This window comes from Callospermophilus lateralis, chromosome 1 (assembly GCF_048772815.1).
Source record: "Callospermophilus lateralis isolate mCalLat2 chromosome 1, mCalLat2.hap1, whole genome shotgun sequence".
NCBI classification, from domain to species: Eukaryota; Metazoa; Chordata; class Mammalia; order Rodentia; family Sciuridae; genus Callospermophilus; species Callospermophilus lateralis.
This window is the reverse complement of record NC_135305.1, coordinates 99784942-99841024: the sequence shown is the minus strand read 5'-3', so window position 1 is coordinate 99841024 and position 56083 is coordinate 99784942. Positions and strand designations below refer to the sequence as shown.

The window sequence follows — 56083 nt, the reverse complement described above, 5'->3', positions numbered from 1 at the left end:
TTCATATTAGGCACATTGATGGCTATTTCCTAAAGTGTTTTCTAATGTAAGCTGTATCATTAAACTGTGTCATAAGATCCACAACTCTCAAGCAAGGGCTGCATCCTGACACCAGGAATGCACTGACACCGGTTCCTGGAAGCTGAGCCCGAAACCCTGCCGCTGGGAGCAGCCACCAGCCCTTGGGGACCTTGGGCCTTGGCCCTGCTGAGCATTCGGCTCTGAGCATTCTGGCACTGTCCTCTACTGAGACCTGAAAAATGGCATCCAGGCAAGGCCCAGGTCCTCCCAGTGAGGAATGCGGAGAGCCGACCTCCGACTCCGAGCAGCAGGTAGCCGGGGACACGGAGGAGGTTTTCCCTAGCTACGTTTATTACCGTCACCGACAGGAGCAGGAGGCTGAGGGGGCAGCTGCCCCTGTTGACCCAGAGATGGTCGCCTTGGTCCTAGAACCTACCAGTACCATGGGGCAGGTGGGTCAGCAGCTCGCTGTGATTGGTGACATCAACCGGCGCTCTGACTCCGAGTTCCAGAGCATGCTTGAACAACTACAACCTACAGCTGGAATGCCTAGGAACTCTTCGCCAAGATCGCCTCCAGCCTGTTTGAGAGTGGCATCAACTGGGGCCGTGTGGTGGCTCTCCTGGGCTTTTGGCTATCGCCTGGCCTTACACGTCTACCAGCGTGGCCTGACAGGCTTTCTGGGCCAGGTGACCCGCTTCGTGGCCGACTTCATGTTGCATCGCTGCATTGCCGGGTGGATCGCGCAGAAAGGAGGCTGGGTGGCAGCCCTGGACTTGGGTAATGGCCCAATCCGATATGTGCTGATGGTTCTGGCTGTGGTTCTGCTAGGCCAGTTTGTGGTATGAATATTCTTCAAGTCATGATTTCTGGGGGGCCCTTTGGGGTCCAAGTGGGGACCCCTGACTGGATCTTAGACAAAACTCCCTCCCCTCTCCCCTGCAGGGGTTTCCCCCAAGAGTACAGAAGCTTTAGTAAGTGGGCATTCCAGCAGAGGACCCTGTCCAGGGGTTATTCAGGCTACACAGTTACCCCAACATTGCATGGTGCTAATGGGCCCCATCTCTGGGCACTATCCTGTCAGAGAGGGGCTGTAGCCTCTTTCCTCAGCTCTCTGGGACCCCCTTAGTCCTTTTAGTCCTTTTTTTTTTTTTTTTTTAAGATAAGAGAGAGACAGAGAGACAATTTTTTAATATTTATTTTTTAGTTTTCGGTGGACACAACAAATTTTTTTTATTTATTTATATTTTTTATGTGGGCTGAAGATCGAACCCAGCGCCCCATATATGCCAGGCGAGCGCGTTACCACTTGAGCCACATCCCCAGCCCCTTAGTCCTATCTTTAGGGAGCTGGGGAGATTGATACCTTAGGGAGGCAAGAGGCTGGGAACCACTTCTTCCCAGGAAGTTCTAATGGTTTTAGCTTTTTATATACCCTTGGGAGGACCCATCCCCTTTCCCACCACTCTGTCCAAGGTCAGGATATCTAGGGTATGCTGGTCAGTGGATCAACCCTGTCCCCCCAGGACTCAGCTATTCTGGAAGATCAGAGCCTGAGAGGTGGGACTTGAGCACAGTCCTGGCCCTCCCTAAACATGGCTCCCAGGAGCAGGACTGGTTGGTGTAGGGGGTCAAGGTCCTGCTCAGCTCTCCTCCTGCTCCCACTCCCCCACTCCCCCACACCATGTTGGCCTTGTGGTTGGACTCTCAAGGATTCTGGGCCTGGGGTGTGAGGCAGAGGTAGGATTGGAGGTGGCAGTGCAGATTAGAATGTTCTGAACATATCCATCAGGACCCTCCAAGCCTGCCACCCACCCACCCCCAGGTCCTCTCAGTTCTTCCCCTTCCCCTCACCTGAAAACCACTTGCTTCCAATCCAGTCACTACAGGTAAAGACTCCTCTGGGTCCTTGGGTGAGCAGGTGTGCTGAGGCCCCTGCTTGCCAGTTGCAGGGCCTAGGACTTGGTTTATTTTAAGAAAAAGGAGTAGAGAGCTCAGAGGCAGTGTCTGAATGGGAGAGGGTCTTTATCATCAGGAGCCATCCTGAAGCTGGAATTGCCTTATGGCCTGGGCACAATGTAATCTGAATGGGAGGACTGTGAATACTTGAACTCCACCCCCACCCCACACTCCATGCTCTTCACCTGCCTAGGCCCTTCCTAGAGGCAGTGGCAGTACCTTCTCTATCTTGCACAGCCTAGGAACTTGAGGACAAGGGGAGGGAAGTTGTTGATTAAACCAAATGCAGGGAGGGGATGCAGATGAAGACTGCTGGCCACCTGACACCCTGTCCTCTGACTGTGTTTGGAAATAAACTGTGCAATCTCCGCCCCCCTCCCAAAAAAAAGATCCACAATTCTTATGCAGAAATTAAATTGAAAAATAATTATTGTTTTAATTTACACTCAAACATGGGAAAATACACTTTCTATATTGGACCTCTGGAGTTGAGAGAAAAATGTCTTTATTTCATGAGTTCTGATGTATAGAGCATTTTCTATTTGGATTTCATGTATCTGGTTTTTTTAAAATTTTTTATTATAGTTGGATATAATACCTTTATTTTGTTTATTTTACTTATATGTGGTGCTGAGGATCGAACCCAAGCCCTTACACGTGCTAGGAGAGCACTCTACTGCTGAGCCACAATCCCAGTCCCTCATGTATCTATGTATTCTGTAAAGTGCATATTTCCTTTTCAGATAAATGACTTGCATTTAAAATGAACAAGTCACTAAGTAAAGTGGTTCTCTGATGAGAATTCATTGGCTGGAGTAGAACTGGGATCCAGTTGTCCTTAGCTTCTGTGTTAAGAGACTAGGGTTAAATTGAAAAATAAGAAATTTTTTGTTGGGTTTGTTATATGACCTTCAGTGTCTGTTCCTGGTGACAAAGCTTTGACCAGGAATTAACCAAAAAAAAAAAAATGTATTTATGTTCATTACTTTGTGTGTGTGTGTGTGTGTGTGTGTGTGTGTGTGATGCTGTGGATTGAACCCAAGGTCTTGCACATATTAGACAAGTGCTCTACCACTGAGCTGTGCCTCCATCCCTATATTCATTTACCTCTATTGGGTCCTCTATAATGAATAGTTTAGAACAAAATGGCAGATTCCTCACCTTTTAGATGCATATACTTAGAATCCCATGTTAGGTACTCTGAAGAATGGCAGAAAACAGTCTTCTGAGAGAAGAAGAGCTACTGTCACCAATCCAGAATGTTCCAATGCAGCAGCTGCTGAATTCCTAGCAGTGAAAACCCAGCTGGTGACATCATTCAGGGAAGTGATTCATCAGGACTGTATGATCTCATTTGTCTGCTCCTCATCTGACACCTTACCTTTTCTTGTGGAAGACTGCAAGTCTCTTTTGGATTCAACTGTTGTTACTTCCCAAGCCTTCACCAGTTTCAGGTGTTGTCCCTTGTAGATAAGACTTAAGACAGAAACAAGTGTGTGGGGAATTCTTGTGGTTTTCATAGCAGTGCTTCTACCCCATACCTACCAATTGGCTTTCAAAGGCTACCACCTGTAAGAGAACGGTCTCTTCCATTTTCCCTGCAAACTGCTTTTATTTGCCCTTTAAGTGCTAGACCTGACATTATTGCTAGGGTGTGTTCTAGAGAAGAGCTGGAGGTGGCAGCCATTCTTCAAGTCATTATGCCAAACAATGGACAAGTACAGCCTTTGGTTTTACACTGGCCTTCCCATGCTCCCATTGAGCCCAAATCTGATCTTTCCAGGATTATGTAACTAGGAAGAGTGATGTTTTCATTGTACTAATCTTGCTACAAGGAACGCAATTCACCTATAATCAGAAAAGTCATTTAGTGCCCAGAAGAAGAAAGTACTAAGTGCTGGGTATGGTAGTGTACCCCTGTAATCCCAGTGACCCACGAGGCTGAAGCAGGAGGATCAAAAGTTCAAGGCTAGCCTCCAAGAAATTAGCAAGGCTCTCAGCAACTTAGACCCTGTCTCAATTTTTAAAAATTTTTATTATTATTAGTTGTTCAAAACATTACAAAGCTCTTGACATATCATATTTCATACATTTGATTCAAGCAGATTATGAACTCCCATTTTTACCCCGTATACATATTGCAGATCCACATTGGTTCCACATCCACTTTTTTACATACTGCCATACTAGTGTCTGTTGTATTCTGCTGCCTTTCCTATCCTCTACTATACCCTATCTCAATTTAAAAAAATAAAATAAAAAGGGGCCTGGGGATGTGGCTCATCGGTAGAGCGCTTGCCTAGCATGTGCAAGACTCTTGAGTTCGATCCTCAGCACCACATAAAAAGAAATAAAGATATTGTGTCCAACCTACAACTAAAAAATAATAATAATAAAATATTTTTTTATAAATAAATAGGACTGGGAATATAGCTCAAGGATAAAGTGCCCCTGGGTTCAATACCTAGTACTGCCCCTTCTCCCCCCAAAAAGTGTTCTGTTTTTGGTAAATTTTGACAAATACCAACAGATTCTAGGAAGGCAGTGTTCCAATTGCAATTCTCCAGACTGATGCAGGTTTCCAGAAGAACTGAACTACCTCCCACAACTGGTAATGTTTCAGTGCCCTGTGCTAGAATCATTCTGTGACATTGGAGACTTATGGCTGAAGAATGGCAACAGTAAAGAATATGAATATTCTGCCATGGCAGTTTCTGGGTCTTTTGTTGTTCGTTATTTTGGTTCTGGTGAGTGAACCCAGGAGTGCTTAACCATTGAACTACATCTCCAGCCCTTTTAAAAAATTTTTTTAGTTTTTATTTATTTATTTTTTTTAATGGCGAGTCAGGGTCTTGCTAAGTTGCTTAGGACCTCGTTAAATTGCTGAGGCTGGTCTCAAATTTGCCGTACTTCTGCCTCAGCCTCCCAGGTACTGGGTGGTGCACCACCCACCATTCCTTGCTTAAAAATATTTTGTTTGAGTCCTAGAGATTCTGGATACATAAAAGCAAATCATAAATTTACATGAGATAGGTACAGAAAATTCATAACAAAAGAGATACAAATGGTCCATAATAATCATGTGAAAACATGTTCAATCTTACTCATAAGATAAATGCAAATGAAAACTATGAAGATACTATTTTTCATCTATCAAATGAGAAAAAATACAAATAGTCTGATAACAAAATCCACTAGTAATTCTATGAGGAAATGGGCACTTTCACACATTGCTGGGAAAATGCACAATAACCTATGAAATAATTTGGCAATATCTCAAAAATTATCTAAAAATTTATCCTTTAGACGAGGCATGGTGGTATATACTTATAAACCCACAAATTTGGGAGGTTTAGGCAGGAAGCTCAGCAGGGGCAAGGTCAGTCTGGACAATCAAGTGAAACCCTATTTCAAAATAAAATAAAAAGGTCTGGGGATGTAGTCCAGTGGTAAAGCACTTGTCTAGCATGAGTGAGGCCCTTGTTTCAAACCCTGGTATCAACCCACCACACATACACATTTCCCTTGAAGCAAGCAATCCCACTTCTGGGAACCCAGCCTGAAGATATAGTGGCAAAACTGTGTGAAAAGCACAGGAGCTGGGGCTCTTGATCCTTTTTCCCTACAGTGAAGAACTGCAAAGTGAATTCTTATGACAAATGCTTAGGTTTGTTATGCATTTCTGGCCAAAGATTTGTGTTAAACTATTATAAATATACCATTGTCCTAACCTTCTTTTCATTTATAGCAAGCTGAGAATTTTTTTTTACTTGGTATGACAAGGCATTTCCGTGTGTGTGTGTGGGAATTTTTTTGAACTTTTTAACTTTTCATTCTGATTTGTTATATATGACAGCAGAATGCATTACAATTCATATTACACATATTAGCACAATTTTTCATATCTCTGGTTGCATACAAATTACATTTTCACACTCCTTTTGTGTTTTTTTTTTGAGTTTTTTTTTCCCCTTACATTAAAAAAATTTTTTTCAGTTGTTGATAGACCTTTACCTCAGCAATTTAGCAAGACTCTCAACTACTTAGTGACAGCCTGTCTCAAAATAAAAAATAAGGGGCTGGCTGTGGCTCAACAGAGCGCTCGCCTAGCACGTGCAAGGAGCTGGGTTCAACATTCAGTACCACATATAAATAAATAAAATAAAGGTACAAAAAAAAAATAAAAAGGACTGGGGATGTAGCTCAGTGGTAAAGCACCTTTGAATTCAATCCCTAGCACACACACACACACACAAAAAAAAAAAAAAAAAAAGAAAAGAAAGGAAGGAAGGAAGAATTATAGATAGTGTCAATAAAAATCAAATAAATTAAAGGGAGATCAGTGGAGTAGACAAAGGGGATCAGGGAGATAGAGGAAAGGAGATAAAGGAAAAGTAATGGAGTAAATTATGTTCTGTGCATGTATGAATATGACATAATGAATTCCACTATTATGTATAATTAAGTACTAATAAAAACATTTGAAAATGAATAATTATAGGCAGGTAGCCCTTTTTTAAAAAAATAAACATATGCCCAGAGATGTTGGTATTCTGTACACTGTTCTACATCTTGCTTTTTGTGGTTCATCTTTTAAAATAGATAATACATTTACATGGTTCAAAATTGAAATAATATAAAAAGGAGATCAAGAGGTCTTCATCCCGTCTTGCCATCCTATCCTTAACTCTAAGAATAGCATTTGTCCTGGATAGTCCTGTTTTGATTGTTGGCTTAGTATCCCATCTGTTTAGCATTTGTTCCAGTTTACTTTATTGTTGGGGATCAAACCCAGGTCCTTATGCATGCCAGGCAAGTACTCTACCCCAGCTCCAGATTTTTCACTTTTACAAAGTAATGAGATTTTCCTTTTATTAAAATAAACATGGATGTCTGCTTTGTATTCTTAGTTTGTCATGCTCTTTTATTGTATTTAATGAACAGAGTTCTCATTTGAATATCTGGTTAAATTTGAAAAAAGACCAGCAATAACCTATCTGTGACAGACATTTTTCAAACTTCCCTCTCAAGTCAGCATGGAAGGCACTTGCTGATAGAACAAAGTGCACCTGGGTGTCTGAGAACACCTAATTCCTTCTGTATTGATGGTGATTGGAGAAATGTTGAGGTGTTGTCTGGGATCAATGTGTGAACAATGTACAGAGAGAACTCTAAATGTACTTACTACAGTGATTTTTATCATTTATTATAAATAATAGATATTTATTATTTATAAAAATAGATATATATTTTTTATTTATAAAAAATATATATCTATTTATAAATATATATTTATTATATATAAATATATAAATATATTTTAATAAACATTATATATTTATAAAAAGTAGATATCTGTAACTATTTGTTATATGATAATACTTTTTGATTTTGCAGTAACTCTGAGTTTAAAAAAAAATTTAATAAAAATTGAGTGTGGCTGGGCACAGTAGTGCATGCCTGTAATCCCAGTGGCTCAGGGGATTGAGGTAGGAGGATTGAGAGTTCAGAGCCAGCCTCAGCAATTTAGCGAGGCCCTAAGCAACTTAGTGAGACCCTGGCTCTAAATAAAATATAAAAAAGGGTTGAGGATATGGCTCAGTGGTTAAGCACCCCTAGGTTCAATTCCCAGTTTTAAAAAAAAAACAAACAGTGAATACTGAATTTCTGTTACTATGTGTAACTTGCACAAAATATTTGTAGACACAAATCATTTGTACCTTATCAACAACCACAGGAAAACCAGCAGACACAAATCTGCTGCAGAAGTATGAGTATCTACTTCAAAAATTAGTAATTATTTTTAAAAACTTTGCTCAGAAACAATGATTTAAATCATTTAGAAGATACATTTATGAATCACTCTGTGAAGCTAGACTTCTCACTTAAATTAACTACTTTTTAAAATTAATTCACGGGGTTGGAGTTGTGGCTCATCGGTAAAGTGCTCACCTAGCACATGAGAAGCCCTGGGTTCGATCCTCAGCACCACATAAAAATAAAACAAACAAAATAAAGATGTTGTGTTCAATTACAATAAAAAAATATTAAAAATTATTTAAAAATAAATAAATAAAATAAATTCACTCATTTTCTTTTTTCGTTCTGTACAGGGGATCTAACCCAAGGGAACTTAACTCTACCACTGAGCCACATCCCCAGCCCTTTTTTATTTTTTATATTTTTAAAATATGTTTTAAATATGTTTTTTTTAGTTGTAGCTGGACATATTTATTTATTTTTATGTGGTGCTGAGGATCGAATCCAGTGCTTCACACCTGCAAGGCAAGCTCTCTACCACTGAGACATAGCCACAGCCCCTTTTTTTTGAGAGAGGGTCTTGCCAAGTTGCTTAGGACCTAACTAAATTGCTGAGGCTGTCTTATGAACTTGCAATTCTCCTGCCTCAGCCTCCTAAGCTGCTGAATTACAGGGATGTTCTACCACACTGGGCAATTTCACTCATTTTTAACTCCCAGTTTTCTTATGCCTATACAACAAATAAAGTAATGGCTATTAATATGTAGTCTACTTTGACAAAAGAATTTCCAGATATGTGATTCCAATCTTATTGGGTTTTTTTAATTAAAAAAAACAATTTCATTAATTCTGGTGAAGTTCAAAATTTTTACTCAGTTCTCATAATCAAATGTTGAAGTGAAACAACCTGATATTATTTGAATGTTACTGTAAAGTTAGTTGGCTAGATGAGGTGGCACCTGCCTGTAATCCCAAGTGAGTCAGGAGGCTGAAGCAGAAGAATTGCAAATTTCAGGCCAGTCTCAGCAACTTAGTCAGACCCTGTCTCAAAAATATATATATACTTTTTTAAAAAGGGCAGGAATGTAGCTCAGTGGTAGTGTGCCCCTGGGTTCAATCCTTAGTAGTGGAAGAGGTAAGAATTAGTTAAAAAGTTCAACAATTAAGATAAAATTCCTTTTGTTGGTAGTACCAATTTAACATTGATAGTATTGTGGTACAAATTATACTTAATAAATTTAAAAATCTATAGAGAATGTTATGGGGTTTGGATGTGAGGTATCCCCCAAAAGCTCATGTGTGAGACAATGCAAGAAGGTTCAAAGAAGAAATTATTGGGTTGAAGGGTCTTAGCCCAATCAGTGAAATAATCACCTGATAGGATTAATCAGTCATTGAAGGCAGGTAGGGTGTAGCTGGAGGAGGTGGAGCATTGGGGAGTGGCTTTGGGGTATATATTTGAACCTAGCAAGTGGAGATCTCTGTCTCTCTCCCTGCTTCCTGATCATCTTGTGAGCTGCTTTCCTTCCTCCCTTCCACCACACTCTTCCACCATGATGTTCTGCCTCACCTGAGAGCCCTGAGGATTGGAGCCAGCTATCCATGGACTGAGACCTCTAAAACCATGAGCCTTCAAGTAAAGTTTTCTTCCTGGTTGTTCTTGTTGGGTTCTTTAGTCACAGCAGTGAAAAAGCTGACTAAAACAGAGGATAAATGTACTTCAGGAGCTGGGGATGTGGCTCAGTGGTAGAGTGTTTGCCTAGCATGCATGAGGCCCTGGGTTTGATCCTCAGCACCACAATAAATAAATAAATAAAATGGATATAGTGTACACATAATTCATAATGGTATCTGGGGAAGCTATGATATCATCAACTAAAATAGAAGGTATAGGTATTGAATATTAGTAAGCTTTAGAGTAGCTAAAATGCAAACGTGTTGTGGGCTGGGAGTGTAGTTCAGTTATAGAGTGCTTTCCTGGCATGCATGCGACCCTCATTTTAATTAGCACCAAAGGGATCAAGAAAAGCAAAATTACTGTGATAAAGTAAATATTGAACCTAAAAAGTGCCTCCACATGGCAACTCAGTTTTCTCTCTTTGCTGACCATCATTATTCTATTTTAGAAATATTTGAGCCTTTGAAAATTAACCTGTTCTGTATAGATGTGGGTTTTTGTTGTTGTTGTTTGTACTAGAATTGAACCTGGGGGCGCTTAACCACTGAGCCACATCCCCAGCTTTTTAAAATATTTTTTTTGTAGTTGTAGATGGACAGAATGCCTTTATATTATTTATATATGGTGCTAAGGATGGAACACAGTGCCTCATACATGCTAGGCAAGTTCTCTTCCACTGAGCTACAGCCCCAGTCCCCCAGCCATTTTTAAAAATGTATTTTATTAGAGACAGGGTCTTGCTGAGTTGCACAGGGCCTCACTAAGTTGCTGAGGCTGGCTTTGAATTTGTGATCCTCCTGCCTCAGCTTCCCAAGTTGCTGGGATGACAGGTGTGTGCCACCATGCTGACTTTGTTGTATTTTATTTAAAATCACTTGTAAATGTTTCATCCATACATTCAATGAATTGAAATATAAGGAAGTTCAGTTTTTGAAACCTTTGGTGAGTTGTGACTGTTGAAAGTAATACTTGAAAACAGAAGCAGTCTTCTGTTTTCAAGTATTACTTTCAACAGTCACAACTTGATTCCTACAAAGTACCACTAAGCCACAACTTCAGTTCTTTTTTACGCTTTTGTTTGTATATACTGCATATCTCTTCATATGAAAGAAAGTGTAGCTCTAGGTTAGATTCACAAAGGATCTTCAGAATCAAAAAGTAAATGCCTTGACTTGCCAGGTGCGGTGGCCTGTACCTATAATCCCAGCTACTTGGGAGGCTGAGGCAGGAAGATCACAAGTTCAAGGCCAGCTTGTTCAAGACTCTGTCTCCAAAAATGTAAAATAAAATGGCTTGGGATGTAGCTCAGTGGTAGAGCACTTGCTTAACATTCTCAAGTCTCTGAGGTTCAATCTCCAGTACCAAAAATAAATAAATAAATATATTTGTAAATTATGATATATTGCCAGATTCCCTAGTGGTAGTTTTTTGTTGTTGTTGTTTTTATATTTTTTTAGATGTTGATGGACCTTTATTTTATTCATTTATTTAGATGTGGTGCTGAGGATCGAACCCAGTGCCTTACACATGCTAGGCAAGTGCTCTACCACTGAACCACAACTTTGTTCTACATTCAATAAGTGGCCAGGCTATCCAGTAAACCCTATTTTAAGTATACTATACTTTGAAACACAAATTTTACATATATACACTTACTATAAAATATTCAGATAATAACACAAGGCAGAATGTGACATAGACATGAGGCCCTGGTGTTTTAAGTCCCAGCACTACAAACAAAACAAAAACATAATGTATACATCATCTTCACTTCCACAACTTTATTCCAACGTAATCATTGTCAGCAGCCTGATGCAAAGCCTATAAATCCTTTTTCTGTGCATTCACAGAGATACATTTATATCTACCATTTGGAGTTTATCTATTTAAATATAAGTTGAATTATAGTGTATGTGTTATCCTGCAATCTTTTTTACCCCCACTGAACAGTTTATCTTGGAGATCTTACAGTATACGTAATTTGAGCATACTCAGTCAAGGTTCCAAAGCATGGATACACAAAAATTATTTATTCAATCACTTCCAAAACTTCATTTTTTAAAAAATTAATTTTTATTGTAGGTTGTTCAAAACATTACATAGTTCTTGATATATCATATTTCACACTTTGATTCAAGTGGGATATGAGCTCCCATTTTTACCCCATATACAGATTGCAGAATCACATCAGTTGCACAACCATTGATTTACATATTGCCATTCTGGTGTCTGTTGTATTCTGCTGCCTTTCCTATCCTCTACTATCCCCCCTCCCCCCTACCCTCCCCTCTTCTCTCTCTACCCCCTCTACTGTAATTCATTTCTCCCCCTTATATTTTTCCTCCTTTCCCCTCACTTCCTCTTGTATGTAATTTTGTATACCCCTGAGGGTCTCCTTCCATTTACATGCAATTTCCCTTCTCTCTCCCTTTCCCTCCCACCTCTCATCCCTGTTTAATGTTCATCTTCTTCTCATGCTCTTCGTCCCTACTCTGTTCTTAATTACTCTCCTTATATCAAAGAAGACATTTGGCATTTGTTTTTAAGGGATTGGCTAGCTTCACTTAGCATAATCTGCTCTAATGCCATCCATTTCCCTCCAAATTCTATGATTTTGTCATTTCTTAATGCAGAGTAATACTCCATTGTGTATAAATGCCACATTTTTTTTATCCATTCGTCTACTGAAGGGCATCTAGGTTGGTTCCACAGTCTTGCTATTGTGAATTGTGCTGCTATGAACATGGATGTAGCAGTGTCCCTATAGTGTGCTCTTTTTAGGTCTTTAGGGAATAGACCGAGTAGTGGAATAGCTGGGTCAAATGGTGGTTCCATTCCGAGCTTTCCAAGAAATCTCCATACTGCTTTCCAAATTGGCCGCACCAATTTGCAGTCCCACCAGCAATGTACAAGAGTACCCTTTTCCCCACATCCTCGCCAGCACTTGTTGCTGTTTGACTTCCTAATGGCTGCCAATCTTACTGGAGTGAGATGGTATCTTAGGGTGGTTTTGATTTGCATTTCTCTGACTGCTAGAGATGGTGAGCATTTTTTCATATACTTGTTGATTGATTGTATGTCCTCCTCTGAGAAATTTCTGTTCAGGTCCTTGGCCCATTTGTTGATTGGGTTATTCGTTATCTCATTGTCTAATTTTTTTAGTTCTTTAAAACTTCATTTTTTTGATGCTGGGAATCAAAACTAGGACTACAAAAGCTCTCTACTGCTGAACTACACCCTTAGCCTAGGAAATAACATTTTATTGTGAATAAATTATAATATAAAATGGTATGACATGATAACTAGATGTTTAAAAGTATTACAGCACAAAATATTTACCAGATTTGGAAGTTCATGTGTACAAAGCATATTTAAATGTAGTTTTCAGTGCAGGAGGTGAAAAGCAAATGGACCTTACAGCCAGATATAGACTTACATTACAATACTAGTTCTGACTGGAGAAAGATGAAACCTTAGTTTTGATTTGCATTTCTCTAATTGCTAGAGATGTTGAACATTTTTTTTCATATATTTGTTGGTTGATTGTATTTCTTCTTCTGGAAAGTGTCTGTTCAGTTCCTTAGCCCATTTATTTTCTGGGTTATTTGTTTTATTGGAGTTAAGTTTTTTGAGTTCTTTATATGTCTGGGAGATTAATGCTCTGAGGTGTATGTGGTAAAGATTTTCTTCTATTCTGTAGGCTCTCTTCACATTATTGTTTCCTTTGCTCAGAAGAAGCTTTTTAGTTCGAAACCATCCCATTTATTGATTCTTGATTTTACTTCTTGCACTTTAGTAGTCTTGTTAAGGAAGTCACTTCCTAAGCTGACATGGTGAATTTGGGCCTACTTTTTCTTCTATTAGGTGCAGAGCACTCTAATCTGAATGGCAATTATAAAGAAAACAAGCAACGATAAATGCTGGTGAGAATGTGGGGGAAAAGATACACTCATACATTGCTGGTGGGACTACAGATTGGTACAACCATTATGGAAAGGAGTATGGAGATTCCTCAGAAAACTTGGAATGGAACTACCATTTGACCCAGCTATCCTACTCCTCAGTTCATACCCAAAGGATTTAAAATCAGCATACTACAGTGAGACAACCACATAAATGTTTATAGCAGCTCAATTCACAATAGCCAAACTACGGAACCAACCTAGATGCCCTTCAACAGATGAATGGATAAAGAAAATGTGGTGAATATACACAATGGAATATTATTCAGCCTTCAAGAAGAATGAAAATATGGCATTTGCAGGTAATGATAGAACTGGAGAATATCATGCTAAGTGAAATAAATCAATCCCAAAAAAACCAAAGGCCGAATGTTTTCTCTGATATGGGGATGCTAATTCACAATAAGTGGGTGGTGGATAGGGAAGAATAGATGTATTTGGGGTTAGACAGAAGGGAATGAAGGGAGGGGAGAGGATATGGGTGTAGAAAGATAGTAGAATGAATTGTACATTATTACCTTATGTGCATATATGATTGCATAATCAGTGTGATTCTACATTGGGTACAACCAGAAGAGTGAGAAGTTGTACTCTGATATGTATGATGTGTCAAATGCATTCTACTATTATGTATAACTAATTAGAACAAATAAAGTATTAAAAAATCCTCATGTCTGTCTCTTATCAGCCACATAACTTGAAATAATTCACATTACTTCTTTTTGGTACCCAGGATTGAACACAGGGGCACTCAACCACTGAGCCACATCCCCAGCCCTATTTTGTATTTTATTTAGAGACAGGGTGTTATTGAATTGTTTAGCCTCTCAATTTTGTTGAGGCTGGCTTTGAAGTTGCAATCCTCCTGCCTCAGCCTCCTGAGCTGCTGGGATTACAGGCATGTGCCACCGTGCCTGCCCCCCATAACTTTTCTAAACCTGTTTTCTCATTTTTAAATAAAATAATAGAGTCTACCTATTTTGTCTTAAGGATTAAAAACAAATATAGAACAAAGTACTGGAGATGTAATTCAGTGGTAGAGTGCTTGCCTAACATGTGGGAGGCCCTGGGTTCAATCCCTAGCACTCCAAAAATAATAAATATAAATAAGTTAATAGCATGTATCAAAAGTACTCAACGCAATGTCTAGCACATAGCAAATATTCAAATTAAAAGGATAATGAGTTTAAATTGTTGAAAAAACTTGGTCATTCATTCCATTTTCACATTGATTCTATATTTTCTCCCACTTGTAAAATTGAAATATTGTTTTGTTTATTTATGTATTTATAGATGGAATCTTCATGTTACCCATGCTTGTCTTGAACTCCTGGGCTCAAGTGGCCATTCCTTAGCCTCCTAAGGTACTGGGACTATAGGTACAAGCCACCCACCCAGTGAAATATTTTTAGAACAATTTTTTATTCACTAATAAAGCCCACTTATAGGTATTTATTTCTCATGTATACTTCATTTATTTTATTAAAAATCAAAGCCTTAAAAAGGGAGACCCTGCTGGTCCTCAGACTCTGATCCATCTTCATCTTGACTAATCTGGAAGTGGATGAAGTTCATAAGTTTCCTTGTCAGATTCAATACATGAAGCCAATCATGGAAATTATTCTTCTTAAGGTATTTCTTGGTAAGATATTTCAAATACCTCTTAAAGAACAATTTCACAGAAACAGTTGTGATTCTATTCTTGAAGCGTTCAACATGTACAACATTCCCAAGATTTTCAGTTTTTCCATTGTCTTTAACCTCCCTCAAACTGTTTTTATTTAAAAACAGAAAAAAAGGCAAAATCAGTGCAGAAAAACCTACTAGGGAAGGTACCAAAGTTTGCAAAACCAAAAATTCCACGTTATATGGAATGAGGGAGGTCCAAATTAAACTTCCAAGAATGTCTTTCTGCTGGTATTGATTTGACTCTTTAAGGCCAATTGTTCCAGCTATCAAGAAAACATGGCACAACTTGACAGCTGACCATGTGATCAGAGAGCTGAAATATTATTTTTAAATATCTTCTTTTCTGATTATAAGGCTGACATATAGTCTAAGAAGCCAACATAGAATATATTAAAAAAGTATTTCTAAATGTACAAATAATCTCATCACCCTAAATATTTTATTGTTAAATGTAGATTCATTTCTGGGCAATCCATTTTCACGGAAGAGGAGTGGAAAGAAAAGAGAAAGGAAGAGAAGAAATTGAGCATGGTGGCGCACACATGTAGTTCCAGCTACTCAGTAGGCTGAGGCAGGAGGATTGCTTAAGTCCAAGAATTCATGGCCAGCATAAGCAACCTAGCAAGATCCTGTCTCCAAAAGAGGGCAGGGGAATAACACCAGAGTTTTGAGATGAAACTAGATTCCCTCCTTCTGCTGTCAGATGGGGTTTGTGCATGTTGCAGGCTTTTGAACCACAATGCAAGAAAAGACCACTGACTCCAATTTTAAATCAAATTAAAGCCAGCTTGTATTGTGTACACAAAAGCTGGCCAGTGACTGTCTCACCTGAAACCTGGGCCATAGAAGAGACCCTCAGCTCTCCAGGAAAAAGGTTTTATAGCACAAAGAGTTGCAAAGGAGGCGGGGAGAACTTACATCTAACAGGATTTTGACAAACATAATACAATGGTAGATAGCAGGTTAATGATCTACATGGATGATATTTTAAGATAGGGAGTAAATTCAGATCCCAACATCAGAACTTATGAGGTGCCGCTGAGGTTTCAGAGAGGGTTGTTATCTGGTCAGGGGGAGCCAGGATTTATGAGGCACCACTAAGGTTTTAGAGAGAGAGGGTTGTTATCTGTCAAGGAGACCCAGGCATGGGTGAATTCAGAGAATGGGCAGGAATTCCAAACAAGCTTGAAAATCTCAGTAATTTATAGTAAAACAGAAATTAACTTTTCATGACTTTGTGATGAGATGGCTCCCAATCTTAAAATGGAATTAGGCTGGGTTCATCACAGGCCTCACCAACTTCCTTTTGGATTCTTACAAATCCTCAGACAATAAAGGTGTATTAAGAATTGTAATGCAAAAAACAACAACAATAATAATAAGAGAACTCATGTAAAATAAATAAACGAATAAAAATTTTAAAAAATAACAAAAGGTAGAATGAACAAATTAGGATTTAAATGGGGGGAGAGAGAACTGAGATTACCGAAGGGAAAGGGGGATGCTCTCAAGGGAGAGAGTGGATCCTCTCAGAAGAGAGGGACAGTATTCCTCTCCTACGCTAATTTTATTGGGGGATCCCAGAGAAATTTCCAGAGAGCCCCATCCAAGTTCAGCTCTTGGTTTTTGACTGACAGAAGGATGACATCAGACTTTTAAGTCCCCACTGCCATAATAACTCTAGGTCACTTTGGCCTATGCAGACCAATTCTAATTGCTTTTTTTTTGGCACCAGAGATTGAACACAGGGGCACTCAACCACTGAGTCACATTCCAAGTCCTATTTTGCATTTTATTTAGAGACACAGTCTCACAGAGTTGCTAAGCACTGAGTTGCTGAAGCTAGCTTTGAACTCATGATCTCCTTCTTCAGCCTCCTGAGCTGCTGGGATTATAGGTGTGCACCATCATGCCTGGCTCTAATTGGATTTTTAAAAAATTTGTTCTATTTAGTTGTACATGACAACAGAAAGCATTTCAATTCATCATACACAAATGGAGCACAAACATTTCAATTCTCTGGTTGTACGTGGTGTAGAGATGCACCATTCATGCAATCATACATGTACCTTGGGTAATGATGTCCATTTCATTCCACTATCTTTTCTACCTTCATAACCCCTCCCCACCCTCCTCTTTGCCCAATCCAAAGTTCCTTCATTCTTCCCATGCCCCTCCCCCATCATAGATCAGCATCCACTAATCAGAGAAAACATTTGTCCTTTAGTTTTTTGGGACTGGCTTACTTTGCTTAGCATAATATTCTCCAAATGCCATAATTTTACTCTTTTTTAATGCTGAGTAATATTCTATTGTATATGTATACCACAGTTTCTTTATCCAACTATCTATTGATGAACATCTATCTTAGTTCCAGTTTAGCTATTGTGAATTCAGCTGCTACAAACATTGGTGTGGCTATGTCACTATAGTATATTAATTTAAACTTCTTTGGGTATAGACTGAGGAGTGGTATAGCTGGGGTCAAATGGTGGTTCCATTCCAAGTTTTCTGAGGAATCTTCCTGTTGAGAGCCACAGCCAAAGGGGCCCCAGCAAACTTTCAGACTGCCAGCTGATGAGCTGAAGGGGCCCCAGCAAACTTTCAGACTGCCAGCTGATGATTGGCTCACAGCGGCCCCAGCAACATCTAGCTGATTGGCTCCTCTGCGGTGATGCTCATTGGGCTGTTTCCCTGCCCTTTCAGACCACGGAGCTGCTCATTGGGGGACCTTTTTGGCTCCGCCCATGCGACCCAGCCAATCGGCCTCAAGAGCAGGAGGATTGTGGGAGGAAGAGGTTGTTGGGGTGTGTGGCTTGTGGGAAGCCGGTGGTGGCAGTTGGGCTCTGAGGGTTTTTTCCTGAGGAGCTGTTTTGTTTATCTTGTGTGGTTCTAAAAATAAAGTTAGTTTCTTTTGACAAGTGGCTCCTGAATTGTGCCCAGCCAGACTGCGGCATTTGGTGGCCCGTACGGGGAGCGACTGAGGGTAAGTAAACCGCTCGCCCCTGAGGGCAGGGTGAGAGGATGGGGAGCCATTTTAAGATTCCTCTTTTGTTTTGCTTCATTTTTGTTTTAAGTTGCCTGTCCCTGGAGATGAGTGAGACGGAAGAAAAACCGCTCACTTCTGAGGAAAAACTATTTACGTCTGAGGAACAGATAGGGAGAAAGGACGGATGCACATATAAGGAGGATAGAAAGGCTATAATGAATTTTTGTTGTTCCATTTTTATTTCATTCTGTCTCGGTTTTGTTTGGCGTCATCTTGTTGGGTTGTATTATAGTAGAAATACGGGATCAGAAACTAGTAAAAAACAAACTGAAAGAGTGTTAAGTAAATTGTTAGAGAAAGAAGGCATCCCAGTAAAATCAAGAGCAGTCAGGGCATACGTTGATACAATGCAAAAATGTAGCCCATGGCTTTTTAAGGAGGAGTTGTTAAATATATCACAATGGAACCATCATGGTGAAGATTTAAAAAGAATAGAAAAGAACAGCCCAGGAACTCTGCCAGCTGGCACATTGGCATTGTGGGCATTGGTATCTGGTTTTCTTAGTCCAAAACCTTCAATTCAGACAAAGGTAGAGGAAGGAGAAGACATATTGATTCAAGTAAATGAGGAGGTCTCTCAAGTTAGTCAGACAGAGGAAAAGATTCAAGTAAAAGAGAAGGTCTTTCGAGCTAATCAGACAGAGAAAGAAAGTTTAGAGCAGAAAAAGCCATCAGGGGGAAAGTTACAAAAGGAGACTGCCACTAAAACCTTTCTATCACCAGAGGGCTTAAGTGTCCAACCAACAGCACCACCTCTACAGGAGACTGCTACTAACACCTTTCTATCACCAGAGGACGTAAGTGTCCAACTGACAAGGCCACCTTCATATGCTGAGAGGCCCCCAACCCCCGCAGTGGATAGTTCAGATCCTGAGACAGGATCTCAAGTATTAACATGCCCTGTATTTGAGGTAGGAGGGCAGCGAATTTACCATACTTTAAATTTCAAAACAGTGAAGCAGCTAAAAGAGGCTGTAACAACCTATGGTCCTCAAGCACCCTTCACTGTAAGCTTGGTCGAATCCATTACCAACTTGAACATGACGCCAGCAGATTGGGCTAATATGTGTAAAGCTGTGCTAAATGGAGGACAATACCTGTTATGGAAGGTTGCCAATGAGGAATTTTGCAAGGAGACGGCTAGGCGAAATGCAGCAGCTGGTTATCCTCAGAGAAATCTAGATATGTTGTTAGGAAAGGGACCTTATGAGGATCAGCAGCAACAAATTGCATATGATCCTGGTGTATATTTACAAATTGCTGTAGATGCAGTTAAGGCATGGAAGACTTTACAAGGACATGGAGGTTTACAAGGTCAATTATCTAAGATAATACAAGGAACTAATGAATCTTATGCTGAATTTGTAGATAGGCTTATTCAAACAGCTACCAGAGTTTTTGGGAATACAGAACAAGCAATGCCATTAATAAAACAACTGGCTTATGACCAAGCGAATCGTTGGTGCAGAGATATCATTAGACCATGGAAACATGAAGATTTAAACACATATATTAAATTATGTAGAGACATTAATGAACAAGAGCAAGTCATGGCAGCTGCAGTAAAACAGGCTTTAGATGCCAGAGACATTAATGAACAAGGGAAAATTGTGGCAGCTGCAGTAAAACAGGCTTTAGATGCCAGAGACATTAATGAACAAGGGCAAATTGTGGCAGCTGCAGTAAAACAGGCTTTAGATTTCAGGCCAAGAACATGCTACAATTGTGAACAAACAGGACATTTTAAAAGGAATTGCCCCATAGGAGGAAGGTTTAACAAAACTAGGTATCAAAGGAGTAGAATACCGGGTATTTGCCCACGATGCCGTAGAGGGAGACATTGGGCTAATGAATGCCGTTCTCAAACCACCATGGAGGGTACTCCATTATCAAAAAATGAACAAGGACCAAGTGTTTATCCACGATATCGTGGAGAAAGGCATTGGGCTCCATTGCCAAAAAATGGACAGGGGGGCCCAATGCTCCGGGGCCCAAAACCACAAATATACGGAGCACTGGAGGAACCCAGCAACCCCATCAGGGTAGTGCCCAGGACACATTGTCCATCAGATCCCTCATCAGACAAACCAGAGGGAGCGCAGGGTTGGACATCTGCGCCTCCGCCAGATCAGTACTAACTCCAGAGATGGGAGTTCAAATCATTCCCACAGGGGTGAAAGGACCTCTTCCCAAAGGAACAGTAGGCTTATTATTGGGACGCAGCTCTTCTACTCTAAAAGGACTTATGATAAATCCTGGGGTAATTGATCCCGATTATGAAGGTGAAATAAAAATTATAGCCAGTTCTCCAAATGGTATATCAGTAATTTCACCAGGAGATAGAGTAGCACAGTTACTAATAATACCAAGCCTACATGATAAATTTTCCAGTCGTGCTATAGAAAGAGGTTCCAAGGGATTAGGCTCCACAGGTGTAGATTGGGCTATGCTGTCTTTAAATTTAGATTCTCGCCCCATGCTAAAACTAAATATTCAAGGACATGAATTTAATGGGCTACTGGATACAGGTGCAGACCTTAGCATCATCTCTCGTCAAGAATGGCCAAAACATTGGTCATTACAACAAGCCACTCAAACTCTTCGAGGCCTAGGAGTGGCGACTAATCCCCATAGAAGTGCAATGGTATTAGATTGGAAGGATCCTGAAGGATGTGAAGGAACTATACAGCCATATGTATTGGATCATCTTCCTATAAATTTATGGGGACGAGATGTCCTAGATCAATTAGGTTTGACATTAACAAATAACATCAACCAAAATGCACCCACTATTATGACTAGACAAGGTTTTAGGAAAGGAAAAAGATTAGAAAAACAAGAATAAGGTATAGCAGCACCAATACAAGTAGATCAAGGAACGAACAGACATGGGTTGGATTTTTAGAGAGGGCCACTGAGACAATAAAAATTACTTGGAAATCAGAAAGACCAGTATGGGTTCCTCAGTGGCCCCTGACTAAAGAAAAGATACAAGCAGCCCATGACCTGGTCAAACAACAATTAGTGGAAGGACATATACAACCTTCTGTATCTCCCCATAATACTCCCATTTTTGTCATCAAAAAGAAATCTGGTAAATAGAGATTATTGCAAGATTTAAGAGCCATTAATGATGAGATGGTTATTATGGGACCTGCTCAATCGGGGATTCCTCAATTGTCTGCTTTGCCAAAAACTTGGTATGTTTTAGTTATAGATATTAAAGATTGTTTTTTTTCAATTCCAATTCATCCTGAGGATAGTCCACGTTTTGCATTTACTATCCCTGCACTGAATCATGAAGGTCCTGATCAGAGATATGAATGGAAAGTACTCCCTCAAGGGATGGCTAACAGCCCAACTATGTGTCAAATTTATGTAAACAAAGCAATCCAGCCACTTAGAAATCAAAATCCTGAACTACAAATATTTCACTATATGGATGATGTATTATTAGCACACAAAGCTAAAAACACATTGCTAGACTGTTATGCCACACTTACAAACTTATTAAAAAATTATAATCTAGAGATAGCAATAGATAAAGTACAATTAAATTTTCCAATTAATTATTTAGGAGTTCTATTATCCTCAACCATGGTCCGTCCACCAAAAATTCAAATACGAGTAGATCAACTCAAATCACTTAATGACTTTCAAAAGTTATTAGGAGACATAAATTGGATAAGGCCTTATCTAGGTATACCAACAGGAGAGTTGGGACCTTTATTTGATATCCTAAAAGGTCCATCAGATCCAAATTCACCCCGAATGTTAACGCCTGAAGCAAGAAAGGCATTAAAAATCATTGAAACATATATGGAAAATATGCATTTGGATAGAATTGATATAAGTTTGCCTTTATTATTTATTGTACTACCAACAAAAAATATTCCTACAGGAGTATTTTGGCAAGACGGCCCATTATTATGGATACATTTATCTTATTCTCCTAACACTATTCTTACTAGGTATCCTGAGGCTGTAGGACAATTAATACTCAAAGGAATAAAAGCAGCAAAAGGAGTGTTTGGAATTTCTCCCAATAAAATTATTACTCCATATACTATGAATCAAATTGATGAGTTAGCTAATGAGTTAAATACTTGGGCAATAATCATGTGCAAATCTAATGTTTCATTTGATAACCACTTACCATCTAATCCTTTATTGTCTTTTTGGTCATCGAATCCTGTAATTTTTCCAAAAATGACAAGAAAAACACCTATCGGGAATGCTCCAAATATATTCACTGATGGATCAAATAATGGTACAGCAGCAATAGTTACACCTGATCAAACTTTTACATTTTTAGTACCCAAACAATCAGCTCAAAAGGTAGAGCTTAAGGCAGTATTACAGGCTTTTGTGATGTTTAAAAATTCTGTATTTAATTTATTTTCCGATAGTCAGTATATAGTTAATGCTGTAGTATCCCTTGAAGATGCTGGTAGGATTTCCCCTTCCTCTACTATTTTCTTTTTGCTTTCCACTATACAAAGTCTAATCTGGGACAGAAAAGATCCATTCTTTATAGGACATATCAGGGCACATACAGGATTGCCTGGAGCCCTTAGTTTGGGCAATGATTTAGCAGATAAAACTACACATGACATACATATTTTCTCTACACTAGAAGAAGCTATAAATTTTCATAAAAAGTTCCATGTCAATGCTAATACTTTACAAAAGCGTTTTAAAATAACTAAGGAACAAGCTAGACAAATAATAAAACAATGTCAAAATTGTGTGACCTTTTTACCACAAGTTAATCTTGGAGTCAATCCTAAAGGATTGATCCCTAACCGTATTTGGCAGATGGACGTCACACACTTGCCAGAATTTGGAAAATTAAAATATTTGCATGTTACAGTTGATACTTCTTCTGGATTTTTGATGGGCTCCCTTCATGCCGGAGAAAAAACTAAAGATGTTATAGCTCATTGCTTACAAAATTTTGCCACTGTGGGCGTTCCAAAACAGTTAAAAACAGATAATGCCCCTGGTTATACTTCTACCTCTTTTAAACAATTTTGCTCATCATTTGGCATTACTCATATAACAGGAATCCCATACAATCCACAGGGACAAGGCATAGTTGAAAGAGATCATCAAACTATTAAAATGTACTTATTAAAGCAAAAAGAAGGAATTGGGAAGGGGTATATATTCCCCAAAGATAAACTTAAAATAACCCTTTTTACTCTAAACTTTTTAAATTTGGATTCATCAGGGCTTAGTGCTGCGGAAAGGCATATGTGTCCAAAAAATGTATATAAGCCCAAGGTACTTTGGAAGGATATTCTAACAGGACAATGGAAAGGTCCTGACCCAGTAATTGTCTGGAGTCGGGGGTCTGTTTGTGTGTTTCCACAGGGAGAACAGCAGCCGATTTGGATTCCAGAGAGATTAACTAAGGTCCTGACCCAGTGATTGCCTGGAATTGGGGGTCTGTTTATGTGTTTCCACAGGGAGAACAGCAGCTGATTTGGATTCCAGACAGATTAACTAAAGCGATTTCTACAGACCAAAAAGAAGATGTGATATCCAGAACTCCAGTTTGGTTATTCTTACATCTGCGACAGAACCAGAATGCTTTTTTCAATATCTATTTTATTATTGCCCTTTCCCATATTTTTTTTTTTGAGCTCATACAGACCTAGGTTAATGTTTTGCTGATCAGTTCTATTTTTTGACTATAGAGTTTTTAAACATTGCAATGGAGATTTCACCTGTAAAAAGTTATAAGGCCTTTACTATTATGTTATGCGTCGTATGTATTATGTGTGCACACTTGTGTTTTGTGTTTGAATGTACGTATGTCCATATGTCATATATGATGAGCGCTCATGAAAAAATGGATCCAAATAATTTTTTTTATTCACGTGATTTAAATGATTTAAATTGGGTAAACAGCTGTTGAAGATTGTTTTAAAATGTGAACAAAAAAGGAGGTTAACAGATCTGTTTGTTTACTTTCACCTTTCCTTTTCATTATATTTAATAATTCTCTTAAAGATAATGTAAATTGTTAAGAAAATTGTTTTCTTTTAATGCCTTCTGGAATGTTACATAATTTTTTCTTTAGCCATTATTGCCAAAATTCCTATATTCATCCCAGTGCCGGTGAAGACAATGTAAATTGTTAAGAAAATTGTTTTCTTTTAGTGCCTTCTGGAATGTTACATAATTTTTTCTTTAGCCATTATTGCCAGAATTCCTATCTTCAGTGAAGACAATGTAAATTGTTAAGAAAATTGTTTTCTTTTAGTGCCTTCTGGAATGTTATATAATGTTATATAATTTTTCTTTAGCCATTATTGCCAGAATTCCTGTCTTCATCCCAGTGCATGAAGACAAAGATAAACCCAATCTACAGCTTCTGCAATAGCCATAACTGAACTGCTTGCAGAACTTGCCTGGACTATGTATCACTTATATGCATTGTGAACTCACTTGTATGCATTGTGAACTATCTGTTGGTGCAGCAACTTCTGGTAGTGTTGGGGTATTTATGCTGATGGTGTCATCAGTGGTACAATTTTTCCAAAAGGAGCCGTCAGCTGGCTTGGTGTATCTTCCTCCCTTCTGTTTGTCATGATCGTTCAGCTAAAATTTGGGGGCCAACAGAGGTGAGGCAAAGAACCTCACCCCCCCGCTGGTACGAAGACCTCTACACAGGTGTGGCTGTATACTGGACTGGTAGTCAATGACGGGTAAGATCCAATTACTATGGTACCAACCTAAGACAGGAGGCTGATGCCTTGAGGTCAGCTCATCCGATAACGGGTAAGGACCATATGTACTATTGGACAACCTAAGGCAGACACGGTCCCTAAGCCACATGCTTCTTGTTTAAACAGAGAGGGGGAGATGTTGAGAGCCACAGCCGAAGGGGCCCCAGCAAACTTTCAGACTGCCAGCTGATGAGCTGAAGGGGCCCCAGCAAACTTTCAGACTGCCAGCTGATGATTGGCTCACAGCGGCCCCAGCAACATCTAGCTGATTGGCTCCTCTGCGGTGATGCTCATTGGGATGTTTCCCTGCCCTTTCAGACCACGGAGCTGCTCATTGGGGGACTTTTTTGGCCCCGCCCATGCGACCCAGCCAATCGGCCTCAAGAGCAGGAGGATTGTGGGAGGAAGAGGTTGTTGGGGTGTGTGGCTTGTGGGAAGCCGGTGGTGGCAGTTGGGCTCTGAGGGTTTTTTCCTGAGGAGCTGTTTTGTTTATCTTGTGTGGTTCTAAAAATAAAGTTAGTTTCTTTTGACAAGTGGCTCCTGAATTGTGCCCAGCCAGACTGCGGCATCTTCCCATTGCTTTCCAGATTGGTTGTACCAATTCACAGTTCCACAAGCAATGTATGAGTGTAACTTTTTGATTCTTAAACATATCAAAAACATATCTATAAGAATATAGATTTTATAGTTAGTAAGAATTATAGATTTTATAGTTAGTAAGAATTATCCTTATCTCTCTGAGTTCCAGGATCTGGTCTGTGAAAAGGGTCACAAAATTCTCTCCCTTCAGGATAACTTGAGTTCCTCTTATCAATGTTATTTTGGGCCTACATTTCTTTTGCAGATAACAAGTAGTTTGCTAAGAAATGTGACATATCCTGGTCAGTCTAGTGAACAGTCTATCAGTTTTGCAGAAACACAATGAACCACATTTTTGCCTGTCTTTTTTATATTATTTTTTTCTATATGCTGTTCTACTTTATTCTTTTCAATCTTTTTTTCCATATTTTTTTAGTTGTCAATGGACCTTTACGTATATGTGGTGCTGAGAATTGAACACAGTGCCTCACACATGCTAGGCAAGCACTCTACCACTGAGTCACAATCCCAGCCCCTCAATCTTTTTTTAAACCTTCTGTTTGTTTTGCCTTTAATTTGCTCCTTTTTGTTTTATTAGGTAGATAATGTAGGCTCATTGAAAAATTCAAGATGACCCAAGGTTTTTATAAGAAAACATTTTTTTCAAATAAAAAAACCATTTACTTTGGATTTATTTCAACATAATCCAGTGGGGTGGGGTAAATGGGGATTTGAATACAAATACAGCAAAAGTATCCATGAGTTGATGATTAGTATAGCTGTGCAAGGGTACTTAAGGTTTATTTTAGTATTTGCTTTACTTCTGTTTTCCTTAAAAATTTTACATACAAGGGCTGGGGATGTGGTTCAGTGCTTGTCTATCACTTGAGAACCCCTGGGGGGTTCAATTCCCAGTACCTCAAAGAGTTAAGCCCCTACACTCATTTAAAAAAATATTAAAAAAAAAAAATATATATATATATATATATATATATATATATATATATATCAGAAACTTTAAAAACAAACAAAAAAGTATGCTGTATCATATCATATAAAAGTTCATTCAGGTTTCAGAAAACTAATTTTTTGAACAGAGAACTAATATAATGTATTGTTAACTGAATATAAAATTAAGCACTGAAGTGTAAAAAGAGAACTCTAAAGTATTATGGAGGTAGGTGACTAGTAAAGAAAGAAAGAAAGGGAGGGAGGGAGGGAGGGAAAGGAAAGGAAAGGAAAAGAAAAAAATCTTAGTGATGAGGCACTGTAGAACTGGAACTCAAACCTCTGAGGAAAGAGTTGGTTAATGCTGGTGAGGGGGTTGCAGATAATGGGGCTAGGTCCACCAATTAGAAAAACCGATCCAGCCATTGCTACCAAAGAAATTGCTACTGCCAGAGTAAAGAAGTATTATTGCTTGTGACCCTCAGAGGAACAAAAGTAGACAGGAAGGAGCCTCTCCCAATGCCATTTTTCTTGAGTGCTCCCTATTAGCAAAGCCTAACAGGGAAGCAGAAGGTAAAACAGAAACATTTGCAGAATTGCAACATTTACATCATAATACTGGGCATACCATGGGAAAGATGTGTGTATGGTGTGGGGGAGGGTAAAGAACGGTGGATAGGGGAGGTTGGGTTTGATCAGCACATGCTGTACACATGTATGAAAAATATCACACTGAATGCCATTAATAATATAATTATACATTTCAATAAAAATTAACTAATTAATGGGGAAACAGTATACTGGCACACTATTGCCTTTGCAAAGGTGAAATGGAGGCTAAGGGCAGGGACAGGAAGAGTTGCTTCCCTGTACCTTTCATACCTAGTGGATTTTGTACGTGTGAATATCTCACCCACACAAAAGTGGACTAGTTTTAAAGAGAAAAGCAAAAAAAAAAAAAAAAAAAAAAATTAAAATCGATTAATATTATTTCAAGAAGTATAATGTGAACCAGGTGCAGTGACACATACCTGTAATCCCAGTGGTTTAGGAGGTGAGGGAAGAGGGTCATAAGTTCAAACCAACTTGGCGAGGCCATAAGCAACTGAGACCCTGTCTCAGTAAAAAGGTGGCTTGTGGTTCAGTGGTTAAGTGCCTCTGGGTTCAATCCTCATTACCAAAAAAAATATATATATTTTTTCTCTTATTTGCCAATTGACATTTATAGGGTACTAGGTACTATACTAAGCACAGAATAATGACCTAAAAAAAAATTCTGTTCACTGAGTCTTTTACAATTAAACCTAAAGATTGATGACAGCAATATACAATGGGTACTGCAGACATATAGAAGGACATTTAGTACAAATCAGGATGCCATGGGAAGGCATTCTGAAAACACTGTCTCTTGAGGAGATTAAAAGGGAAGCTCAGATGGAGGATTGTTTGAACTAAGGGCAAAATCCCAGGCAAAAGCAAAATGGAATTTAGGGTATAGTGAGGGAAGGGACAAAACACAAGTTGAGCATGAGCCAGAAATGTAGAGCCTTCTACACCATGCTAAAGATTTGGATTTTGTCTTGAAATTGATAAGGTTAAATGAAAATGATAGTAAGATTTGCATTTTAAGAAAAAACCGATGACATAATGAAGTATGAAAAATGAACAGGATGCTAATTAAGAGACTTTCCCTATAATCTAGGAGAAAAATGGCAAGGCTAAATTGAGTGTGGCAAACCAAAATAGCCAGATTTTTAGATATTCAGAAAAAAGATGTGGTAAAAGCTATACTGTCAGATACTAGCCTTCTTTCAGACTTTTTGTGATAACAAGTCTTTTGTTACTTCAGGGACCTATATATATGCTCTTTTATGGGTGGAACAGTGCCCATTCTATCAAAACCAGATTCTTTATTTCTCTCTAGCAGTAAGTACCCTGTTCTTTTCCTTCAGTATACTTAGTACTTATTTTAATTCACACATTTGTATGTTTACATTTTAAACATATAACTCCTGCTGTAGAGGAACATGAAGGCAGGAACGACGTCTAACACCTGAATCTCCAGTATCTAGTACAGTGTCTGCAAACAGTAGGCACTAATGATTTGTTCAAGGAATAACTCATATGTTTATAAGGCCTTGATAGATAGATAATGCTGTTCACTAAGACCAGAAACACAAAGGAGGGGCAGAAATTAACAATTAGCTATTGCTTACTTTCAGGGTCCCATTAATCTAGGCACCTTGCTCCTCCAATTTCCCTGAACCTTCTCATTTCCTTATTCTTGCCAATATCTTCCTAATTTTCTAGTCTTGTCGAAAAGCTTACCCTTTCCTTTTTTTCAAGTTACATTTCCTTAGAGACTTACTTCCCCCAAGTTGCTTCTTCTGACTGCCTCCAAAGTTACAGTCCCTGTCAGAAGAAAGAGAATTCAAAGTTTGGCATATGTATTGCCTACCTGGTCATAAATTTCTGAAATGCCAGTCTAGGAAAATCCCACCATAAACATGGAAACTCCATCCTCCCCAACACCTAGAACCCAGCATTTGTCTGGGCAACTGTTTAAATGCAAGTTGGAATAAGTTAGAAAAAACATCTAAGACTGTATCCTCGTTACTCTATTGATTGTGTTAACCCACACAATTGACTATGTTCGTATAAGCTCATTTCTTCAAATGTGAAATGGAGCCCACTCTCCTCAAAAGCTCAGATTGTCCAGGCTGGTGATAACGAAGACGATATGTTGGGCCTTTTAAAGTTTTGCAAACAGGTTGTTGACCAGAGAAAAAAGATCGCTCGGGCGCTAAGTGTTAAATGCATTCACATTCATTCTTAAATCTTCACAACAGTTCCCGAGGAATGTAAATTCTGCGTTAGATTTTTCTTGTGCTCTATTCAGCATTTCCCTCAAAACTTTAACCTAATGCGTAAGAAAAACAAGGCAAATTAAAGAGGATTAGCGGGCCCCTGTCAGGGATCGGCGCCTGAAGAGAACATTGAGCTCAGTCAGCCAAAACAGCGGATCAAAGTGTGGATCGCGCAACCTTGAATCTCAGTGCCCGCGGGATGCGAGTCCCGGCTGAGACGAAGAAATCCTCAGTCTTTAGTAGAGAGTCGCTGGAAGAAGGGCCCCCGACAGTTTATTCCTACCCAAACAAATCTCAGAACCGACACTGAGAACGGGCGGGAAAGTCCAGACGCCAGAAATTACGCCACCGTATTGATCAATTCCGCTGTCGTTCCCAGTGTCCAGCCTCCTTAGCTCGCGGGCGATGTTTTCATTGGCTCTCCTTCGTTTTCATTGGTTCGCCCTTCTGTTCGTCAGGCTCCGCGCGTGGTGAGAGGTGGAGGGAACGTCAGTGTTGGGGCTGTAGGCCCCGCCTCCGCGTGCCGTGTGCAAAAACAAACAGCCGTTAGGGAGGAGGTGCCGGGGGCGGGATTCTAGTTAGAAAAAGGCTCACTATTGGGCAGATGCCGGGGTTCAAACCAGCAAGGTGGGCGGCCATTGGCCGCAGTGGCGCGAGGCGGGCCCTGGTTATTGTCCCGACCGGCGGCGGCGATCGGAGCTGCGAGAGCGGCTGCGGCGGCGCGGGGCGGCAGCGGGTGGTCGCGCGGCCCAGCGAAGGCAGAGGCGGCCGAGACCATGGTGAGGGCGGGCGAGCGGCGAGGGTGTCGGCGCGGAGGCCGGCGTCAGTGTCGCTACCTGTGGAGTCGGGAATTGGCGGGCGTCGGGGCCGCGTCCGGCGGAGCCTCTCCCCGCTCTCTGGGGGGCCCGGGCCGCGGAGTCCGTGGTGGGTGGCTGCCTGATCGCTGGGCAGGGCCAGGTCGGGTGCGTATTCTGCCCCGAGCAGAGCAGAGCAGAGCAGATCTGTCCCGATCCGGTCGGCCCAGCGACGACAGAAACGTCAGAAACGTCGCACGCCAATCTGAAACGGGAACGCCAGAACCCAACGGCCGGATCTGGCTTGGAAAGACAGAAACAAGTGCTAGTGCGCTGACGCACGAATGAGGTCAAGCAGGAGCCGCTGTACAAGTTAGAAGTCTTTGGCGTTGTTTGGTTACGTAATCTCCGGGCCATAAATTTGAGGTTTTCTGCGAAAGGGGCTTGTATTCGTGGTCCTTTGAGTCAGAAAGAAGGGTATTACGAACCAGAACCTCACGATTTGTTCTAGGTGATTGCATGGGTTTGAGATGAACGGCCGTTATCCTCTTGACTCCCTTGCAGTTGCTGTTTATTCACTGTACAACAGTGCTTCCTTTGCCTCTGCTGATTCTTGATCTTACATATTTTTTATTATGAAATCCAGATCTATTTAAGACAAGTGAGTTTTTTTAAAAATGGAAGTAAATAAAAACTTCATTTCCTTTGTAAAATTGAGGAAAGGACGAAAGTGCCAAAGGATAAGCTGTATTCATTGCATTTAGTCTGTAATAATGACACTTTTGGGGAATCTTATTTATGTCGGTATTCCTGCTTTAAGCATCCTAGGACACGTAACTTCAACTGGAGAGGCCTGCTTAAAAGTTAATCTCAGGCTTTCATTTGTTTGTGGGTGTTTTTGTTTTGCAGTGCTGAGGATGTCTTTTCTCATACCACAGATAGTATTAGATGACATATCCTATCCTATGCTTGAGAATGACACATGTGGAATTTAATAGATGTAACACCTAACTATAAGCAGATTGGTCAATCGAGGACACAGATTTTGGTTATTGTAAAATTCTCAAAAGTAGAATTGAAATAGAACTTATGAATAATTGCATCCAACCTCTGGAATTTATAGTTTACTATTATATTTCACAAACTGAGGTGCAGGTTACATCTAATCTGTAAATTGCCTCAAGCTGATGATTTTCATGAACCTTGCTAATTTTTAAAGATGTTTTTTCCATCTGTAGTTATATGTATTGGATATAAATTTACCAGTAGCTAAAAATACATAATCATTAACATAAAAGTATTGGAGGCATGGAGTTGTCATTCTTGAAAAGATTTTAAACTTGAGGGGGAGTAAATATGTATCTATTAAATCAATATGAAAATATCCAGTGTCCAAGTTTTTCTGAGTGAAATATACTCCAGCGTGCACCTTATCCTTCATATATATAAATAAATTTTAACCAAGGGGCTTAATGCATTAATGATACATTCATTTCTTAGAATAATAATTTTTATGTTGCTTATTTTTCTCAGTCATCAGCTATATGAATGAATACAATTGGGAGGATATACAGTTTAAGGGGGTTTTAGAAAGAAAATAATTGTACAATTATTGTACAGAAAATTGTACTTATGTACAATTTTATATTCAGACAGGTTTAATACCATAAAGATTTGTTTTTGTTAAGTGTAAAAGATATATCTGGAAGGCTGAGATGGGAGGATCACAAATTCGAGCCTGGCCAGTCTCAGCAATTTAGCAAAACGTACCCTAAGCAACTTAGACCCTGTCTCAAAAATTAATAACGAGGGCTGAGGAATGTAGTGCCCCTGGTTTAAATCCCCAAGTACCAAAAAAACAAAAAAGAAAAAGAAAGTAATATCTGTGGAGTCTCCAAACCTTGGAAATAATCATTTAATAATTTAATGCACTTGATGTATTGAGGGTTTGTTTTGTTTTGTTTTTAAAATGGGATCTTGCTCTATTGTCCAGGCTAGTGTCCCTGGGTTCAAGCAATCCTCCTGCTTCACCTTCCCAAAGAGTTGGGACTATAGGCATGTGTGCCATCACACCCAGAATATATTAAGGCTTTTAAAAACTGATTATAGTCAGGCCTGGTGGTGCTTGCCTGAAATTCAAATGACTTGAATAAAGAAATAAGAAGATTGAAAGTTAGAAGCCACCTTGGCAACTGGTTGAGACCCTGTCCCCCCCAAAATAAAAAGTACTGGGAATGTACTCAGTGGTAAAGCAACCCTGAGTTCCACCCCAGTACCAAAAAATAAAAGCTAATTATACATCTACTTCCTTAAAAAGCAAATAGAATGGCAAATAGAACAAATTTAAAACAGGGTAAAATTGCTTAACAGTAATATAAATTGAGAAGCTAGGGGAGTTTTGTGGTTAGTAGCTTTTAGTTAATAACTAGTTCTTACTTTTATTAATCAAGTTACGAGGAGACAATGATTATAATTTTAGATTCATGTTCCACTTAAGAGGTTTTTACATATTTTTTACTTGTATAAAGATGAAAGGGGTTTTTTAAATTTAGTAGATGAGAATATCTTATTAATGGAGATGACTTCAAATAAAAGATGATGCAGTATCTTTTTCTTATGTAGCAATATAGTCAGAAATTATTAAAATATTGAGGCATCCTCATAGAGAAATATGGAATTTAAGTTCTCCCTAGTAAATGTAAATCTTGCTGAATTGTTTTAATGTAAGAAAGAGAATGTGAACTGATTTGTAGACGTTTTTTTCCTGCTAATACCTGCCCAGATGGTGCTATTTCATTCTACACCTCCCCCCCACCCCCATCAAAACACATGGGATTTGGGGAAATTAATGTTTGATCCATTGAGACAGACAAGACGAGGTTGATTATAGATAAAAATAAATTTTTAAGGAAGGCATTACATAGAGAATATGCCATCTCAAAATTTGCCTTCTGGGGCTGGGCCTCAGCAGTAGAGTGCTCACCTGGGATGTGCAAGGCACTGGGTTAGATCCTCAGCACCACATAAAAATAAATAAAGGTATAAAAAAAAATCACATCAATATTTTTAAAAAAATATGCCTTCTACATTGAAAGTATAGACCCTGAAGCTACCAACCCTGTAAACTATTTTTTTTACAAGGTTATTTGTTTGTTTTACAGATTTAAATGGCAAAATCAAACCAGGCCAGTGGCACATGCTTGTAGTCCCACCTACTTGGGAGGCTGAGGCAGAAGGATTGCAAGTTTGAAAACAGCCTTGGCAATTTTGCAAGACCCTATCTCAAAAACTAAAAAGCGCTGGGGATGTGCCACGGTGATAGAGAATCCTTGGGTTCAATCCCCTGTACTATTAGAAAAAACAAAAAAAGCAGAAGCAAGTAATAGAAAAAAGAAAATTGATTTTCTCTCTTAAATGAAAGCTCATAGCTTTTGCACATACACTGCCTTTGTTACATAGAAATAGAATTTGTAGATTCTGTATCATTATACACACACACACCTCATTTGTTATACCTGCTTAGTAATCCATTGTATTTAGATACCATAATTATATAATTCTCCACAAAGTGGACATTAAGGTTATTTGAAAGCATTTATTTTCTATCAGTCAAAAGTAGGATTTGTTTAATCCCTTTAGTAGAAGTTTATGTATGTGGTAAAATCTATAACATAAAATTTATTTTTTTAAACTGGGAATAGAACCTAGGTATACTCTACCATTGAGCTATATCAGCCATTTTTTTCTTTCTTTTTTTTTTTTTTTTTTTTTGAGACAGGGTCTTGCAGACTCCCTCTGGGGCCTTGCTAAATTGCTGAAGATTACCTTGAACTTGTGATCTTTCTGCTTTAGCCTTCCTAGTCACTGGGATTACATGTATGCAACCATGCCTGGCTCCATTTTTAAAGAGTACTATTTAGTATAAAGTACATTCACATTGTGCAGCTATCACCACGATTTATATCAAGAACTTTTTCATCTTCCGGAACTGAAACTACCATTAAACAAAAATTCCCCCAGCCTCTGGCAAGAAATTCTATTTTCCAGCTATGAATTTGACTACTCTGTGATCTAAATGGAGTCATGCAGTATTTTTCCCTCCCCCGCCACCCGTCCTCCCCCCCCTTTTTTTTTAATGGTACTAAGGATTGAATCCTGGGCCTTAAACACACTAACACAAACTCTACCACAGAGCGATACCCCTTTTTATTCTTTTTTGAGACAGGATCTCACTAGGTAGCCCAGGCTGGCCTTGAATTTGGAATCTTCCTGCTTCAGCCTCATAAGTAGCATATACCACCACACCTGGCTAGTATTTTGTCTAATGGCTAGATTTCACTTAGCATAATGTCCTCAAGTTTCATTCATGTTGCAGCATGTATTGGGATTTTCTTTTCAAAGCTAAATATTATCCTATTATATGTTTTATTTTGTTTATCAATCAGTGGACAGTTTTATTTTTCCTTTTGACTACTGTGAATAATGCTGCTATAAACATGGATATATAGATTCCTGTTTTGAGTTCTTTCAATTTGGGGGCATATACCTAGAGGTAGAATAGCTGAATGTGTTTTATCTTTTGAGGTTTGTCCTCTTGCCCCGCTCCTTTGGTAACATGCTTATTTCTTCCAGAAGAGCTACAATTTAAATGTTTCTGTGAAAATAATGTTAAATTGACATTTTAAAGAAATTTTTTAAATACATAGTATTTCAGGTATGCATAAAAGTTACTGATTTGTAAGAGTCATGAATCAGAAAGTTGAAAAATATGTTCAAATTCTAAAATTTAGAATTTTGGAGTATTACACTTTCAGTAGATGATAATGTTTGATATCTTTTTATATAAGTTAATTAAAGGAGATATATTTACAAAGGAAGAAAGGAGATCACCTAGATATTTTTAACTATCTAAAGTAAAACTAAAAATTTTGTTTCCTTTTTTTTTTTTTTTTTTTTAAGTAGCATTTTAATTCTTCATCCAATACTTTTTTTTTTTTTTTAATGTAGGCTGGAGGCAAAGCTGGAAAGGATAGTGGGAAGGCCAAGGCCAAGGCAGTGTCTCGCTCACAAAGAGCTGGACTACAGGTAATTAATGTGTGCTGTTATAGTTCATTTTTAAATTATTTTCTTTATTGTTGCATTTCATGACCCATAAGAAACATTTTTAAACATGGAAGTTGGAAGTTCAGACTAAAATTTAAGTTTAGTTTTATCCTTTTGGTAATGATGAAAGTTTGAGCAAATGGGTGACATAATCCAGGTGACCCTAAAGGAATGGGGAAGGGAACTTAAATTTGATGCACACATTGTGTATTTTAAGGCACCATGTAAATTCTCAATTAGAATTTATTTGAAGCATATTTAATTTTAAGTGTTATGGAAGTCAGATGGTTTAAAAACAAATTAACATATACTTAGAGTGGGATGAGAAGGAATAAAAAGCATGTGTGCAGAAAATGAATGGAGAGTAAGGGCTTAAAGGCTTAGAACTTAAGGCACATAGACATTTGTAGTAGGGTTATATTATGAGTTTAATTTAAGTGGGATTATTTTGAAGTTCACCAAAACATCCATGTGGAAATGTCCAGAAGTTGGAAACATGAGTCCAGCTTTCTAAGAGTAGTGATAGAATTACAAACTTGAGATCATTTGTGTAAAATTGATAATTCATTCTGTAAAAAAGTTTCCTAACCTATAAATGAGAAAGGAATACAAGAATTCATTGGTGGATCCAAAGACTGAGGAATCCTCAAGAGGTAGTATTAGAATACCAAATAAAGCAGGATTTAGACTACAGTATTACTGTAGCACATATACATATGAAGTGTACATATACATATGTAAGTGTAATGTGTAATACATTTAATGTGTATACTTATATACATATAGTAGTACTACCTATACTTATTAAGTATGTATACATATTAAGTGTACATATATGTATGTGCACTTAAATACTGTGTTATCATTCCCCCTGCTCAAAATAGAGTTCTTTCTTAATTATAGTTCTCTGTTATATACTGACTGCTATAGCAGATACACAATTCTAATGAGTAAGAGAGAAAATAGCCAGGCATCATGCACCTGTACTGCCAGCTACTTAGGACAAGCAAGAGAATCTTAGGTTTGAGGCCAGTGTGGGCAGCGTAGCAAGATTCTGTCTTTTAAAAAGAAGTCAGTGATGACCTCTGAGTAGTATTGATACCTACAAAGAAATATTTTGAGATCCTACTATGTACCAGACAACATACTACTCACTAAGAATGCAAAGGGGAATAAGGTATGGAGTTTGCTTTTAAGAAGCTCATAATCACTTAGTTGGGGGAGCGGGGAATGATTTTTCTCCTTATCTGGAAGTTACTGCTAGACTTCAAGGGCAATATTCTTTAGAAGTCAAGTCTAGGTTGGGAGAAATGATGACAAGAAAGTAAGGGATTAGGGAATTTTTTGGTTTTTCTGTTTTTTGCCATATTAGTGATTGAACCCAGTGCTCTCTACCACAGAGCTACATTCCCAGCCCTTATTTTTTAAATTTTTAAAAAATATTTATTTTTTTTAGTTTTCAGCAGACACACATCTTGTTTGTGTGTGGTGCTGAGGATCAAACCCGGGCCGCACACATGCCAGGCAAGTGTGCTAACGCTTGAGCCACATCCCCAGCCCTATTTTTTAAATTTTGAGGCAGAGTCTCAGTAACTGTGGAGGCTGACCTCCTGTGATCCTCCTACCTTAGCCTTCCAGATAGCCAGGATTACAGGCACATATCACAGTGCCCAGCAGGGTTTGGGATTTGTTTTTAAATTTTGCCTTTGAAAGGAGATTTGTAGATCAACTAGAAGTAGTTGCTGTAGAATGTGGGAAAATTTTAAGTGAAGTTGCAGAAAGAAAGGAGCCAATGGAAAGGAAATTATTGGAGTTGTTGAAATAAAGGGATAGTGAAGGGATAGGAAGATAATAAATGATGGGAGTGATTGAATGGTGCAGCCCGATGATAGTGTATGTGCTTAGCATATGCAAAGACATGTGTTAAATCCCTAGCACCACAGGAAAGGGGAAAAAAAAGAAAGAAGGAAGAAGGGAGTAGGTAAGTCAAAGGATAAATGGGGGCTGGGGATGTGGCTCAAGCGGTGGCGTGCTCGCCTGGCATGCGCACAGCCCGGGTTCGATCCTCAGCACCACATACAAACAAAGATGTTGTGTCCGCCGAGAACTAAAAAAAAATAAATAAATATTTAAAAAAAAAAAAAAAAGGATAAATGGAATTAGGATACTTAGTTTAAAAAAAAAAAAAGAAAGAACCACAATGAGAATATGGTATTGATTTTTCTTAACTGTCAGGTCATCTCTTAAAACTGAGGAACAAACAGAGTTAGGGTAGAGGGAGGTAATGAAATTTTAAAGTCACATGTAGTTGTGCAAAGGAATTGACTAGATATGAACATGATCATTGTGCCATGTTTGACATGCAGTTGATGATAGCACAGTTTCTCTTTATTATATAATTAAACGTTCTATATTGTACAGGGACATATTACTAGGACATATAAATAGTCCTTGGCAACTATTAATTGCCAAATAGGTTTGACTTCCAATACATGTGACCAAGTTTGTTTGTTTTATTATTTTATTTATTTATTTATTTTTCATGTCTTCATACATGTACTTTGGATAATGATGTCCATCCATTCCACCATCATTTCTAACCCCATGCCCCCTTCCTGCCCCTCCCACCCCTCTGCTATTTTTATGATTTTATATTGTATTCTTATTATTAAGCCTTTGATTACAGCTCAGTGGTGTAAAGTTAGAATTGTATAGTGCTTCCCAATGAGATATTTCTCTTTCAGTTTCCTGTGGGCCGCATCCACAGACACTTGAAGACTCGCACCACAAGCCATGGACGGGTGGGTGCCACTGCTGCCGTATATAGTGCTGCGATTCTGGAGTACCTCACTGCTGAGGTTTGTTGGGGCATATCTTGTATATGGGATTCCAAAACATTTTCTAAACTAAATGGATGAAACCATCAAATATATATACAAAAAGACATATGTACTCTTTAGTTTATTTTTTTTTCCTTCTTTTTTATTTTTTTAGTTCTAGATAGACAGAATATGCCATTATTTTATTTGTTTGTTTTTATGTGGTGCCAGGGATCAAACCCAGTGCCTCATGTGTGCTAGGCGAGCGCTCTACCACTGAGCCACAACCGGAGCCCCCCTTTTTAATAGCAGTTTTAGATGTATCTTATAGGCCTGTCACCCAGTGTGTGTTAAAAAGAAACTTTGTATACTTACTTTTACAGTTAAGCAAGGTCCAGGAGTCTAGACTTTTTAAAAAAATATTTAGTTTTTAGTTACAGGCGTACATAATATCTTTATTTTATATTTATATCGTACTGAAGATCAAACACAGTGCCTCACGCATGCTAGCTCAAAGCTCTACCTCTGAGCCACAACCCCAATCCCAGGAGTCCATACTTTTAACTGATCTGACTAGGGTATAAAATACTGTACTAATTAAGTAAACTCTGAAGTATATATATAGTAGAGTCAACAGTAAATATTTATGATATTTAACAGTATAACCTCTTAGTTTATGAAAATTGGAGTGGGGTAAAGATTTGCCAAAGTGATGATATATAAAAATCAAAAGGTGGAGGGAATATAATATAGTTCAGTGGTAGAATGCCTACCTAGCATGTGCAAAGCCCTGAGTTCAATCCCCAATACTGCTTAAAAGAAAAAAAAAATGGGTGCAGTGGTGCACTCCTGTAATTCCAGCCGCTTGAGTGGCTGAGGTAAGAAGATCATGAGTTCAAAGGCAACCTCAGCAACTTAACAAAGCTCTGTCTCTAAATAAAATATAAAAAAAGGACTGGAGATGTGGCTCAATGGTAAAACGCCCCTGGGTTCAATCCTCCACCTCCCCCCCAAAATCACAAATATATTATGATGATATCAGAAATAAAAGACCTGAAGATCTAGTTAGTCTTGGTTCTCTGCATGGTTGTACATAGATTGATATTTTAGGAAGATAGATTATTTGGTCAAGAGTTTTTAATTCTTGGATCTTGTATTACCACTTTCGTCTGCAATGAAACTCCTTCAGCTACATTCCAGACCAGGCAAGTAATTTGAGTAGCCAGCAAGTCAAGTGGTATGGATAGATAGCAGATCTATAAAAAGGGAAAGTTCTTGCTTAATGGTGTGGATAACTAAACAGGAATTTAGGTTTAACCTGTGTGTCAGTTGTTGTTGCTGTCATTTCATTATCATCTTCAAGTCATCTCTGTCCCATTGGAGATATAACATTGAATTACAGATAGTTTTAATTTTTTTTTTTACTTTTTTTAACTTTGTTTGTCATAAGCAAGGGGTTTTACATGGGCCCTATAATGTTAGTTGAGGAGCCCTTTCTCCCTTCTCCATCTTGCACTAGTTTTTGTTTAGCTACAGACTACACAAAGGAGTAATTTTCCAGTAATGTTGAGGCATAGTATTGTGGCTTATAATGTTCAAGTCACATCTAAATTCCCATTTTCTTTATCCTTTGGAAATGGTTAAATTCTTTTAAGTTAAGATTAAACAGGCTATGGGTGTAGCTTAGTGATAAAGCATATAACTAGTGTGCTTAAAGCTCTGGGTTCAATCCCAGCATAAAAAGGAAAAAAAAGATTAGAAAATATAAAATATACTTTTAAAAGCAATCAACATATTCCAGATATTTAAATTTGGAATTTTAATCATTCAGTAGAGGTAAATTACTGAAATCTAAGGCAAGAGTTTAGGTCAGGAGTAATCACTTTTCAATCTTTGTTTTGCACTAGAGTCATTTGGAGAACTTTCAAATGGGCTTCATTTCTCAAACCAATCAGAATCCCTAGAGAGAATGGGGAGGGTACTGGTGGTTTTAAAAACTCAACAGTTGATTGTGATGTACATAGTCTTAACTACTGCTCTATTTAAATGAGGAGGCGCTGTGTTTTTTGTATTACTTTCATTAAAGGTATGATAATGCCAGTATAACAAAAATGCAGTGTTACGGCTAACTGAAACTTTGAAATTTCTCTAGTTAAAGGATTCTAGCTTATAGCCTATGAATTTATAGAGATCATTAACATTAAAACTTGTGAATAAGAAATTATTTTAAATTACATTTTTAAACTTTCCCTTTTTTTGAGTATTAATAAATAAATTCCAGCCATTAAAAGAAATGAACCACCAGATAGACTACATGATTACCTTTAATTTCTTTCTATATACAAAAAGGCTTTGCTCAAGTTTCTGTTTGTTTCAGAGAATGAAAAAGGGTCAAGTGAATATAAAAAGGGTCAAGTAGGGGCTGGGGTTGTGGCTCAGTAGTAGAGCGCTCGCCTAGCACATGCAAGGCCCTGGGTTCAATCCTCAGCACCACATAAAAATAAATAAATAAAGATATTGTGTCCAACTAAAAAATAAATATTAAAAATAAATATTTTTTAAAAAGGGTCAAGTAAAGTAATGAGAGTTCTATGAAAGCATCATAGCAATATAGGAAAGAAATAGTGCACTGAACTCTTTAAACATTTTGTCCTTCATTTGATAAGTTATTTCATAATTTGCCTTGTAGGTGCTGGAGCTGGCAGGTAATGCTTCCAAGGATCTCAAAGTAAAGCGTATTACTCCACGTCACTTGCAGCTTGCAATCCGTGGTGATGAAGAGTTGGATTCTCTTATCAAGGCTACCATAGCTGGGGGTGGTATGTATTATTAAACCTTGATTGTTATTGGTCTTTCTAGCAAGTATATCTAGATCAATGATCCTTTGCATTTGAATGACTAACTAGAAAGCATATAAAATTTAGTTCCCCAAATCTTAAATCTGTTACAGTTCTAGGCTTCTTTTCATGATGATCTGAATAGATCTGAATAAATATTTGTTCTCCTTGTAGTCACATATAATATTATTTTAGCCAGTCTTTATCTAATGTCATATATGGTACTTTAAGCCTGATGCTTAAAATATTTTCCATTATCTTTAAAACTATTTTTTTTTAAATTATCTTGAGAAATTGCTTAACATGATATCTTTGAATGGGCTAAAATACTGGAAATAGGTCAGGATCAACAAAAGAGGTAATTTGGTGATTCTTAATTTTTTTGGATTATCCTTATAGAACCTCATGAAAGGTATTACTCATTTCTAAAAAATTCACATTAAATCAACTTTACCTATAATTTTAGAAGGGTTCACAGATCCTTGGAGGTAGTACTTAATGTAGATACCTTAATAGGAACAGAATGTGGAAATGGACTTAAGTTTTTTTCTTTGTATATTTGCTCTTTTTTGCTTGAGGCTCTAAGGTGTTAAGATGTAGCCAGCTAATCTGGGCATGGAGAAGGCATGCCCAATGGCTTGGGAGACTGAGGCGGGAGGATAGTAAGTTCAAAGCCAGCCTCAGCAATCTAGCAAGGCCCTAAGCTACTAAGTGAAAATAAAATATAAAAGGGGCTGGGGATGTGGCTCAGTGGTTAGGCACCCCTGAGTTCATTCCCTGTTACCAAAATAAGAAAAACATGTAGCCAACTAAAAAATATTTTTAATAATAACTTGTTTTACTTTAATTTCATTCTAGGTGTGATCCCTCATATCCACAAATCTCTGATTGGAAAGAAGGGACAGCAGAAAACTGCTTAGAGGGTTGTTTTAACCAATCCTCTTCCTCCCCGTCATTGTACTGTAACTGGGACAGAAGATAACAGTGGGGATATGTGGAATTTTTAAAAACAGTTAAATGGAAAGGCATAGACAATTACTGTAGACATGCTAAAAGAAACATTTGTATGTTCTTAGACTCAAAGTTTGATAAAGTACCTTTTCATGTGGTGACTGTGTGTTGATTGGCTAGGTTTCTCCCATATGTTTTATACAAAAATGGAATTGATAAACCATTTTTTACAAAATTATTGTCTCAAAATTGTTCTGTTCATGATGTATTGAAAATATTTTCTCAGCTTTTGAAATTTTTTTAATCATAATCATTATTCAGAATAGTCTTAAAGTAGAAATTGGGAATATAGCTTTATCATGATTGATATTCCATGTTATATTGAATGTTAGATGCTATCAATTTGTTATAATGCTCCATTATCTTATTATATACCACTAAGGAAGGAAAACTCCTTGAATTAATGCCATCAATTATAAGATACATCTCAATTTCAGAGATGTTAGAATATGGAAAAATATGCATTTAAGACCGAAATGGGGTAGTAGATTTACTGGAATCCTTTACTGAATACTTACCACGTGCCAGGCCCTGTGGTCAGTGCTTTACTAATCAAGAAATCTTATCCTCACATTATAGACATGGTTCCTGAGGTTCACAGAAATTAAATGATCTGCCAAAAAATATTTAGGACTAACAGAGCAGAGCTAGAATATACACCTAGATCTTAATGACTCTAGAGCCCACACCCTTACCTAGATTTAATGTTAGATTTATCAAACCTTTCTGTTTTTGGCTTAAAATTCCAACTTTTGGTGGTCTTTTATTGATATAGTAACAGTAATTTGTACAATCTTTTAAAAATTATTTTTCGTTGTCAGTTTCTAAATAACTGTTAGAAGATTTAAGTTAATGTACTAATTAATGGTCCATCAGAAAATTCTATTTTTCTGTCTGGAAATCTTCATAAAGAAGGAAATTTTTTGATGTTTTATAGTATAACACTATCAAAACAACTCAATTTTAAAAATATTTTATTATGGAAATCCTCACAAATACACAAAAATAAAGAGAACAGTATGATTAAGCCCATCTTCCAACTTCAGTAGTTGTGGTCAGTCTTATTTATCCATATCCTCACCTGCTCCCTACCAAATGGATTGGTTTGAATCTCATTATAGTTATAATGTTCTTATATCTGTATACTTTAGAGAAGTACTTAAACATCTGTGTAAATGAGAGACATTGTCTTAAGATGACTAAAACATTTTTAAAAATGATACCGTACATTCAAATTTTCTACTCTTTTTGTGTATGTGCAGTACTGGATATTGAACCCACAGCCTCACACTGGCTAAGCAAGTGCTCCACTGCTGAGCTACATCCCTAACCTTTTTCATTTTATTCTGAGACAGATTCTTGACAAATTGCCCTGGCTGGCCTTGAACCTAATATCCTCCTGCCTCAGTCTCCTGAGAAGCAGGGATTACAGAGTGTGCCTGTGCACCTGGCTATATTACTTTTTTTTTTTTTTTTAATAGTTGATTTGTTGGAATCAGGATCCAGATAAATCTCTGTATCTTAGATTTTGTTGGTATCTCTTAAGTTCCATTTTAATTTTATTTGAAGAAACTGAGTTGTCTTATAGACCTGTCCCTTAGTGTGGATTTTACTAAACACATTCTAATGATGTCATTTTAGATTTTCCTGTCCTCTCCTTATATTTCCTGTAAAATATCATTAATCTAGAGGGCTTTTGTTGTTTTTGTTGTTACTTTTAAGATTGATGATGAGTTCTGATACTGCCAGCCCATTAAAAGTTCTGTCAGCTTTTCCCCTAATGATTTTGGCTACCATTAGTGATACTTGCCCAGATCCAGAATTCCATTAGGGGTCGCCAGCCAATGATATCACATCATTCCTTCTGTATCTATTAGCTGAAATGCTTATGAACTTTTACTTATCCATTTATTTTTATGTTTATTTTTATTTTATTTTTTGTGGTTCTAGGGATTGAACCCAGGGCCTTGTGCATGCGAGGCAAACACTCTACCAATTGAGCTATATTCCCAGCCCTACCTATTCATTTATAAGGCAGGGTAAGATAGACATTTCAAATTCTGACCATTCTCTGGGCCCACATTTTCAAGTTTCTTTTTTATGAAGAGTCATGTGTGAGGTTTGAATAGTTTTCAGAAACACAAAGCAGTAGAAGGTGAAATATCACACCTTTGAATCACTTGCATAAGGGCATTTTTACTAGAGTTATCTAGTTAATTGCTTCAAGTGAGTTTGTGTACCTTCTGTATCCCCAGGATTGTATTTTATCTTCTAACAAATGTAGAACAAAGGGCTGGAGATGTAGCTCAGAGGCAGAGCTCTTGTCTATCATGTGAGGCCCTGGATTGAATCCTTAGCACCACAGAGAAAAAAGAAAAAGTGTACGATAATTAGGCCATGTACACAGCCTAGCTTCTAGTTAAGTCAATCATGTTCCATCCAACCCACTGGGATATTTTAAAATGTGTTCCAGCTGTTATGTCACTTCATCTATATTTTTTTTATTTTTTGGAGGGGGGGCTACTAGGATTGAACACAGAGATGCTTAACCACTAAGCCATATACTCAGCCCTTTTTATATTTTATTTTGAGACAGGATCTCACTGAGTTGCTGGGGCTGGCTTTGAACTCACAATCCTGCCTCAACCCCCTGAGTTGCTGGGATTACAGGCATGTGTCAGCTCCAAGCGATACCTGTTTTAAATAATTTCAGATTTGTATTTTAGATCAGTAAACTCAGAGAAGGAGAGGAAAAAAAAATTTAACAAAAGGTAGAACTTAAATGACCTAGAAGAATGGGAAGAGTCCAGTAGGGAAACAATATGAAAGATCTTGGGAATAAAGAATGGCATTTATATGAGGAGTTATGAAAAATGGTCTGAAGAGTATCTGATGTAAGGATGGAAGTAAGAAAGGTAATGCTGGCATTGGTGCCTGAGGCTTTATTGCAAAGGTTCCCTTTTTTTGGACATTTTTATTATGAAAATTTTTCTAATATGCAAAACCATTAAGCAGTGAATAATTCTTTTACCCACTACCTAGATTCTACAAATAACATATCACATAGTTCGTTTATGGAATGGCCCTTATTTGCTGCTTGTTTTTATTCTCTTGTCATTTCTTGGAGAAAGTATTCTTCCATCAGATGAGGTCATCATGTAGGATGATTAGAAGGTTTGGGTGAGTATAATGGGACTTAAATAAGTTGCCTCTGGAATAGGAGAATTGTGGCCCCCATGACTTCCCCTCCTGTGATGTTAAACTTGTATGTTGCGTTATGTTGTTAAAGGGGCTTTGTAGAATATATGGACATTTGCTTCTCAAATAAGTAAATCCAATTTTAAGCAAGATGCTTGATCTGCTGAGGTGGAGCATTGATTTAAAAGTAATTTCAGATTTACAGGTAATTTGATCCAGCGACTTGGGAGGCCTAAGCAGGAAGATCTCAGGTTCAAAGCCAGCCTCAGCAATTTAATGAAGACCTGAGCAGCTCAGCAAGACCTGTCTCTAAATAAAACAACAACAATAAAAAAGGGGGGGGGGGCTGTGGATTTGGTTCAGTGGTTAAGTGCCCCTAGTTTCCATCCCCAGTACCAAAAAAAAAAAGGTAATTTAAAAGCATTGTGTGTGTGTACTAGTAGTTTCCTGAATGCATAAAATGTTCCATTTACACATGTGGCCTTTGGATAAGCAACATTGCTATAGTATCAGCCATGCCAACATCTCAAGGGAAAACTTGGTCTGGGGGCCTTCAGATGCTGGTCAGGTGGGAATTCAAGTGGAGTGATATATGTGTAGTGTTCATTTCTCAGTTTTTGTTTCATAAGGGAGCCCCCAGTCAACCAACCTGAAATATGTGAAAGTTGAAAACCATCCCAGTAAAAAATATACTTTTCCACAATCTACCATGAACATTTTGGGAGGGACTGTATTGAACCCAAGGGTACTCAACCACTGAACTACATCCCTAGCCCTTTTTACTTTTGAGGCAGGGTCTCACTAAATCGCCCAGACTGACCTCAAATTTATAATCCTCTTGATAGCCCCCAAGTCACTGGGATTTTAGCACAGGTTACTGGATCCAACTATTTTTTATTTATTTTTGTACCAGAGATTGAAAACCAGGGGCATTTAACCACTGAGCCACATGTCTGGCCATTTTTTATTTTGAGACAGGGTCTTGCTAAGTTGCTTACAATCTTGCTAAATTGATGAGGCTGGCTTTGAACTTTTCATTCTCCTGTCAACCTCCCAAGCTATTGGGATTATAGGTGTGGGCCACTATGCCCAGCTAACATTTATCTTAAAGTGCAAATACATGGTGCTAATGTCTTTTTGGGTGAGACCCAACCCAGCTGCTGGAATTGTTTGGACACCTGGCAGAGGGAAAAGTATGTTGGAATATTTTTGAAGGAACAGGGCATTTTGCTTTGAGAGCTGTAGATACATGAGAGATTTTTTCAAGAGGAGAAGATAGGAGAATTGTGGCCCCCATGACTTCCCCTCCTGTGATATTAAACTTGTATGTTTCAATATGTAGTTAAAGGGGCTTTGTAGATGTTATTATCTAGACAATTAGCCTTAGAAGCAGAAAGGAAACAGGAGACAAATTCAGAGTACTGGCAGTACCACTGCACCTGAAGATAGAAGGACTACACATAGAACAAAAGGAGATCAATCCTGCTACTAATCAGTGAGTTTGGAAGAGGACTCTGAGGCACAGAGGAGAACATTGGCCTCAGTCAATGGCCTGATTTTAGTTTAGTGAGACCATGAGCATAGAGTTAACTATGCTGCCTCAGACTTCTTTTTTTTTTTTTTTTTCATTTTTTTTTAATTAATTTTTATTGTAGGTTGTTCAAAACATTACATAGTTCTTGATATATCATATTTCACACTTTGATTCAAGTGGGATATGAGCTCCCATTTTTACCCCATATACAGATTGCAGAATCACTTCAGTTGCACAACCATTGATTTACATATTGCCATTCTGGAGTCTGTTGTATTCTGCTGCCTTTCCTATCCTCTACTATCCCCCCTCCCCCTCCCCTCCCCTCTTCTCTCTCTACCCCCTCTACTGTAATTTATTTCTCCCCCTTATATTTTCCCTCCTTTCCCCTCACTTCCTCTTGTATGTAATTTTGTATACCCCTGAGGGTCTCCTTCCATTTACATGCAATTTCCCTTCTCTCTCCCTCTCAGACTTCTGATCTACAGAAACTTGCTGAAAGCCACCAGGTTTGTGATCATTTGTTACAACAATGGAAAATAGAGGAATATGTCTCTACGGGATTGAGACTAAGACTTCAGGTCCCTATGGGATTGAGATTTACGATTTATTATGAGAAAAGTCTCTAAAATTCTTTTTTTTTTTTAAGTTTCTAAGTAGTTCTGGAGTCAGATACACCTGAGTTCAAATCTTTGTTGGCTGGTTCCTGGTTTTGTGGCTTCACCCCTTCAAGTCTGTCTTCATCCCTAAAAGTCAGCTAGCAGTAAATACCTATCCCTTGATCTCTCTGAGAACACATGTATCACATACAATGCCTTGTGCCCAAAGAGTTCCAAGACCCCATCCCCTGCCAAGTGTCATGGCCTCTTGGTTTTTCAGTTGGTATTTCTAAGCTTTTATTACTAGAGGTTCAATGAGAATATGCACAAATTAAACTCAAAATGCAGAATATGAGAACTGGTCCTCTTATGTCAGCAGCTTAGAAAGGTACTTCAGGAAGTACCAAGGTTAATGCTAAAAGTCAGTGCTGATAAAGTATAGGAATCTGTAGATGAGATGTGTCAGGATATCTTCCATAACCCCAAATTGGAAATGCATCACAGTGCATAGTCTCATGAAACCTTTGAAGAGCATACCAATCACCAGTAATGTGTAAACTAAGAAGAAAAATAACTACATGAAGCCAGGAACAGTGGTGCGCACACCTGTAATCCCAGTGACTCAGGGGGCTGAGACAGGAGAATCATGAGTTCAAAGCCAGCCTCAGCAATGGCGAGGTGCTTAGCAACTCAATGAGACCCTGTCTCTAAATAAAATAAAAAAATAGGGCTGGGGATGTGGCTTAGTGGTTGAGTACCCCTGAGTTTTAAGCTACTTAAAATATGGATGCCTGGGCTGGGGTTGTGGCTCTGGCAGAGCGCTTGGCTCACACATGTGAGGCACTGGGTTTGATCCTCAGCACCACATAAAAATGAATAAACAAAATAAAGATATAAAAAATATATGGATGCCAAACAATTAGCTCTGTTCTTTCATCTTGTCCTCTAGCTGAAAGCAAAAGATATTCAAATGATGCACCTAGAATACTACAAAAAAATGTATATCATGAACCTTCTAAATAAATACATGAAAATTAGTGAAACCAAGAATACAAACTCTATCTGCCAAAGACGTACTATATGTGTGACACAAAAACCCCATGAGCTCCACAGAGATATCTCTACAGATGGACCCTCCTTTCAGGAGCTGGTGGTAAGAAAACAAACTGGCCAGCGGTAACAGTAGCAGAGACTATTTTCTCCAGTGGCATGGATGCTGTGAGATTCTGTGAATCAAACCTTTTACCAGATTGAATTTCTTAGCTGGTTAATGATTACACAAATTTTCCTCAGATTTTTTGAACCATTTCAATCTAAGTAAACTCTAACATTGTACTTTTTTAAAATATACTTTTTAGTTGTAGATGGACACAATACCTTTATTTTATTTGCTTATTTTTATGTGGTGATGAGGAACGAACATGTGCTGACAAGCACTGTACCACTGAGCCACAACCCCAGCCCTCTAACATTGTACTTTACAGCCACCATACAACTAAAATCCCAACCCTGGAGATTAGACCAGTTTCTTCCAGTTGGCTCATTCTTTAGGGAAACCCAGTTCAGTCAAACAGCTCTTTGTCCAATCCTTACTTGGTTGTTTCCTTCCACCTTCTCTTTACCATGAGTCCTTTATTCCTGGATGTGCCCTATTTGGGAACTTCAAGAACTAAGTTCTACAAATTCTGATTATTTGTAGAGTCAGAAATGTTGGATAACATGTTAAAGTATATTTAAACTTCAAGAACTTTTGCCATTTGAGTTGTAATGCCTTTAAAACTTCAAATATCTGCATTTGCTTATAACAGAAATCATTCATTTTATGAATAGATGATAGGGGTTCCCACATTATTTTTTTCACAAATAATTCATTACCTAAATAAGTATGTTAAATAATGAAACTGAATAATGTCTTTTTTTCCAAAATGTCAGAAAAAACAAGTTAGTTTATTGTCAATTTTAGTTTTTTATTAAAAATTTTCTGTACTGCTTATCAATAAAAAATGAAAGGGTAGTATATAAATACTAATGGAAATCCTGAGCAAATTTGTTGGAGGGGGGTGAATATTGTTTGTGTTTATTTTTTGTGGGTTTTTGTTTGTTTTGTACTGGAGATTGAACCCAGGGGTGCTTAACTGAGCCATATCCTTCAGCCCTTTGTAAAAAAAATGTTTTTTTGGGGGGATACCAGGGATTGAATTCAGAGGCACTCAACCACTGAGTCACATCCCCAGTCCTATTTTGTATTTTATTAGAGACAGGGTCTCACCGAGTTGCTTAGCACCTCGAGTTGCTGAGGCTGGCTTTGAACTTATAATTCATCTGTCTCAGCCTCCTGAGCTGCTAGGAATACAGGCGTGTGCCACTGGCCCCTACCCTTTGTAAAAATTTTTATTTTGAGACAGGGCCTAAGTTGCTTGGGGCCTTGCTAAGTTGCTGAGACTGGATTTGAACTTGTGATCCTCCCACTGCAGCCTCCTAAACCACTGGCATTACGGGTGTGTGCTACCACGCCCAGCCTGAGTATATTTGTTTGATTGAAATTAATTTTCCTTGGAGATGTACACTTGATCTTTTACTTATTGCCTGTGTTCATCATCACATTTTTTGTGGGAAAAGTTGTTTCTAGTTTATATGGTGGAATTAAATATATTCTGTGTAAAGACAGGTGGGCTACACTAATCTCTGGATAATCAATTTCAGTTTTAGAAACTATGAGAAAGTGAGTCTCTTGGTACTGAAGGTATTGGAGAAGGGCTGACCTAATCAGACCTGGCCACACTGAGCCATGTGGTGCTAGCACTTTGAGAGCCTCATAGGCTCCTCGTGGTTTTCCATCTCCACAGCAGGAAAGTGATCATTAGCTGCTGCTTGTGTGTGTGTGTGTGTGTGTGTGTGTGTGTGTGTGTGTGTTACCAGGAATTGAACCCAGGGCCTTGTGCATGCAAGGCAAGCACTCTACCAACTGAGTTATATCCCCAGCCCATCCATCATTAGCTACATTTAATGGCAAGGAAATTTGGGCAGCAGATAATTTAACATCCCAGGGCCACATATCTAAAGTGGAAAGGAATTTAATCTGTTTAGCTCTAAGACTTAAAACTTTTTTCTATAGATAGGGAAGGCCATTAAACATTTTCTTTGAAAACCTACTAACATGCCTTATGCAGATTTGTCTCAATCTGCTGAATAAATCTAGGAAATGGATACCAGCCTTATTTTACAGGTGAAGATATTCTGATTCGGAGATGTCAGATTGCCACACCCAAAGTCACATGGCTCCAGTGGGTAGCACAGCTGGAATTTGAATCCAGATCAGTTTGACCCCCAAGTCTAGGCTCTATCAGTGCAAAGAGCCCCACAATATACAAAAGGGTCTCCAGCCAGCCATGGATGTGCAGCTGCATTTATAGTCATTGTTCTGTTTTGCTTGAAGCTGCAGGTAGAAACTAACTCTAAAACCCTCATCCTAATGTCTCATTGAGAGACATGTGGCCTTTGGAGCTACCTGTTTGTTTTGGTACCTTTGGAGCTATCAGTTGGTACCTAGCTTCTGGCTTTTGCAAAGAGTTCATATAATAGGCATATATAGATATGTACGTATCTCCTGGAAGAGAAGAGGCTGTGGCTCCCTACTTTGTATGAAGCCAGAAAAAAGGCACTTCTGTGAATAGGCAAGTCTCCAGGCCTTTAACTCTTTCAATTCCTGAGAGTGGTTAGTGGAGAAGAGCATACTGGGAACTGACCAGAGGCCCTTAGATTCAAGCTTCTCATGTGAATGAGCGTGATTTATGGATATAAGAACAGAAGCTGAGGAACTCTGCTCCAAAGCCTTTCTTGTGGAATTTAGCAGCATAATCCTGTGTTCCAGTCTTTATCCTTGCAAAAAGCTTGGTTTCTGCCCCCTCCCCATGGCCCAAAATGAGCTTCCCTGTCCCCACTCCACTTTTTCCTCCCTCTACCCACTTTCCTCCCCCATCGTCTTTTCTAGCTGTGAGTACAGCCATGTACTTCTGGAGCCCATACTCTTCCTGGTGAGCACAGTGGTGCATACTTGTAATTTCAGCAATTTGAGAGGCTAAAGTAAGAGTATTACAAATTCGAGGTCAGCCTAGGCCACTTAGCAAGACCCTGTCTCAAAAATAAAAAGGACTGAAGAAAAGAAGAAAGAAAATACAATAAATAAGTAGTTGAGATAATAAATACGAAAATAAAAAGGACAGAAGGTTTAGCTTAGTGGTAGTGCACCCTTGGTTTTAATCTGTAGTACAAAAAAAAACAAAAAACAAAAAACAAAACCCAAAGTCCATTCATACTCTTCACACTGGACAGAGCACACATTCTGACCTCCTGCAGTTCTATAATTCTTCCTTCAGATTTTCACAAATCGTTTTCCACTCACTACCTAGGCTTTTCTGGTCACTTAACCTGTTTCCCAATTTTAGCCCATTCTACAGACTATGGTTAGATTGTCCCCAAAATTTGTCCCTTTGGATTTGTCCAACCTACTCCAGTGCTTCCAATACATGCATATGCCATTTTCATCCAGGGATGATGAACGCTCCTCACTAAGGCCTTGCATGTGTCTGGAGACTGATACTGAAGCTGCTTTCTCTACTCAGTCCTTTGTCACCAAGTTTGTTTTCTCCCATTAGTAAGTTGGATTTCCTTCACATCTCTTCCTCGGAGTTTGATGTATTGAGAGTCTTCCATGTGCTATTGCAAAGGGGTTGTTAGTGACACAAAAGACTATTTTTCTCTGGATGCCACCCTCAAAAACTCAACCTAAATGGAGAGAGGAGAAATAGGTGTGTAGAGAAAGATTTCAAGCTCAGGCATATTGAATATATGACAAGGTGCCAGATGAATGGCAGAGGTCTCTTCCCATCCAAAGGAAAAATGAAAGTATCAGAAGACGGGAACTGACTGGGGTTTGTTCCAAGTATAACTTCCTTGTGAATTTTACAGGGCTCCCATTGCTTTCTAGCAACAGCTATGTTACTGTGCCACAGCTCTGAGGACCTGTGCCTGGGCTAAGTCTCAGGGCCCAGTTGACTCCACTAGTTGCAACTCTCCCTGGTTCAGAAATGGGTCTAATGACCTTGGATTTTTTTCCCCCACTATCCATGGATATATACTGGGGATTGAACCCAGAGGGGCTTAATCACTGAGCCACATTCCCAGTTATTTTTTTTTAATCTATATATTTTTTAGTTGTATATGGACTCAATTCCTTTATTTATTTTTATATGGTGCCAGGATGGAACCCAGTGCCTCACACATGCTAGACAAGCACTATAACACCACTGAGCTATAATTCCAGCTCCATCTCCAGTTCTTTTTATTTTTTATTTTGAGATAGGGCCTCACTAAGTTGATTAAGTCCTCAGTAAGTTGCTGAGGTTGGCTTCAAACTTGTGATCCTCCTGCTTCAACCTCCCAAGTTGCTGAGATTACAGTTGTGCACCACTGTGCCTCGCTATGGCTTTATTTTTCAAATAACATGTATTAGTATTTTTGTGTTTAAAAGGAAAATTTTAAAATATAAGTATTCATGGCTGGGGCTGTAGCTCAGTGGCAAAGCACTTGCCTAGCATTTGTGAAACACTGGGTTCGATCCTCAGCACCACATAAAAATAAAAAAAAATAAAATAAAGGCATTCTGTCCATCTACAACTATAATTTTTTTATTTTAAGTATTCAAAAGTATCCATGTACAAAACCTTCAGGATTCAGAGGAAATTTTCAGTGAGTGGATAGGAGTATTCTGGGAATGAGAAAGAGAGGCCCTTGGAAGAGGGAGGATCCAATCTAGGGGAAAGAGGAAAGGAGAGAGGAAGGAATGGGGAGGACAGAGGTGGGAGGAGGATGAAGGGAAGACAAACAGGTGATCCAGAATATCCAGAAAGAGAATAAAAGTTGAGGCAAGTTAAGAGGCTGAGTGGAAAATTCTGTCCTGAGAGCAGTAGGTAGTAATGACTGAGAGGGAAAGTGAGCTATGGAGAGTGAAGTTTGCAGAGCAAAGCTTAACCTGCCTACATGCTGTTCCCCCATCCATACCACTAGATGATGAATGCTCCTTACACATAGTGACCCTTAAATGAGAGGATAAAGATGAGTCTTTTAGCAGTGTGGAGAATGAGCTACGGAAGAAAGCATTTAGGACAGATAATCTGAAAATGAGGAGCATAGTTGGATCTTGATTACATAATGTTGAGTCTGAATAGTTGCATCTTAACTCTGCTTCAAAGGCATGTGACATCCCTGGACCAGCAGAAAGAGTACCAGACACAGAACCTCTTAAAGGCAAGGTCATTAGACCCATTCCTGAACCAGGGAGAGTTACAATCAGAGGGGTCAAGGCTATGAGAGGACCCTGGGCCCTGAGACTTAGCCCAGGCACAGGTCCCCAGAGCTGTGGCACAGTAACATAGCTGTTGTTAGAAGACAATGGGAGCCCTATAAAATTCACAAGGAATTTGGGCTTGGAACAAACCCCAGTCAGTTTCTGTCTTTTGATACCTTCATCCTTCCTTTGGCATGAAGAGAAGAAAATAAAACTTCCTGTTTCTCCAGCCTACTTCTGAGATGGACACTTACATTTGCCCACCTTTCTGCAAGGTCCTGGATCCAGCCTTCTACAAGATTATTACGGCTGGGCACAGTGACACATGCCTGTAATTCCAGCGGCTCAGGAGGCTGAGGTAGGAGGATCATGAGTTCAAAGCCAGCCTCAGCAATGGTGAGATGCTAAGCAACTCACTAAGACCCTGTCTCTAAAATAAATTAATTAATTAATTAATAAAATACAAAATAGAGCTGTGGATGTGGCTCAGTGGTCAAGTATCCTGAGTTTAATCCCCAGTACCCACCCACCCCCTGCCAAAAAAAAAAAAAGATTATTACATATTCTCTAAATGGTCATTAATCCATCATTCTACCAGCCATTGCTATAGTTTGGATGTTGGATGCCCCCAAAGGCCCATGTGTTGAAGCCTTGTATCAGAGCAACATTGCTGGGATGTGGTGGAAATCAGGAGTTGGGACCCAGCAGAATGTACATAGGTCATTGGAGATGAATCCTCACAGGGGATTGTGGGGACCCAACCCCTTCTTCTTCCTCTTTTGCTTCCTGTCTGTAAGGGTGAGCAGTTTACTCTGCTACATGTTCCCCTGCCATTGCCACTAGGCACCCTATCAGAGGCAATGGGTCTGAAAGAAATGGGTCCTCCCAATCATGTTCTGGAACCTATAAAATCTTGAACCGAAATAAACCTTTGCTATTTATAAATTAATAATCTCAGATATTTTGTTATAATAATGGAAAGTCGTATGACATAGTCATTGATCCACCCTTCTATGAGTTATTTGAATCATCACTTCAAGGCCACTGATCCATCATTAGAAACAAGGTCATCGACCCCTCTTCCTACAGGCAGCTGACTACACAGGGACACATGGTGTTCAGTGTTCTTCCTCATTAGTGCCAGAAGCTGTGTTGCTGTGGGAAGATCCCCTTTCTACTCCAAGCACATAAAAAGATTATTGCCAGAGTATGGAAAATAAAATATCAGGATGAGTAATACTAATGAACTATAGCCAGAAGGTTCAGTGGGAAGTGAGTGGAATTAAGGAACTGAGTGTGGGGAACTGATGAGGACTCAAAGCCCATTGAAGAAGAGTCCAGACTTGACTCCCTGACCATGGGTTTAGAAAAGACTTTGTGTCTTTACAGTTGACCTAGATAAATGACACAAACACCCCAACAGGAAATACAAGAAGGTTTTTTTAAATATTTATTTTTGAGTTTTAGGTGGACACAATATCTTTGTTTTATTTTTATGTGGTGCTGAGGATTGAACACAATGCCTCACGCATGCTAGGCGAGCACTCTACCACTGAGCCACAACCCCAGGCCCTAGAGGAAGTTTTCATCTGGCCAGCGTCACAGATGCAGAAAGAGAGCCTCAATTCTGAGTTCACACTGCTGTGTGTTGTGAGAGCCACTTTCCCTCCCCCAGAAGACCAGTAAAATAGTACAAGATCTGCAGGATGTGAACTAGGTAGACTCAACTACAGGGTAAAATTGTTTCTCGGGCTGGTACGGTAGCACGTATGCCTGTAATTCCAGCAGCTTGGGAGGCTGAGGCAGAAAAATGGCAAGTTCAAGGCCAGCTTTAGCAATTTAGTGAGGTTATAAGCAGCTTAGCAAGACCTGTCTCAAAATAAAAAATAAAAATGGCTAGGGATGTAGTTTGGTGGTTAAGAACCCTTGGGTTCAATCCCTGGTACAAAAAAAAAAAAAAAAAAACACACACACACACACCAAAAAAAACACCCCACATTCCATACAAGAAAGCAAACCACATGTAAAAAGTAGTTGGATTTTAAAAAGAATTAGAAATTTCAGAAATGAAAGATATAGTCATTGAAAATAAATCCTCAGGTTAAGTAGTTGGGGAAGAACTACTTAACTGAACTGAGAGGCAAATCTAGGATTACCTCCCCAGGCCGTGATGAGAGAAAGAACCCATTTTGGGGGTTGGTATTCCATAACTTCTGACTCAATGCATGTGGGGGTGCCCCATTAAAAATAAAATTTCAGGACTGAAGGTGTAGCTCAATGATAGAATCCATGCTTAGCATTCCAATGCCCTGAGTTTAATTCCCAGCACCACAAAAAATAAAAATAAAAATTATTATGATAAAGATTTAACTGGATTTTATCACTGATTCATGAATTGGGCATTATCTTATTCTAAAAAATAGAAAAAAAGTGCTCTGTGCTCTGCTGGGTGTGGCAGAACAATTGATTTTGATATGGTAACTAAATAAGGACCAAGGAAATGGAATAAAAGAAAAGTCGATTGGGCTGGGGTTGTAGCTCATTGGTAGAGTGCTTGCCTTAGCACAGGTAAGGCCCTGGGTTTGATCCTCAG

General features: G+C 38.7%; 2 protein-coding genes and 1 pseudogene across 2 annotated transcripts; 2 read left to right on the top strand and 1 right to left on the bottom strand.

The window, feature by feature from the left end:
* Positions 1-260: 260 nt before the first annotated feature.
* Positions 261-887, top strand: LOC143405921 (bcl-2 homologous antagonist/killer). Its single transcript, XM_076864362.2, is given in 3 exon segments — positions 261-561; positions 564-649; positions 651-887. Coding segments are annotated over 3 exon segments (624 nt in total).
* Positions 888-14877: 13990 nt separating this feature from the next.
* LOC143397734 (ribosomal protein eL22-like pseudogene) lies at positions 14878-30027 on the bottom strand (annotated as a pseudogene).
* H2az2 (H2A.Z variant histone 2) lies at positions 29884-42858 on the top strand. The gene is made up of 5 exons (XM_076836752.2): positions 29884-30028; positions 35051-35128; positions 37891-38004; positions 40655-40784; positions 41661-42858. Exons 1-5 carry the CDS (start codon positions 30026-30028, stop codon positions 41720-41722), a joined length of 387 nt encoding a protein of 128 aa, XP_076692867.1. The 5' UTR covers positions 29884-30025; the 3' UTR covers positions 41723-42858.
* The last annotated feature ends 13225 nt before the right edge of the window (positions 42859-56083 follow it).

Excerpts from the sequence above, each read along its gene's own strand:
- H2az2 (XM_076836752.2), top strand. Across the intron at positions 35,129-37,890 it reads CACAAAGAGCTGGACTACAG|TTTCCTGTGGGCCGCATCCA; the intron begins GTAATTAATGTG and ends TTTCTCTTTCAG. Across the intron at positions 40,785-41,660 it reads GGCTACCATAGCTGGGGGTG|GTGTGATCCCTCATATCCAC; the intron begins GTATGTATTATT and ends ATTTCATTCTAG.